Source organism: Dryobates pubescens, chromosome 16 (assembly GCF_014839835.1).
Source record: "Dryobates pubescens isolate bDryPub1 chromosome 16, bDryPub1.pri, whole genome shotgun sequence".
NCBI lineage: Eukaryota > Metazoa > Chordata > Aves > Piciformes > Picidae > Dryobates > Dryobates pubescens.
Window position 1 is genome coordinate 7,026,932 of NC_071627.1, and position 62,998 is coordinate 7,089,929.

At 52.1% G+C, this 62,998-nt stretch overlaps 1 protein-coding gene across 2 annotated transcripts; it reads left to right on the plus strand.

Annotated features, from left to right (window-relative positions):
• The first annotated feature begins 5,163 nt into the window (after positions 1-5,163).
• SEPTIN8 (septin 8) lies at positions 5,164-59,028 on the plus strand. Of its 2 annotated transcripts, none has more exons than XM_054168680.1 (10): positions 5,164-5,341; positions 29,170-29,284; positions 33,884-34,079; positions 35,002-35,188; positions 41,546-41,707; positions 45,745-45,841; positions 46,155-46,323; positions 46,971-47,103; positions 48,179-48,369; positions 58,686-59,028. In XM_054168680.1, exons 1-10 carry the CDS (start codon positions 5,312-5,314, stop codon positions 58,738-58,740), a joined length of 1,335 nt encoding a protein of 444 aa, XP_054024655.1. In that variant the 5' UTR covers positions 5,164-5,311; the 3' UTR covers positions 58,741-59,028. The 2 variants fall into 2 exon arrangements, with proteins under 2 accessions (XP_054024655.1, XP_054024656.1); XM_054168681.1 differs by lacking the exon at positions 58,686-59,028 and adding an exon at positions 53,155-53,232 and having other exon boundaries at positions 5,165-5,341.
• Positions 59,029-62,998: the final 3,970 nt, after the last annotated feature.

Consider the following 62,998-nt stretch of genomic DNA (forward strand, 5'->3'; position numbering starts at 1 on the left):
TTATTAAATACTGCTTGTACCATACAGATGGTGCAAGGACCCACCCCAAACATCCTCTGGTTTTCAGCTGGTGCCTGCAAACCTGATGGGATTCTAGGAGGAAAATGAAAAGCTGGTATGTGGTAATGGTTTGGATTGGAAGAAACCTTGAAGATCATCCAGTTTCAAGCCCCCTGACATGGGCAGGGACACCGTCCACTAGCCCAGGTTGCTCAAGGCCTCTTCCAAACTGGCTTTGAACACCTCCAGGGAGGGAAAATGCACAGCCTCCCGGGGCAACCTGTTCCAGTGTCTCCCCACCCTCACTGTAAATCCTGCCCTGTAGCCTTAGGAGGCAAAGAATTTTGGGGTCTGATTCCAGCCATCCCACTTGCACCCACCAGGACCACTCAGTGTGCCCAAGGGAAAGGGACCTACAGCTCTAGCTTAGAAGGATCACGCTTGTGTAAATACACCTTGTAAGTGCCGTAATTTGTCAGTGGACCCAGTGCAAGATTAATAAGGGGCTTGGTGGTCATGCTGCTAGAAGAGCAGCTGTGAAGCCATTTGATTTCTGACACTCTCCAGGAGGACACTGCAAGAAATTAATAGTTTCCAATAAGCTGCTTCCTCCAGCCTGTGTTGGAAATCACAAAGAAATTCTGTTTACCTGCACCACCTGGATATGAAGATCAAGGATTTTACTCAGCCCTCTTCAGAAGGCCTTGATCTTGCTGCTCTGTGCATAGCAGGCAGGATGATAACTTGCTTGCCGTGGCTGCCTGTGAAGTAAAAAGGGGCTGTGATCACATTTATTCCTCTCCACTTTCATTGCCTGTACCTTGAGGTCACAAGGTGAAATAGCTCCTGCTGATCTCCCCTCACGTCAGAACTGTGCTATTGCCCTGCAGTGAGGGGCATTTTCCTTCCCCTGTTCAGGACAGAGAAGTTCAGGGACATATTTGTGCCTCTCCAGCCCTTTGTGTCCTCTGCCCCATCTTCTTACCTGTAGGAAATTCACTGCTTGTCCTAAATTCACTCTGGATTTAGAAGGCAGAAATGCAGGGTAGGTTGAAAATCCTTGCAGGAGCACCCAGCACTATAATATACATTTAATTCCTGAGCTATTAGGAATAATTTGCATAACAACTGATGCCTTAGCAGCTAATAGAGCCACCCAATCCGATTCTCTTGTCTTGCAGCAGTTTTTGTGCATCTGAAGCTCTGGAAATGAGCAGGGTTTCATTTGACTCGGCAGGAGAAACTGCGGCCTTGAGGAGATTAACAAGGTGTTTAAAAATAACCCCGAGCTTCTGCACAGTGCTCTCCTGTCATAGAGAGCTGCCCCATGCCAGTGGGGCAGTGCTGGGGGACAAAAGGAGAGAGGACTCCAGCTGCAGAGGGTCACAGCAGCACAGCTCAGAGAGCCAGGTGACAGCAGTGCTGTCCCTTGATCTTCTGTGATGTCTCAGAATTCCCCTGATGCTGTGAATCTTGGCAGCTCACAAAAAGCTAGGAGCTTGTCTGGGAATCAGCTTTTGTGAGCCTTGTGTTGGTACATTCTGCACTTTGTTGGCAAGGAAAAGGGCTCTTAATGAAGCTAAGTCCATCATTTCTTCCAAAGTCCCTGGTTTAATGGCATTTAAAACTATGCTAAGCAAGACTTTAATGTTGTCTTAAATCAGGACTCCAAAGCTGGTCTGTGAAGCACAAAAAAAGGAACCCAGAGAAAAAAAGAGTCACTTTTTAACCTTTTTATCTGTTTATTTTTGCTTCTTTGTGATACATAAAAGAGGCCTGGAATGTTCCCTCTGTTAGCTGCTATCTAAACTATTCTGCTTTCATCTGTACACCGAAAACTCCAGGGTTTAGCTTCCCTGCTTTTGCTGAAGGGCCCAGGGAGAGCCAGGGAACCTCTGGCCAAAGAAACAAGATGGTGAAGGGAGGGTCTGGTCTGCACTAACATCTCACTTGAAGGGATACATGCAGCTGACATGCCTGAGGGATGGCATCCATCCAGAGGGACCTGAGAAGCGGGGCTGTGTGGATCTCATGAAGTTCAGCAAGGCTGACTGCAAGGTCCTGCACCTGGGTCAGGGCACACCCTGGTATCAAGACAGGCTGGGGATGAAGGGCTGGAGAGCAGCCCTGTGGAAAAAGACTTGGAAATGCTGGTGGGTGAAAAACTGGACATGAGCTAGCAGGGCCTGTAGCTCCCTTCAGATATTGGAGAGCTACTATCAGGTCTCCCAGGAGCCTTTTCTCCATGCTGAACAACCCCAGTTCTCATAGGAGAATATAGTCTGGAAAACAGCAAACTGAGGGGAGATCTTAATGTGTATAAATATCTGAAGGGTGGCTGTCAAGAAGAAGGGGCCAGTCCCTTTTCAATGGTGTGCTGGGATAGGACAAGGGGCAGTGGATACAAACTGAAACCCAGGAAGTTCCACCTCAACATGAAGAAAAACTTCTTTACTGTGAGGGTTCTGGAGCCTTGGAGCAGGCTGCCCACAGAGGTTGTAGAGTCTCATTCTCTGGAGACTTTCAAGGCCTGCCTGGATGCATTCCTGTGTGGCCTGCCCTAGGTGATCCTGCTTTGGCAAGGGGGTTGGACTCAATGATCTCTAGAGGTTCCTCACACCTCCTACCATTCTATGAAATCCTGGGAATATCTTGTTTTATTTCTCCAACATAAGCACAGTCCCCTTCTAGGTTGACCAGTGCTTCCCAGAGCTCCTGCAGCACGGTGTAGCTGGATCCCAAGGAGTCCTGAGAAGAATCAAAGATGTGGAGATGCAGAATGTGGCTTCACACACCTGCTGTGACACAGCAACTCAGTGCCCACCAGCACAGCGTGGGCTCGTTTATTTATGTCACCGTGGGAGCAGGAGATCTTCGTTAAGATCACAAATAGCAGGTGAGGGAGAAGACAGAAGGAAACATGGAGTCTTGTAATGAACCACAGCTCCTGGTTTGGTTGTCTTTGGGTGCTTCCCTCCTGCTTTAGGGTTCTCCAGGGGCTGTGCTTTTGTGGGGTTGGGATGTTTGGTATCTTTCCTTCCCTCTTCTTGCCAAAAAGTGGAAATTTGGCAAACCCTTTGAGAACTGAAAACAGGGTCTAAGTGCAGTTGCTCACTGCTTCCTAGGAACTGGGGTGGGACTTGGAGCTCCAGTTGTGCCATGATTAGGTAATGACTATGTTTGTGACCCTCCTTTGTGCAGGATGCTGGAGCTGATCTAGGAGGACCTGAGTAGACAAGAGTCCCCTGGACAGAGCCATTCCAGGTAAGCTCTCCCTTGGGCATTCCCTGGCAGGTGGTTGCATTATGTGCTGAGATTAGCATCTAGCATAATTTAGGGAAGTTCAAGCCATGAACTGGTTCTTGAAGGGCAATCCTTCCTCACCAGCAACAACAAAGACAGAAAAGCAGGTTTTAGCCCTGCCTGGGGTGAGGAGTGGAGCACCAAGCCTTAGGCCATACTCAAAGCTTCTTGATTCCTTAACATTCCATAGCTGGGAGAAGCTGTGAGTGGAGAAGCAGCCCTGAGGGTGGTATCAGAGAAGCAGCTCAGCTGAGTAGATGTGTCCCCAGCAGCAAAGGGGGTTCAGTATGTGTCTCCAAAGCTGCTGGGGGGATTTCTACCATGCCCTCAGGAACTGCACAGTAACCACTGCCTTTTTTCTCAGACACCAAGACCAGGTTGGAAGGGGCTTCAAGCAACCTGATCTAGTGGGAGGTGTCCCTGCCCAGGGCAGGGAGGTTGGAGCTGGATGATCTTTAAGGTCCCTTCCATCCCAAACCATTCCATGATTCTATGACAGTAGCTTTTCTGTGGCTCTCATGTGTAGTGCTTTGCAAGAGGCTTTGCTCATCTTGAGGGGTTCAAAACAACCCTCATGAGTCCTTTCCCCATGCAGAGCCAGTGTTGTGGGGAGAAATATTTAATCTCTTTGCCCAAACTCAGATCTCCAACTGGAAGCAGGTATTGCTCCAAGAGAGAGGATGAGGAGGAAAGGAGACGGTGGCTGATAGAAGGACTGAGGAAAGCCCAAGACCAAAGCAGGGGAGCAGACAGACTAGGGGTGTAGATGTGGTCTGGTGAGCCAGCTGCATGCCGGAGAGAAGGCGTGGCTCTGCAAAGCTGTTCCTTGAGAGGTTCACTGCAGCAGAGGGCACCAGAAAGCAACAGAATTTCTGCTCTGCGCTAACAGCTTGTGAAATACTCCTGCCTCTGTGGCTCGGAGACTGAGGGTTTGCCGGTGGTGGGCTTGGCTTTGTGCTTTATGTAGGAAGCAATGACAAGTTGAAGGTCTTCTGGTGCATACTTTAATCTACCATGGATATGGGCAGCAAAATGGTCAGAAGCTCTTACTGTGGCTGCAACTTTGGTGTCACTCCTGCGTGTGACAGAAGCACTCCAGTGCAGAGACACTGTGAGGTTGGAGTGAGGTAGGCATTGGTATCTTCTCCCAAGTAACTAGTGATGAGGGGAAATGGCCTCCAGTTGGACCAGAGGAGGGTTAGGTCGGAGATTAGGAACAGTTTCTTTGCTGCAAGAGTGGTCAGGCATTGGAACAGGCTGCCCAGGGAGATGGAGGTGCTCAAGAAACATGTGGGCATGGCACCTGGGGACATGGTTTAATGGCCATGGTAGTGTTGGGTTGACAGTTGGACTGGATGATCTTAGGGGTCTTTTCCATCCTTCTATGACCTGGTGGCATTCCAGAATGATGAATGCTTGAGAGATGGGGAAATAAGTCTGCAGATACCTGTGTGCATCCTCAGAACCCTGCAGAAGATGCTACTGGTGCTTCTAGATGACCTTTAAGGGTCCCTTCCAACCCAAACCATTCTATGATTCGAGGATTTGATGTTTCTACAGCCGAGGGCAGTGCTGCAGGCTTATCTTGCAGCCCTCTCCATCTGCAGAACGCCCCCGGTGTCACGTCCTTATCCCCGTGCCCCCCCAAACCCTGCCACTGACCCGCTCCGGGGTAGCTGCTGGGACCACCGGAGCCTCCCGCGGCGCCTCCCGCCATGGTCCGCCGAGGCGGGGGGGCCGAGCCGGAGGCAGGAGGGCCGGGCCAGGCCGGGCTCTGCCTCCCGCTGCCGCCTCCCTCCCCCGCCGTGGGCGGGCTGCGCCGGGGCCGCTCCCGCCCCGTTCCCGGCCGGTGCCGGTGCCCGTCCCCGGGGCTGTCGGTCCGACGGGCGGTGCCTGTGGCGGGCGCAGGGGAGTTTCCAGGAAGTGGCCATATTGGATCCATTCAGCTGCAGCCAGCCGCGGTGGGTCGAGCCGCGCTCCCGCCGCCGGAGCCGCGCAAGCCCCGGCCATGGCCGCCACCGACCTGGAGCGCTTCTCGGTGAGCACCGCCGGCCCCGCTCCTGCTCGCTTCTCCTCGGGCCGAAAACTTAGGTTTAAGCCCTTAGGGGAGGGGTGGGGAGAAATAACCCTGCCGGTGGTGGGGAGCGGGGCAGGCGGGGGGGGTGCGCCGCGCCGGTGTGTGCGGCTGCTGCTCCGCCAGCCGAGCCGGGAGGAGCCCCTGGCTGCGGGGGCTGCTTCGGCTGCGGAAACTGCTTCGGCTGCTGGGGGTCCTGGGAGAGAGAAGGGAATCCGGTGTCCTCGGGAGGGTGCGGGAAGGTTTTGCCCTGCGCCGGGGGTCCGGCAGGCTGCAAGGCTCCGAGGCCTCGGTGTGATGCTGAAATAGGTAACGAAAGTCACCCGTGACCCTTCCGTGGGCGCCCGGGATGCTCCCAAAGGCTGTCCGGTATCCGATGGAGCACCCCGCAAAGAGGGACGGAAGAAACGGGGTCAGAGCTCCCTAAATAAGAAGCGTTTGCGTGCGGCTGGTATCCAGACAGCGAAGCGGTGAGGAAGTTAGAGGCGGGGGCGAGTGTGTGTGTGTCACCCTGCGAGGGACACGCCGCTGGAACCGGGGGCGAAGCAGAGCCTGCGGGGAGCCGGTCCCTGAAGCAGGGTAGGAGGAATGTACAGCAAATATGGAGCGTGACCTGTGCTCCGCCGCCTCTGCAGCCCGCACGTTGTGTAACTGCTATCGGAAGTCAATTTGGCTCAAAGCTGTGCCTGCCTAAAACTAGGCTTTGTCTCTCCGGCTTTGGTTTTGGTGTTGTTGTTGGATGGTTGTCTCGGCTGAATAGCTGGGGGATGCGTCTTGGAGCCGTGCAGGGCTAAAAACGGTTTTACCGCATGAAGGAGCGCAGCTCTCCCAAGCCAGAGCTGGCTGGGGTGATGTAGCTGAATAAATGGCAACAGCAGCGGTGGCTCTCCGAGTTAGAGCCGTGCCCTTGGAGCACAAACAAGTTCCCTGCTACTGTTTGCTCTGTAAACTACTTTTGGCCAAGAATCTCAAACTCTTGTTTCATTTCTTTTGAATCCTGGCCCAAAAGTTTCCAGCTCCAGTAGGAGTCTGCAAGGCTGTCACTTACCAAAGACTTCCAGCAAGGAAAATAGATTGTGGGGCTTTTATTTCAGAAAGCAAATGCTGCTAGATGCTGGAGAGAGGGGATTTAGGTGAAGCCTTAGTGGTAGGGAATGGAAGCACCATAACCCATGGAATGGTAGGGATTGAAAGGGACCTCTGGAGATCATCAAGTCCAACATCCCTGCCAGAGCAGGATCACCTAGGGCAGGTCACACAGGAGTGCATCCAGATGGGTTTTGAGCTGCTCTGGAGGAGACTCCACAGCCTCTCTGGGCAGCCTACTCCAGTGCTCCATCACCCTCACAGTAAAGAAGTTTTTCCTCATGTTGAGCTGGAACTTCATTGGTTCCAGTTTGTATCCATTGTCCCTTGTCCTATCACAGGACACCATGGAAAAGAGACTGGCTCCTTCTAAATACCCACCCTTCAGACATTGCAGTCTCACTGCAATTCTTCCTGCTTTTGTATCATATATGGAGGCTTTCGGTCTTAATTTGGTGGCCTTTTAGTCTTCATTTGATGTATTCTAATATTAAAAGTCACCAAATGAAGATTAAAAGTCTCCACATTAATGAATCACATTAATTGGGTGACTTTTAATGTTGATTTGGTGCTTGTGTAGGTTTTCATGCAAGTTTGGAATAGAATAGAATTAACCAGGTTGGAAAAGACCTTTGAGATTATGGAGCCCAACCTATCATCCAACACCATCTAATCAACTAAACCATGGCACCAAGCTCCCCATCCAATTGGAGGAACCAAAAATACTGCCTAGGCAGTAAAGAACCTTGTGTTCTTTGGGGTGGGTACATGAGTGCTGGCTATACTGGTGTCAATATTCTGTCACTGAAGTGAAATGACAGGGCTCCAACAGTGGTGCCCAACTCCATGAAGACAAAATCTGCTTGCTTCATGCAGGGAACTGGGGTGGGTTTGTAGAGATCTTCAGGCTCAGGAGATCTGGTGATCTGCTCATCTTTGGATGAGGTTTGCCTTTCTGGAACCATGCATCTGGCACAAGCAGATGGGAGAGCAGCAGCTTGCTTCTATCTGATGCAGGGCAGAAGACTACCCTGGCTGCTGTTTCCTCTCTCCTCAGCACATCTCAGCTCTGATGCTGTTCCCCCAGCAGTACCACGGAAACCTCATGATGAAGGTGTTCCATGTCGTCCTTTCTGCAGGGTTTCCTGCTTTCTTGGTGCTGCTCTGTGTCACTGTGCCTCAGTTTCCTGAGTCAGGGTGGGGATAACTCATTAGTGCCAAGGAGAGGCGATGACATTCATTTGTTTTTACTAGCTGTTTGTACCTGCAAGGGGAGGTAATGTTGAAAAAGCCTTTGAAGGATGATCTTAAAGGTCTCTCAATGATCTTCAACGTCTCTCCCAATTGAGTTCTACAATTCTGTGCTGTTGAGACTGGTATTTACTAGTGCCCAGCTGACACTGAGATCCTGGAATGCAGTGACCCTTAGGTTTGGATAATGTGTTTTCAAAACTCCTCAGATGCATGCTTCCCTTGTACAGTCCTCCAGAAGGCCTCTGTCTCCAGCACAATAAAGTTCCCTTGAAGTGCTGCTGTTGGAAGTGACCAAAAAAAGCAAATGAAAGGAAGCTGACCCATAGAAAGCTGCCTCTGAGGCAGCAGAATCACACCAGTGGTGCTCAAGACAGCCTTTGTTTTTGTGAATGTACTGCTTGTGAGAGAGGTTGGCTTCAGCCCCTGGAGACTGAAGTTTTCTGCTGATCTGCCACGAGAAGGAGGCTTAGAACCACTGTGTTTGGGGCTTGGTCTGCAGGCATCCCCTCTAGATACTGAGGTCAGGTGTCTTCATTGCAGCTCCCACCAAAGTGGAGAGAAAGCTGATCAAGTTTGATTCAATTATGAAATACTTCAATTTGTCATCAAACCTCAGAGCTTCTCCATTGCCAGTTCTGGCCAGTGCTGAGCTGGCAGACGTGGTGATTGCTGGTGCAGACACTGGCAGTGTTAGCAAGGCTGTTGGCACATTGGGTGGGCAGCAGCCCAACCACCACATTCAAACAGAAGCCAGAAAGTGCATAAAATGCAGCAGGGAAATGGGGAAGCTCTGGTGGAAGCTAGAAAAGCTGGAAGGAGAAGTGAGGGAGAAGTGACTGGAGACGTGTAGGAGAATAAATGAGATGAGATATGAGACCAGGTTGCCCAGAGGTGTGGTTGAAGCCTTACCCCTGGAGAAGTTCAAGGTCAAACTTGATGGGGCCCTGAGCAGCCTGATCTAGTTGGAGATCACAGAATCATAGAATGGTGGGGTTTGGAAGGGACCTCCAGAGATCCAGTCCAACCCCCCTGCCAAAGCAGAATCACCTAGGGCAGGTCACGCAGGAACACATCCAGATGGATCTTGAAAGCCTCCAGAGAAGGAGGTGCCCCTGCTTACTGCAGGGGGTGTTGGACAAGATGATTAAGGTTCTTTTCCAACCTAATGCATTCTGTGCCTGTAAGACTGTTTTGACCCCCTGCCTGTGGCTTTCCCTTGAAATGCTGTCGCTTAACCACCCACATTAACCCCCTGGCTGAGTCAGAGGAGCAAAGGCAGTTTCTTGGGCTCTAAACAGAGCCTGTGAGGAGGAGCAGGTGTTCTCAGCCTTCAGGGTGGGCTGAGATAAGAATTTCACATTACACTGTCAGCGTTGAGGAGGTCGTGGCTGATGGTTCTGTGTGTGTACCATGACCATGCATGGAAAGGAGCTTTGTGATCATCAACCCCCAGCGAAGGGAGCGCTGGATGCACGCACGTAGCCGTGGCTGGAGGGCAGCTGTCTGCGTGAAGCCCTTGAGAGGATGTCTCTTGGTGGCAGTGATGGATAGCTGGGCTTTTCCTGGTGGCTTTACTCTAAATTCATGCTCCTTAGAGGATCTTGCCAGAAAAAACACCGCTTTATACCGAAGGAAGCTGAACAACGTCTTCCTCGCTGCAGACAGACAATGGGATTTATTTTATCTGAGCTCTCTGTGTGGGGAGTCTGGCAGCATAGTGTGAGCATTACTTGGTTACTGGCTCCTTGTGACCTGCTTCCAACTTGGTGGGAGGAGAGGGAGCTTTAAAAGGTGCCTGTGACTGCCGTAACTGCCCGGGATGTGAGAAACTTGGTGTTTCAGCTGTGAGTTCCTGGTTTCCTTCCCTGCATGGCCTGCAGCTGCTCCTCCACGTAAAGGGACCAGTGTCAGCCCATGAAAGATGGGCATGAGGAGTGGCCTGAGTCATAGAATCGTTGTGATTGGAAAAGACCTTGAAGATCATCGAGTCCAACCATCATCCTAGCACCACCATGGCCCCAGGTGCTATGACAACATCTCTGTCCTGGACTCTGGCAGGGCAGTTGCTTATCACTGCAGGCCCTAACCACAGACTTACATTTTCTTTTAATCAGACTCTCAGAAAACCTTGCCATGGCTTAATTCCAGTGGAAACTGGGGTTTGTTTGGATTCAGACATTCTTCCTTCCCTATGTTTTTGTTGTTTGGTTTGGGGTTTTTTAACTCAACTGTTTGGAAGCTCCAGGGTTAAATTTCCTTGCCTGCTTTTGTCATTCAATCATTTTACCTTTAGCCTGGAAAAAAACCTCAAGTGATCCCCCATGCAGTGTGGAACAGAAGTGACAGATTTCTCTCCAAGCTGGTAACATGCACCAGGAAGGGAGCCCAGCGGGAGCAGCCCTTTCCCTCCCTGCCCTGGCCAGTTCTTCTGCCTGTAGCTTAGGCTTTTTTGGGGAAGGAGGGAGGGGGGGGGAAAGGGCCTTCCATTGGAGGAGACAAATTGGTGGTTGCCTCTCTGAGCCCTGCAATCCCTCCCTGGGAGGCTTGACTGTGCTCATACAGGAAGCCAGCTCTGGTGGTTTGAACCACAGGAGCAATTAGCTGCACCACAGTCCAGCACAGTTAAACACGTATTTGGAGTGTATGCACTGGCAACAAATGCTGCCCAGAAAAAGGGGAGGGGGTTGTGGGGTTTTGTTGTTGTTGAAGAGAAGGCTCTGGGGAGACCTTACGGTGGCTTTCCAGTACCTGAAGAAGGCTTACAGGAGAGTAGGAGAGGGACTTTTGACAAGGGGTTGTAGTAATAGGATGAGGGGCAATGGCTTTGAGCTGGAAGAGGGGAGATTGAGACTGGAGATGAGGAAGAAATTCTTTCCAGTGAGGGTGGTGAGACACTGGAACAGGTTGCCCAGGGAGGCTGTGGATGCCCCTTCCCTGAAGGTGTTCAAGGCCAGGCTGGATGAGGCCTTGAGCAAGCTGGGCTGATGGGAGGTGTCCCTGCCCGTGGCAGGGGGGTTGGAACTGGCTGATCGTTAAGGTCCCTTCCAACCCATTCCACGATTCTATTTTTCCCCTTCCCCACTGTGGTGCTGTTCCTGTGGGTGAATCCTGAGCCTCTCTTCCTCTTGCAGCAGAGATGCAACACGTTGCTCTGCGTGGGAGCTCCAGAGCTGCTCCCAGCCGCTCGTAACTGCGGCGAGCGCTGAGGCAGTGGGTGGAGGGACGTGAGCTGGCAGCTGCTGGAGCCCTCTGTGCCCTCTGCAGCAGCAAAACAAATGAAAGCCTGAAGAATAATGCTCTTTCAGGAGGCCAGCACCGTGTCAGGGCTCCTTGTCACTGCTGTGCTGTCAGCTGTCAGCCCATCTCCAGCGCTGCTGGAAGGCCAAAAGCTCTCTAAATATTATCTTCTGTGGCAGGATCCCAGCGCTGTCGGCAGCTGCAGGGAGAGATGCAGCCCTGTCTCCGAGCGCTCCTGCCGGCCCCAGCCTGCTTGTCTCGAGGCATCTTGGTGCAAACCAACAGCTGTGGGGACTGGGCTGATTTCATAGATTCATAGAATGGTTTGGGTTGGAGGGGACCTTGAAGGTTGTCTAGTTCCAACCCCCCTGCCATGGGTGGGGACACCTCCCACTGTCATACTCATCTCCTTTTCCTTCTGGTGCTCCTTTGGCTCCAAGGTTGGGAGGGGAAGAAGTGGCATGATGCTGAATTGGCTTTTTGTGGGTTGTGCAATCAAGAGAAGGTATTTGGGAGGCCATGGGACTGAGGTAGACGTGTAGGGTGTGGGCACACTGCTTCCACCCTGCACATTTACCTGATTAATGTGGATTATTCAGAACGTGTTGTAGAATCATAGGCTGGTAGAGGTTGGAAAGGACCTCTGGAGATCATCAAGTGGACTCTTCTGCCAAAGCAGGGCAGGTCACACAGGAACACATCCTGATGGGCCTTGAAAGGAGGTTTTCTTAATGTTGAGGTGGAATTTCCTCTGTTTCAGTTTGTATCCATTGCCTCTTGTGCTGTCACAGGACACCATTGTGTATCCTGGGCACAGTTGAGGCTGTAGATGGAGAACCTGCCCTGCTTGTTCTAGATTAGGCACAACCCTTAGAAATAACATTGTCCTGTCCCATCTTTGTGTTGCAGTGAGGTGGAGCCTGTGTCTTTATGCACAGCCTACTTGTTTCTCCCCTTCTCCATGCTTGTGTAGCATCAGCAAGCTCTGGGTTTCTACCTGAAGCTTTGCGTTTGTAATCATGCATCATAAAAATATCACATGGGTAAGAGAGAGCACATCTCTGCTCCCAGAGCCGCTCAGGTGAGGAAAAGAGCCCACAGAATCCCAGCATGGTGAGGACTGGAAGGGACCTCTGGAGGTCATCCAGTCCAATGCCCCCTGCTAGAGCAGAGGCACCCACAGCAGCTTGCCCAGGATCGCAACATCCAGGTGGGTTTGGAATCTCTCCAGAGAAAGAGGCTCCACAACCTCTCTGGGCAGCTTGCTCCAGGGCTCCAGCAGCCTCAAAGTACATTTTTTCAGGGAACAGAAGGAAACGTAACCCTGAAGGTGCTGCTTCTCCTCAGTCCCAGCCATGTGCTTTCCTTCCACAGCCTCCTCTGGTGTAAGCAGCCGTGCTTGCCTCCAGCTTGTGACATTTAGATGCAAAAGCTGGAGCCAGACAGAGAATCAGCACCTTCCAAAATGGGATGACTGGAGATTTTCAGGGGGCTGGGGAAGGATGGTGTTGGTGAGAACCACAGGCTTCTCAGATACGACCCAAGTCGCTGCCCTTGGCTTGCAGGCTCACCAGGGCCCGTGGGGTCAGGGTTGTGGAGGCACCACTTTGTTTAGATGTTCAGATTCCTTTGTGAAGCCAAAAAGTGTCTGTCTCCCACACACATGAAATTCCAGAGATGTCAGACAGCTAGAGAGAGGTTCCCATGGAGCACCCTGCCTCAGGGCTTTTGCCCTCCCTGGCTCGCACAGCCTCCAAAACAGATTGTCACAGGGAGCTGTGGATTTCCATTGAGGGACTTGGGGCTGCTCTGTTCTCTCCTCACAGAATCACACACAGATGGGTAAGGGTTGGAAGCAGCCTCTGAAGATCATCTAGTCCAGCCCCTTGCTGCTGCATGAGGTGCTGTGATGGGTGTGTGCCACCTTTGCATTCCCTGTGCAAGGAAACATGCAGGGAATGCATCCAGAGTCCCCCACGGACAGCCAGAGGCAGGACACATCCCTCAGCTTCTCCCTGGCTGCCTTCAGGTCTGCTCTGAAGAGCATTGTACAGGAATAGCTTGGTGTGAAATGTGTTACCAGAGCTCCTGCCCACACTGTGTTAATCAGTGTCTGTGTTCCTGCCCAGGGTGTGTGGGGCAGCTTGGGTCAGAGGAGGCATCGCTGGGTCCCTAGCCCAGACCCTGCTCCCAGCAGGCTGCCCCCAGCTTTGGATCTTAATCCAAGTTTATCCAAGCTTTCAGCTCTGACATAGTAAAAGGGCTGCCAGAGCAGACCTCCCAGGAATGCTCTCCTTCCCCCATCATCTGCAGCAAAGGTGTTTCCAGCTCATCTTCATGAGTGTGCCTCACACACGAGTAGTCCTTCAGCTTTATCTTCTGCTCCGTGTGTTTTGCAGACAGAGCTTTGCTTTGCTGCTTTTTTTTTTCATTGCCTCCAGTCTTCAGATTAAAGCTGTTGTGTGCTAATCCATAGGAGGCTTTCTGGAGGCATGTGTTAATAGGATACAGAGCAGTTAGCTCGTTAGCCTGATGACTCTGGGTTAGCTCTGGGAGCTGAGTGCCTGTGGGGTGTAAAACTTCTTCTCATGGCTTTCAGGCAGTATCACAAGGAGACCTGTCCAGTAGCTTCATGTGGTGTGTTTGGGGAGGTGCTGTGAGATGCTTCACAGATTGCATTGAGCTGGAGGGGACCCTCAAAGGTCATCTTGTCTAACCCCCCCTGCAGTCACCAGGGACACCCCCAACTAGATCAGGCTGCCCAAGGCCACATCAAGTCTGATCTTGAATGTCTGCAGGAACAGGGCCTCAGCCACAACCCCGGGCAACCTGTTCCAGTATTTTACCACTCTTAAAGTAAAGAACTTCCTCCTGATGTCCAACCTAAATCTGCCCTGTTCTTTTTCAAACCATTGCACCTCATCCCATCCCCACAGGCCCTTCTGAGCAGTCCCTTCCCAGCCTTCCTATGAGTCCCCTTCAGATACTAAAAATGTAGCTCTAAGATCCCCCTGGAGCCTTCTCCAGAGGAGTTGCCTAAGGCAGACTGGGAAAGAGCATCCAGTGATGACCAAAACTCTTGGGTTCCCGTTATATCTCTGTTCCCTTGTCTAAAAATACACAAAATAATGGCATTAGTTGTAATCAGGCAATAAATTCTGGGAATGGATGTGGGAATTAGCCATGTTTATTTTAAGTGGTAACTAAAACAAATTGTCCTGGTGGCTTATATCCAGCATGGCTTGATCAGCATGGTGGGGATCCAGATTCTTCTTCCCCTATTCAATGTTCTTTTGAAACTGCCCCAACCCTTTTCTATCCTTCCCCTTAGGGGTAAGCACTGGGTTTCTCTCTTGGCTGTGTCTCATGGCCATTTGTATTTACCAAAGTGTCTCTACTTCCTTGTGGTAGGATTCATAGAATGATGTGGGTTGGAAGGCACCTTAAAGGTCATCCAGATCCCACCCCCCACTATGGGCAGGGACACTTTCCACTAGACCAGGTTGCTCAGAGCCTCATCCAACCTGGCCTTGAACACCTCCAGGGAGGGAGCATCCACACCACCATTCCAGTGTCTCACCAACCTCACTGTAAAGAACTTCTGCTGGTCAGATCAGTTGAGGGTAGGTTGGTGGGAAGGAGGAAGATCCTGCTGGTCATAACAGTTGAGGGTAGGTTGGTGGGAAGGAGGAAGATCCTGCTGGTCATAACAGTTGAGAGTAGGTTGGTGGGAAGGAGGAAGATCCTGCTGGTCATAACAGTTGAGAGTAGGTTGGTGGGAAGGAGGAAGATCCTGCTGGTCATAACAGTTGAGAGTAGGTTGGTGGGAAGGAGGAAGATCCTGCTGGTCATAACAGTTGAGAGTAGGTTGGTGGGAAGGAGGAAGATCCTGCTGGTCATAACAGTTGAGAGTAGGTTGGTGGGAAGGAGGAAGATCCTGCTGGTCATAACAGTTGAGAGTAGGTTGGTGGGAAGGAGGAAAATCCTGCTGATCAGATCAGTTGAGGGCAAGCTGGGAATGCATCTCCTGCCTGGGGTGAACTTGGGAAAGTCTCTTACTAGATAAGGTGATAGGATTAGTCTCTTGTCAGGGTTAATTGGGAAGTTCCATTCAATTAAAAGCCTCAGCACCTTCTGAATAAACAATTTTGAGAAGCTAACTGGGACAGCCTGGCGTGTTCTTGTTTATCTGCTTTTGGGGGCTTTGTTTAAACAGACTGGAGGAGAAGTTTTGTTTGTGCTTTCCTGGTTTTGAGCAGCTTTCTGGGGGATGGAATTCTGAGGCTGCTGAAAAGCTGAACTTTCTCATCCTTTAAGGTCATTTTGGAGGAAATGTCTCTCATTTTTGGTTGCAGAGCTTTCTGCTTTGACCACTTTCCTTATTCTCCAAGGCAAGGCACGTGCTTGCAAGACACTGTCTGCATAATGCTCTGCAAATCCTTTCTTGCTCCTTTGGAAACTGTCATCCAGGGTTTGTGATAACGTGTTTAATCCATTCTTGATTAAGTAGGACCTCACAATTAATTAATTAGGCTTCATAAATGTTATAGGGAAACGGCTAAATAGCAGCTTAAGGCGGGGGGGGGAGGAGGGAAGGGGTGGGAATTTTGCTTGTGGTGTGAAAAGGCAGAGAGGAATTTAAGCCAGAAACAGTCAGTTTGTTTGCAGAAAATTCAAACTGATGTTGCATTCACAGGTTGTGACTGAAGTGTCTTGGCTGTGTGTTGGAGAAGGAAAGAGGAGAAGCTTTTCTCTCCCTTCGCCCTTAGCTCTGAGAGCCAGCAGAAGCGTCTGGCTGAAGGCTGTGCCGATTCGTCTGCTGCCCTGCCTGTGTGTAGGATTTGTGTTGTATGTTTTGGGGTTTGTTGGTGTTTTGTAAAGGAGGAGAGACTGCTGAGGCTGAAGCAAAGCTGAAGGCAGTGCTGGCAGTTCAGCTCTGTGCTTGCAGAGGCTGAGCAGAAGCTGGTGCAGGAGGGGAATGCGTTGGGTGCTCAGAGCCCTGCTCCCAGCCGGCAGTGCTCAGGGTCTGGTGTGTTGCTGAGGTGGGATCAGAGAATCACAGAGTGGTTTGGATGGGAAGGGACCTTTCAAGGTCACCTAGTCCAACCTTTTGCAGGGTTGCTCAGAGCCCCAAACATCCAGACCTGAAATGGTTCCATGGATGGGGCATCTCCCACCTCTCTGGGCATCCTGGGACAGGCTCTCATCACCATCAGTAGGAAACATTTTTCCCTTCTTCCACTCTGAGTCTCCCTCTTTCAGTTCAAGCCATCACCCCTTGTCCTGTTACACCAGGCCCTGCTCAAAAGTCTGTCTCCAGCTTTCTGACCAGCTCCTTGAGGGCACTGAAAGGCCACCAGAAGGTCTTCCTGGAGCCTTCTCTTCTCCAGGCTGAACAAGCCCAACTCTCTCAGCCTGGCCTCACAGCAGAGGGCTTCCAGCCCTGCCAGCATTGCTGTGGCCTCCTCTGGCCCCACTCTAGCAGATCCCTGTCTGTGCTGAGGACTCCAGAGCTGGCCCCAGCACTGCAGGTGTTGTCTCACCAGGGCACAGTGAGGTGTTGGTACTGGGATACCAGTACAAGGTGTGCCCCAGGAATCAAAACACCACTTTGGCACCAGTGCCTTGGTACAGGAAGGCAGTTAAGGAGTTTGCCTAAGGAGCTCCTCCCTTAAAAGAAGTTTTGCTTTCTCACTTGAATCCCTGTCCACCTTCCTGCTCTGGCAGGGGGGCTGGGCTAGGTGATCTTTTGAGGGGGTTGGAAGGGACTAACGTTCTGTGACTCCCATGGGCAGGTGACTGTTTGACATGTTGGATTTGCACAGCCTGGGGCATGTGGGATGCTGCACTCACTGGTCCCAGGGTTTATGAGCAGCTCTTAAAGGTGGATCCAAAAGCTCTCAAGAAAGGCATCACTTCAGGCAACATAACCTTTTGTTAGTCTTGGAGGAGAGCACCTCAGCTTTTGAGCCTACTTGCTCCATACTGTAAAGTGGCTTTCATTTTGCTTTGGCAGGTCTTGGTGGTGGTGACTCCGTATCTGGTTTCTTCAGTGATGTTTTTGCCTGCCTGGAGTGCAGCTGGGAGCTGGGAGGGATCTGAATAAAGGCTCGAGTGTCTGGGAAAATTCTTGGCATTCTTAGGAGAGTGGTTTAAAGGGGGGCTGGGAATTGTTTGTTGTTTTTTTTTTAGCATGAGGTTTCTACTTGGTGGGGGGGAAGGGGGGAAATGGACTTCAGTGCGGGCCGGGAGCTGCTTGTGAGCAGGCAGCAACTGGAGATGGCTGCTGACATGGTGTTGTGTCCATGGAGGGTTGGCAGTGCTCTGGAGTGTTGTGTGTTGGAAAAGAGAAGGAACTGAAGGCCACTGGGGACACTGTTGGAGGGAAGAGCAATGTTGGACATCACACAGTCACGGAATGGTGGAGATTGAAAGGGACCTCTGGAGATCGTTGAATCCAACCCCCCTGCCAAGGTAGGGTCACCTCTAGGTCACACAGGAACACATCCAGCTAGATTTTGAATGTCTCCAGAGATGGAGACTTTACCACCTCTCTGGGCAACCTGCTCCAGTGCCCTTAAAAGTTCCTTCTCACATTTAGATGGAACTTCCTATGTTCAAGTGTGTGCCTCTTACCCCTTGTCACTGGGCTTGCCCTGTCACAGTGCTGCTGTTTACAGTTCTTTAGGGCTTTCATAGCAGGGAAAACATTATGACCCTCCCTGCTCAGGCACAGTGAAGGCAGAGTTGCTTCTGCCATCTGAGATGTGTTCTCTTTGACAGGCCACATGCCACCAGCAGCCTGGACCACAGTGAGGTTGCAGAGCAGCTGGAGCACAGCAGGTTGCTATTGTAAGACAAGTGGCAAATCAGCACAAACTCCATGTCTAAAATTATCTCTGGGTGGTGTTGTTTGGGGTTTTTTTGGTGGGTGGGGTTTTTTTTTGGTTGGTGTTTTTTGTTTTTCTTTTCTTTCTCCCTTCCTTTCTTCTTCTCCTGGCCTGTTATTAAGGGCTCCACATCAGGGAACTGGAATTCTGAGCACATGCTTAAGATTAGCTGAAAACCTGGAGAGTTGGGAAGGTGCTTGCACTTGGCAGCTCTGCTTGAGATTAGGTGGCATTTAGGTGTGACAATTTTAGCCTAAGAGGTGCTGAGATCTCCTCTTGCCAGCCCCAGCTGAAGTGGGCAGCCTTGGCATCTCAAGTGCCACAAACGCCCATGAGGTCACACTTACTGTGCCTGAGTTTCCTGTCAAGGGTATGCTTCAGCATCATCTAACTGTAGACAGCTCCAAATCTGAGCTCTTGGACCCTCTCTTTCTGCTTGGTAGGCTGCAAGCATAGAATTATAGAATGCTGGGGGTTGGAAGTGACCTCTGGATGTTTGGTCCAATGGCTGTGTTAAAGCAGGGTCACCCAGGGCAGGTCACACAGGAATGCACCCTTGCAAGTCTTGAAAGTCTCCAGAGAAGGAGACTCCACAACCTCTCTGGGCAGCCTGCTCCAGGCCTCCAGCACCCTCACACCAAACAAGTTTCTCCCATTGAGATGGAACCTCTTGGGTTCCTGTTTGTGCCCATTGCCCCTTGTGCTGTCACAGGACACCATTAAAAAGAGATGAACACAGTACCCTGTATTGGTTTGGGTGGTAAAGGATCTTTCACCCAGTCCCACCCCCCTGCAGTCAGCAGGGACATCTGCAACTAGAGCAGGTTGCTCAGAACCCACAGCAACCTGACCTGGAATGATCCCTGGGATGGGACATCTCCCTGCTCTCTGGGCAACCTGGGCCAGGGTCTCGCCACCCTCAGTGAAGAATGTTTCTTCCTCCTATCTAGTCCAAGTCTCCCTCTGCTAGCCTAGCACCACCTTCTTGATGCCCACCAACGCTGTCACACATCTAATAGTCCTTAGCCTGGGAGTCCAAGAACGATCTGATTTTGAGGTGTGAAGTTGTTTTGAGCGTTGCTAGCACCACAGAGCTGCTTCTCAATCGTCAGGTGCGCTGTGGCTGTTGCTGCCCCTCAGCTGCTGGAGCTTGGCAGAAGCAATGTTTTTCTCATGGAAACTTGAGTCTGGACTTGCTGCTGCTGCTTCTTCTGTGCAAATGTCAAGTGGCATTTGTGGAGCCAGGACTGAGAGATGAGGCAGGATCTCCTGAAAGAGCTGATTTGCTGGATTTTTCTGCATTGATCCAGAAACTGGGCCAAGCCCCAGGGAGTGCCTGCTTGGACAAAGAAGCTGAGCTTGGCTTCCTTCACCGTTTGCCCAGAGGTCTCTGGGCAGGGACCCAAGTGCTCCATGACTCAGTTGACTTGTGAAATGATGAACGAGGTAGCAGTGCCTCTGAGCAATCCTGCACTGATGGGCGTTGGGGGACGGCCCCTCAGCACCACGCAGTTCGGGGCTTAGGGGAGGGACCCTGTGTACGCTGGGCCCTTGAGCAGACCTCTCTGTTGCATGGTTTGGAGGCAGTTTGACTTGCCCTGCCCCATCAGGCAGTGCTGGCAGCGTGGCTGCTCGGGGTGCCAGCGGGCAGGAGCCTGAAAGTGGGGCCAGCTTGCTCTGTTGGGGTTTGAGCAACAGCCACATCTCATTCGGCACTTTCTGAGGTCTTGAGCAACCTGGGCTAGTGGGAGGTGTCCCTGCCTGTGGCAGGGGGTTGGAACTGGATGGTGTTTAAGGTCTCTTCCAACCCCAACCAGTCTATGGTGATTCAGAACAAGGGGACACAGTCTCAAGCTGTGCCAGGGGAGGTTTAGACTCGAAGTGAGGAAAAAGTTCTTCACTGAGCGAGTCGTTCGTCATTGGAATGTGCTGCCCAGGGAGGTGGTGGAGTCGCCGTCCCTGGAGGTGTTCAAGGGGAGATTGGACGTGGCACTTGGTGCCATGGTCTAGTCATGAGGTCTGTTGGGACAGGTTGGACTTGATGATCCTTGGGGTCTCTTCCAACCTTAGTTATTCTGTGATACTGTGATTCTCTGCTCAGCTGCAACTGAGGCTGCCTACAGAAGAAGCCAATCATTTCCTGAATCCATGCATTTCCATTCAGGAGAGAAGGGAATGTCATCCTTCTGACCACACTTGGATGCAGAAGCAGAGAATTGTTTTGGTTGGAAAAGCCCTCTGAGATCATCCAGTCCAACTACCAACCCAGCACCACCATGGCCACTAAACCATGTCCCCAGGTGACATGGACACACATTTCTTGAGCACCTCCAGGGGTGGGGATTCCACCACCTCCCTGGGCAGCCTGTTCCAGTGCCTGAGAATCCTTTCTGGGAAGAAATTTTCCAAATATCCAATCTAACCCTCCCCTGGCACGATTTCAGGCCATTTCCTCTCTCTCCTTCTATCAATTGATACTAGGGAGAAGACACCAACCCCACCTCACTCCAGCCCCCTTTCAGGGCCTTTCAGAGAGCAATGAGGTCCCCCCCTCAGCCTCCTCTTCTCCAGACTACACACCCCCAGTTCCCTCAGCTGCTCCTCATAAGACTCATTCCCCAGTCAGTGTGCTGCACACACAGCTGTGGGTCGTGGATGGGGACTCAAGAAGGTGAGGTCATTGCTTTGTGACAAACAGCAGTCCCCAGCTGTGCCGGGTGCCGGCGGAGCTGTGCCCGCGGCGTCCCACCGCGGGCACGCTGCCAGGCGGGGCCACGGGAGCCTTCCCTGCTCTTCCTCCTGCTGGCCTCTGAGTCATGCTGATCAGGGAGCTTGCAATCTGTCTGCTAGGGCTGCTTGGTTGTCCTGTTTGGATTTGATTGCAAATTGGAAAGCAAAGGATCTGTCTGTGCTTTGCGCTTTGCAGGGTGCTTGGCACCGTGGCCCTGCTGCTACCGCAGCGCAAAACGATGCCCATGGGGACAGCTGAAGGTGTTTGGCAGGCACCAGAGCTGCTTAGCAGGGCCTGCTGGGGCAGGACAAGGGGTGGTGGTTTGAACTAAAAGAGGGAGATTTCAGCTGGATAGGAGTAAGACAGTTTTGATGCTGAGGGTGGTGAGAGCCTGGCCCAGGTTGCCCTGAGAGATGCCCCATCCCCAGAACCACTCCAGGTCAGGTTGTCTGGGGCTCTGAGCAACCTGCTCTAGTTGCAGATGTCCCTGCCCAGTGTAGGGGGGTTGGACTAGATCAGCTTGAAAAGTCCCTTCCCTCCCAAACCAGTGCTACAAAGCTACTGACAGGAGTTGAGGTGAAGGTAACCAACTGTACCCAGGCTGGAGAGTGACCCATGCTGTGATGCCCTGGAGCTATTTGGGATGAAGATGTGCTCTAGGGTGAGAAATTTCTAAGCAGAGGTGCCTCTTGGTAGTGGGGACTGAAGCACTGTGTTGAGGTGCTGTGCAGGTGATGAGTTCTTGCCTCTTGCTGTTCAGTAGGCATGTGTGGGAAACAAAAAGGGGACAAGCCTTGGGCAGAGGGGACATGAAATCCCACTGCCTGGGAGCTCTTGGAACAAGAATGCTCTGCAGATGGCCATTCAGGGCTGGTGTCTAGGGAGCTGCAGCCTGGCCACAGCTCCAGGTGACCCCAGCTTGATGTGCAAAGCCTACAGAGATGCTAGAGGGAGTGTTTGGGAGCAGCAGGTAGCTTTGGGTTGGAGGTCATGGCTCAAGGGTAAGCCCTTTTCACTCAGCAGAAAGAAGGGGCTGTGCTTCCCCTCCTCCTTCCCCTAGAGACCTTTGCAGTTTTGCCTTGGAAAATGTCATCTGTTGATCTTACTTTCATGTTTTGTTGGGTGGCAGAATGGGGAAAGGAACTTCAGATACAGGCAAGTGCTGTCCTTCAGCGTAGAACCCCTGGAGTCTTCACTCAGCTCATGGTTTAGAAGATCAGCAGCAAACCCAGGTGATTTTAGGGATTCCCTCTTGGTTTTACAGGGTGTGGGGAGGGACTTTTGACAAAGGCTTGTAGTGATAGGATGAGAGGCAATGGATTGAAGCCTGGGGAGGGCAGATTTAGACTGGATATTGGGAAGAAATTCTTTCCAGTGAGGGTGGGGAGACACTGGAACAGATTGCCCAGGGAGGCTGTGGATGTCCCCTCCCTGGAGGTGTTCAAGGCCAGGTTGCATGCCCCCTTCCTGGAGGGGAGAGGCTGGATGAGACCTTGAGCAACCTGGGCTGGTGGGAGGTGTCCCTGCCCATGGCAGGGGGGTTGGAACTAGATGATTTTTAAGGTCCCTTCCAACCCAAGCCATTCTGTGATTCACAACTCACGTGTAGGCTGATGAGTCTGTAGCAGGGCCCAAGATTTACATTACAGCTCCTCTTTATGCCAAGGCACACATGTCCCCGTTTTGGGGCACACATGTCCCCATTTATGACTGTGGCGTTCAGTCACTCTTCTGTTTATCACCTGCTTACTTCAGGAAGCAAACCTGAGGGTCTTCTCCAGCAGCAAACACAAACAGATGTCACCCAAGAGCATTTCTTGTTGAGCTGGAAGTGCAAAAGGAGACTTCTCAAAACCTCTCTTCTGTTTTTTTCTCCACCAACTGATGTCAGAGTGGTCTTTCAGATCTGAGTTCCAGCCTGCTCCTGCTGCTCCTGGTGAGCAAGCCAGGAGAAGCATGGGGGGCAGCACATCTAAAAGCAGAGCCCCAGCTGGGAACAGGATGCAGATGAGGGGCAGCTGAATGTGGAGCTGATCTTCTGGCTGGTGCCATCCCCCACAGCTTGTGCAGGCAGCCATCCAGCCACGCTCCCTGAGAGGAGAAGGTGCTGAAAAATGGAGTGACGCAAAGTGAGAGCGATGCTAATTTGGAGGTGAAGCGTGAAGAGGGTGCAAGAGGAGAAACTGTGATCAGATTCCTCCTTTTTAAAGGCTTGTGGGCATGCTGGTGATGCTGGTGCCACTTCTCCTTACAGGTTTCTTTCAGCCTTCTACTAGGAAGAACCTAATTAATAGGAGGAGACACTCAAGAGGTGTGGTGCTGAGGGACATGACTTAGCACCAGACTTGGTGGAGTTATAGAATGGTTGGACTCTGATCTTTAAGGTCTTTTCCAGCCAAAATGATTCTGTGGTTCTCTGATTCTAACATGTGAACACTCTGTGGACCTCCTTACAGGCATCTGCATTTGGTTTCTCTGAGGCTCCAAGAGTTGGGGCTGTGCAGCCTGGAGAAGAAAAGGCTCAGGGAGACCTTAGAGCAGCATTCCAGTACCTGAAGGGAACTACAAGAGCTCTTGAGGAGGGACTTTTGACAAGGGCTTGTAGTGACAGGCCAAGGGGCAATGGCTTTGAGCTGGAAGAGGGGAGATTGAGACTGGAGATTAGGGAGAAATTCTTTCCAGTGAGAGTGGGAAGACACTGGAACAGGTTGCCCAGAGAGGCTGCAGATGCTGCCTCCCTGGAGGTGTTCAAGGCCAGGTTGGATGAGGCTTTGAGCAGCTTGGGCTGGTGGGAGGTGTCCTTGCCTATGGCAGAGGGGTTGGAACAAGATATCTTTAAGGTCCCTTCCAACCCAATCCATTCTATGAGTCTCTGTCCTCTGCCTTTTCTTGTCTCTCTTGCAATCAGAGGCCCAGTAACAGCTGCCAGCTGCCTGCCTCATGGACCCACAGCATGGTTTATGGGACCCTGCTGTGGGTGGACTTAGGAAGCTGCTGTGGGTTTGACATAACTGGTTTGGACTCTCTGGGCAGCAGCCTGCTGGTGTGCATCACAAATTCAGCTCCAAGCTCCTGCACAGCCTGGCTGGGAGCTGGGGGTGGCTGATGCCTTGCAGCAGGTTTCCCAGGGAAGTGGTGGAAGCCTCATCCCTGGAGGTTTTTAAGGCCAGGCTGGATGTGGCTCTGAGCAACCTGCTCTAGTGTGAGGGGTCCCTGCCAGTGGGTTGGAACTGGATGATCCTTGAGGTCCCTTCCAACCCTGACAATTCTATGATTTTATGAAACACTATGTTTGGAGGTTTCTCTCTGCATCTCCTGATGCTCAGCTGAGCCTGGTAGTCTGCATTGCTAAGGGCACGTCTGTCTTACTGCTGCATGCCAGGAGAAGGGTCCCATCACGTAGCTGTCAAACCAGAGCCAAAGATCAATATCCCTCTGGGATGGCTGCTGTTCCCATGCCTGTGCCCCCAGATGCCATTTGTGTGCCTGTTGCCTCAGTGGCCTCAGCTTCTTGGCCTGACCAGAGCATCTGGGAAAATATTTAAAGGACTTTGGACTCAAAAGTGGATAAATTCTGCTCTGACCTTCTGATGAATCTTTTCTTTCCCATGAAATTCCAGATTCAAAACACAAACTATCCCCTTGTCTCTCTGCTTCAAGGCACAGAAGATCTTCAAAGAGCACATTCAGAGGCTCCAAGTCCAACCCTGATAGCAGCCTGTCATATGATGCCATTAGTGACCCAAGAAGTGATGTTGGGGCTGGAGCAGCTGTTTATGTTGGGAGTTCATGCCGGGAGCCATCACAAACTCTTTAATTACCATCTTGCAAAATGACCAGATTGGCTTCAAGAGAGGTTGACCAGGTTGTGGCTGCTTGCAGATACATAATGGAGTCTTACCTGGTGAGAAGCAAGGGAGTTGCTTGGTTCAGGCTCTGTCTTTGGAGACATTCAAGGTCAAACTCTGTGGGACCCCAAGCAACCTGATCTAATTGGGCTCTCACTGCAGAGGAGGTTCTGACCTTTGAAGATCCCTTCCAACCTGATGCATTCTGTGATTCTAAGTTACCTCTCAAGGGACCTAATTCCCCTCAGGTGTTGCAGAGGGTGGGGGAAGATCAGTGCAGCTGGAAAGGGCAGGGCTGTGCTTCTGCCTGGCTCTTACCACAATTAATGCCATCCAGCTCTGCCACCTAACCTGCCTGCTCCTGTCCTGCAGCACAGTTGCATTGCTGGCACCAAAAGTGCTGCTGAGAGTCTGAATTTTGGCTTAAAGCAAAACTCACCCCCCACCCCCATACTCCATGGCTGCATGACTGCTGCCCTCATTTATTGCAGCATTTGTGTTCTGCATTGATTCTGCTGAGCACTGCAGCCTGGCTGCTCCTGCTGGAAAGAATTCCATTTGGAGTGTCACCTTCCTGGCTTTACTAGCAGGTGAATCATGTGGAGTTGTCCTTGAGCTACCTTGGGTGAGCAGGAGCTGGCCAAAGGGGTTTGACATTCGGCCTGAGACTCGCAAGTCAGTTGCAGGTAGATGCAGGAAGAGGTGCTGGTGGTTGCTCAGTGGGGTGGTGGGTAGGGGTGGTGAGCAGGTTCCTTCTCCAGGGCAGGTCAACACACCAAACACCACAGGTGAGCAAGAAATTTGGTTGTGTTCACAGGGCTGTCATGTTAGAAGCTCAGTGGATTGGAGGAGAAGAATAAAACATAGAAGTCTTCTGCTCTTTTTTGCACCCTCCCCCTTTCTGCCCCTTTTTCTTTGGCTCCTTCCTCCCTTCTGCCCTTTATTTCTCCCATTCCTTCCTCCTTTCTGCCCCTTCTTTCTCCCTTTTCCCTTCCCTCTCCCCGCTCCCTCCACCCCACTCAGGGCTGTGTTTGTCCTAACACAGCACCAACAGCAGAGCCTTTTGGAGGCTGAGTGACAGCAGAACACGCTGCAAGCACAGCAAATGCTTTTCAGCTTGGGTATCAGCAGCGTCTTGGACTCCAACCAGATGATTATCACTGCTTACAGAAATGAAAGGAAACTGTGCATTTCAAGGTCACAGACAAAACTATTTCCCTGGGGTTTGGCTCCTTGGGTTAGCAGCTCCAAGAGGAGGCTTTGGCTGGTTGGGTTAGCAGCTCCAAGAGGAGACAGAAGCAGTTGGGAGTGAGTGGATTCTTGTCCTGTAACGAACAGCCCCCAGACGCCAAGAGAGGAGAAAAGAAAGCCCTGTGTGAAGACATTTGGGCTTCCTCTGGCTGAGACATGACTGAGTTCTCAATGCAGCCTTCCTGAGCTGGAGCCTATTTTAAAATCCTAAGCAATGGTGCTGCCTGTTGCCTGGAAACCTTCTCCCAGCCTCGGGCACTCTCAGCCTAATCATAGCCATCGGCAGCCTTTATTTATTTCCCATCCAAAATGTCATCTCAGGCTCCTGCTTTGCTTGTTTTGTTTGTTTGTTTGTTGTTTGCTTGGTTTTGTTTATTGTTGAAGCTGAAAAGGCACAAAGTGTAGCCATCAAAGTGGGTGACTTTCTGCTGGGCTGTCACTGCATTGTGGTGCTGGGAACAGGCATTCCCAGCTCTGGGAGCTGGTGGCTCAAAGGGACACAGGGGGAGAGGAGAAAATGGGGGCTGAGGGGCTCCTAGAATCAGAGAATTGTTTTGGTTGGAAAAGACTTTTCAGGTCATCCAGTCCAGCCATTCTCTAGCTCTGCCAAGGCTGGGGCTAAGCTCTGGCCCTCAGCACCACGTCTCTGCCTCTTTGAAGCACCTCCAGGGATGGGGATTCGACCACCTCCCTGGGCAGCCTGTTCTAGTCCTTGAGAACCCTTTTAGGGAAGAAGTTTCTTCTAGTGTCCAACCTAAACCTCCCCTGGTGCAACTCAAGGGGGCTGAGAGCCTGAGGAATCCCTCAAGTGCTGCTGATGGATTCAGTGCCTTCCTGCACCTTGTGAGTGTCTCCTGAAGGGGAAGAACAAACCTAAACAGTTCTGAACCCTTTCCTAGCACATGCATCCAAATTCCCCTTCCCAGTGCTGTTGCACCATCCCATGCTGGATCCACAGATCAGTATTGGGCTGCCTGGATCAGCAGGACTTGCTTTTCTCCCTGTGTGCTGGGAATTCATCCTGTAGTTGGCTTCTGGCCCTCCAAAGGTGTTAGTCTGAGCTTTAGCAGCTCAGTGTGCTGACAGATGGACGGAAGAAAGTTTTACTTGGAGGTTTCCCTATCTCAGGGGCTCTTTTTAATTCACCTAAACTCCTGGCCACCTTAAAACCTTAATTGATGCCATCTCTCCCACAGGAGAACTTTAAATGATTGCAATTTCCACTCAGATCGATCCTGGTGGGATGGAACAACACTAATGGCAGCAGCCCTGCTGTGATTTAGTTGTGTTGCTGACCAGGGAGTGCCTTGGGAAGAGCTAAAGTCATCTCAAAGCTGGTAACAAATGCTAACCAGGGCAGCAAGGAGCTGGCTGCGAGACAGAGGAGCTGCTTCAGCTGCTCACTGTTGTTCTTGTGGTTGAAATGGTTTATCTGACAAAGCTGAGGCTATTTGTTCTACCAAAGGCAGGACTAAAGGAGGCTTTGACTGGAGATGTGGTTGAACAAAGGTTGGTGTTTTGTTTAGCCATCTTATTGCAGGCACAGAGCAATACACAAGGCTTAGCACTGTCACTTCTTCTATTTCCCTCTTAAATTAACTTTGACAGCCAGCTTAGGCTCTTCTCAGTCTGCTCTTGTCTCACAGTCTCAGTGCTGTGACATGAAGTCTGAATTGTCAGAGACAGGCAGAAGGAGCAGAGCCAGGCAAAGAGCAGATACTTTTTCCATCCCCATCTTCCACTGTGTGCTGGTGATGCAGAAAAACAGAGTCACTGAGCAGGGAAACTGTGAGGGTGAGTGATTCATGCTCTGAAATCCTGGAAGCTTGCTCTCCATGGAAGGGTAAGAGTGCTGGAGAGGCTTCAGGGACTGTGCCCTGCTCCCTGCCTTTGGACAGTGGCACTTAAGGGGAAGGGCTTACAGAAGAATGGGCTTTAGGCCTTTCACAGGTGTGAATGGGACATGTGGGTTTGCAGTGGAAGAGGGACAAGCTGCTTTAAGGATGCCAGGCAGACTGAAGAACAACTGCACACTGGAATCAGGAAACCTTTCTTCAGTGCCTTTGCTGCTGCGAAAAGAAGTTTGCAGTCTGCTGGCAACTTGTCCAGGCAGGGCCAGAGCTCTCTACCAGCTTCTCTGCACTGGAATAGGTCCCCAGATTCCTTCCTCACAGGGTTCTCCACTTCTCCAAAAAGGCAGCTCCCTGGAGAGGTAAAGCAAAGAGGGAAGGTGGTAGAGAAGTCAGGAATCTGCCACAGGAAGGAGTGAGGAAAGCTCATGGTCAGAGCTCCCTGTTCCACCAAACCCCCATCACTTCATCCTGACCAGCATTCCCTGGAGCTGTGGTTGTGTTTGGGACAGCAGACAAGTGCTGCAGATGGTCCTTGTCAGCAGGAGCAGATCAGCTTTGCTGCTGCTCCTATGAAGACTCCAAAGGATCTGCTAAGCCTGTGCTCTGCCCAGCTTGTCTGGGGCAGGATCCCAAGCAAAGCCAGGGTACCTGGAGAGGAACTTGGTGTGGTTTGCTGTGCTGTGTGATACAGGAGTCAGGAATCTCCCACAGAAAGGAGTGAGAGGCTGCAGGGATGGTGCTCTGCTGCCTGGCTTTGGACAGTATCGCTTCACTGTGCAGAGAGGTGGCAACACCTCTTGAAATGTTTGTGCAAATCCAAACTGTTCCTAGGCACTGGAAAGAGAAATGACCCTTCTGTCGTCTCCTCTCCTCTGGGATCCCGGCAGCTCTGGGCTGCCTCTCTGCAGAGCTCCCAGCATAGACTTCTTGTCTCCTCGGATGTTTATTGTCTGAGTTTCTAAGCGAAGCTTCCTACAGGTGACCAGCTTTGCCTTCCTCCGGGGGAGGGAGGAGGCAGAAGGGAGAACAAAGTGCGTGTGGGGGAGGCAGGAACAGGAACAGCAGAGGAACGGTGGAAAGCTGCCTGGTCGCAGATGGTAAAGCAAGAGGGTTCCTCACCCTGCCTGTGCAGCCAGCACCCCTGAACGGCTCGGCGAGCAGAGCCACGCTGCTCATGGCAACTGCACAGGCAGCAGGAGCCGCTTCTAGAGGGAAAAGGCAGAGGCTGTCGAGTTGAATCCAGTGCTGGAGGGTTTAGGCAAAGAAAATTGAAGAGGACAAGGAGAAATGAGTGCTAAAGCACTGAGTGATGGGCTTGCCTTTGCTAATCTCTCCCACCTGCGTGTAGTTGGAGCTCTTGCTGGTGTTTGCTTTTCTTTGTAGCCTGGTAGCTTCCCTCTCCCAGTTTCTCCTTTGCAATCAATATTTTTTCCCCTCCCTGGTCTGTTTTTGATGGCTGTCAGGGGGGGTTGTGCCGTGGCATGCCAAAACTCAAGCTCTTGTGGGCAGCGTTGGGGTTTGAGTCGTGGCTCTGCAGTGCCCAGGAGGGTGGTTACTTCTTGGGCTTGGTGGATCCTCTCACATCTCTAATTTTCCCTCTCAGTGCAGTTTGCTAATCTGGCTTCTTCTCCCCCCTCCCCAGAATGAAGAGAAGAGGAACCTTTCCCTCGGAGGCCATGTCGGCTTCGACAGTCTCCCCGATCAGCTGGTCAGCAAGTCCGTCACGCAAGGCTTCAGCTTCAACATCCTCTGTGTGGGTGAGCATGGGGCTCTGCAAACAGACATGGCTGGGGCCAGGATTACTTGGGTGTCCTGCTGTGCCACTGAGCAAGTCAGCAGTGCCTCATTGTTTTAAAGAAGTCCTTGGTTTCAATGCACTTGAGCTCTCTGGAGCTCGATGCTTCCAAGCTGCAGCATTTCACAAGTGGCTGTTGAAGGCTCCCTGCCCAAAATTAGAGAGGGTTTTGGAGAAAGCTTTAATACAGCCATATTCTGCTTCTGGAGGGTGGAGGGGAAAATGGGTGTGGGGCTGTCCAGCTCTGCCTTGAGCTGAGCTACTGGTGGAGGAGCTGCAGGGAGCAGCAGGGAGGTCCAAGTGGCTGAGCCTTGTGGATCTTGAGACACTTGAATGTGTCCAGGGAAGGGCAACGAAGCTGGGGAGTGGCACTGAGCAGAAGCCCTATGAGGAGAGGCTGAGGGAGCTGGGATTGTTTAGCCTGGAGAAGAGGAGGCTCAGGGGAGACCTTATTGCTCTCTACAACTACCTGAAGGGTGGTTGTAGCCAGGAGGGAGTTGGTCTGGTCTCTCAAGCAACCAGAACAAGAGGACACAGTCTCAAGCTGGGCCAGAGGAAGTTTAGGCTGGAGGTGAGGAGAAAGTTCTTCACTGAGAGAGTCGTTCGTCATTGGAATGTGCTGCCCAGGGAGGTGGTGGAGTCACCATCCCTGGAGGAGTTCAAGAGGGGATTGGATGTGGCACTTGGTGCCATGGTCTAGTCATGAAGTCTGTGGTGCCAGGTTGGACTCGATGATCTTTGAGGTCTCTTCCAACCTTGGTGATTCTGTGATCAAACCAGAAGAATGCCCACGTCAGTGAGGTGTTGCTTGTCTCCTTTGCTACAAGGGCTTTGCAAGAGGAAGGATTAAAGGAAGAGAGTGTGTATGGCAAGTTAAATATTTGCAAACTGGGGTGGCTGCTGTGAGCAGCTTCTTGGTGAAGAAGATGTCCAAGGAGATGCAGTTAGCTGAGAGCTGCTGGTGATAACTTGGTCATTTCTGGTCGATGCTTTCCCAGGGTGATCCTGCACTGGCAGGGGTGTGATCTTCAGAGGTGCCTTCCAACCCCTACCATTCTGTGATTCTGTGAGTCAGAGGGCTTGAGGCATGACCATCTCTGCTAGGAAAGGGAGCAGGAGTGTTCCTGGGTTTATTGATTGTAAAATATTTACCTTGTGGACTGTGAGCAGGTGCAAGAGGCTGGCTGTAAAACAACCCCGTGCTATTCTTGTTGCTTTAATGCTGGTATTGATGTGATCCAGCAGGCTGTGCTGGCTGGAGTACTGGAAACCAATTCCTTCCAGTGATGAGAGGAGCATTATCTGGTTGGTTCTTGTGTTGTGTGTGAGTGCTGAAGTACTGTAACCTGCTAGAGCAGCAGAAATGCATCCTGAGACAGCAGCACCCTGTCTGCCTCCAGCCTGCCCTAGGAGAATATGGCTGGGGATAGGCTGAGCAGTAAACCCCTGACAGCTTGCATGAGGTGCTTGTACCAGACCTGAGCCATTTCTGCAGGTCCAAAGCACATGTGAAAAGCTTGGCTGAAATCAGAGCTGGGCTGCATAGACTTGTTCCTTAGCACAAAGATACTTGCAGCAGAGGACAGTGTGGGTTTAATTAGTGTCCTTCTCCTGCCTTCTCATCTGTCATCCCTTTTGTGAAACACCAGAGAAAATGAACACATTGCTTTTGGATAAGATGAGGGAAAAAAAAAACAACTCTCTACCCCAGTTCCTGCTCCCAGCTGTGCCCACAGCTGAGCAGGAGAGCATGGCTTCCATCAGCAGTTACTTTTCCATGTGACCTTCCTTTTGGATTCAGCTAGAGCACCAGCCTGGTTGGATTTCCTACCACAACTCTCACCCACAGCTGGTAGGGAGCAGTGTGGACCTCTGCCCTGTTATGGTTGTGCTTAAAGAAGGAGGAAGCCCAGAGCCTTGGCAGCAGCATGGCACCTCCCTTCAACAGAAACACGCTCACCCTCCTGCTTTCCCCATAGCATCTCCAGTGCAGGGCTCCTTGGAGGTGGCTGGGTTCAGCAAGAGGAGCTGCACTCAGCAGAAGGCTCTCTGTGCTGGAGATGTAGGAAGTCAGCAGGGAGTAGAAGGCTGTTTCCCTGGATTTTGCCTCTCTTCATTCCCTTGTAAAACTCTGTAGAGTAAATGAGGAGTTCAGTCTGGCCAATCTGGAAGATATCAGAGTCTCTTATAGTTACCAGGAGCAGCAGTTCAAAGCCTTTCTGGCTCACAGGCAGCTTATGAGCCAAACATTCTGGGATGGAGCTTGGTTTGTGATGCATCCCAGGTGTCCTCCAGTGACTGTTGGAACTGGGCAGGGGGGCTACAGATGGGAAACTTCTCCTGGGCTTGGCCCTACTCATTCTCCAAGAACAATTCTCTTGCTGCCACCAAAAATGATTCTCTCCCAAGTTTCTCTGCCATAGCCTCTTGACTCCCAGGTTCTCTCACTCTGCATGTCTCAGAGGTTCAAGCTGGCAGATTATTTTTTTTCTATCACTGGAAGGGTGAAGATGCCTCAGAAAGTTTCCTGCTTCAGGGGTCTGCTAAGACCTGTGATGAAAGGGCACTGTGGAAATGTGGCCTCTGAAAACAGTCATGCTTTGGCCTCTGTGGCACAGATGCTGTGTGGCATTTTGGTATTGGTTTCACTGGGGCTTTTTCCCCACCCATAAACAATGTTGTATTGTCTCTTCATGCTGATCTGGCATGAAGAATCATGGGGCAACAGGTCAGCCTTGAAGGGAGCAGAAATACTGAAGGGAAGCTCCAGAAATCACAGAATTACAGCATGGTAGGGGTTGGAAGAGACCTCTGGAGATTATCCAGTCCACCCCCCTTGCTCAGACAGGTTCACCTAGAGAAGGTCACACAGGGACACATCCAGGTGTATTTGGAATGTCTCCAGAGATGGATTCTCCACCACCTCTCTGGGCAGCCTGCTCCAGTGCTCTGCCACCCTTAGAATCATAGAATCAACAAGGTTGGAAAAGACCTCAAAGATCATCAAGTCCAACCTGTCACCACAGACCTCATGACTAAACCATGGCACCAAGTGCCATGTCCAATCCCCTCTTGAACCCCTCCAGGGATGGGGACTCCACCACCTTAAATCAAAGAATCTCTTCCTCATTTTTAGATGGGACTTCCTATGTTCAGGTTTGTGCCCATTTTCCTTTGTCACTGGGCATGAATGAAAAAGGCCTGATTCCATCCACCCTGTAAGGATTGCTCAGCATTGATAAGATCCCCCTCAGTGTGCTCTTCTCTAAACTAAAAAGCCCCAGTTCTCTCAGCCATTCCTCATAAGGGAGATGTTCCAGTCCCTTCCACACCTAAATCAAGAGCAGTGAGAGATAAAAGCAGCTGACTTGCAAGATCTCCCTGTGCAGCTGGAGCTCTTCAGGGCAGAGCAGGACTTTTTGCTTCTTCTCAGGCAGCTGCTGCCTTGCTGGGGTGGTTTGGTGCTCTGCACAGCTTGTCTGGTGCAGGATCCCAAGCAAAGTCAGGGCACCTGGAAAGGAAATTGGTGTGGTTTGATGTGTTGTCCTCACTGGGGAAATGAACCCAAAGTGCTCTGAGTTAGCTTTGCATGGAAGCCACCTGGGCATGAGCCAAGATAGCCAAGAAGTCCAACAGCATTCTGGCCTGTACCAGCAGTAGTGTGGTCAGCAGGACCAGAGCAGTGACTGTCCCCCTGTGCTGGACACTGGTGAGGCCACAGCTCAAATCCTAGATTCAGTTTTGGTCTCTCAATACAGCCATGACAGTGAGGGGCTGGAGTGGGTCAAGGGAAGGGTAATGAAGCTGGTGAAGGGTCTGGAGAACAGGGCTGGTGAGGAGCAGCTGAAGGAACTGCCTAGGGAGGTGGTGGAGTCACCATCACTGGAAGTGTTTAAGAAGAGACTGGATGAGGCACTTGGTGCCATGGTTCAGTTGATTAGATGGTGTTGGGTGATAGGTTGGACTTGATGATCTTGGAGGTCCTTTCCAACCTGGTTAATTCTATTCTATTCTAACTGGGGGTGTTAAGTCTAGAGAAAAGGAGGCTGAGAGGAGACCTCATTGCTCTGTACAACTCCCTGAAAGGAGGTTGGAGTGAGGTGGGGCTTGTTCTCTTCTCCCTAGCATCAGGTGATAGAATGAGAGGAAATGGCTTGAAATTGTGCCAGGGGAGGTTTAGGTTGGAGATGAGGAGCAATTTCTTTGCTACAAGAGCAGTCAGGCACTGGAACAGGCTGCCCAGGGAGGTGGTGGAGTCCCCGTCCCTGGACATGTTCAAAGAAATATATGGCTATGACACTTGAGGACATGGTTTAGCAGCCATGGTGCTGTTAGGAGAGGACTGGGTGAGATGTCTTTTCCAGCCAGACTGGCTGTGTGATTGTGGGAAGCATGGGTGGCCTTCAAGGATGCAGTTCCCTCTGTACCCACCCCCCGGCTGTCCGCCAGCAGTCTGCGGCAACATCCCACAGTGTCATTTACCTCTGCCCTGTCATTAACCTCCTTTGAAGCAGCTGTGACAAACTGAGGCTGCAGCAAGCTGGTGGTATCTCCTCCTTAGGTGAGACTGGCATTGGGAAATCCACTCTCATGAACACCCTCTTCAACACCACCTTTGAGACCGAGGAAGCCAGCCACTACGAGAGCGCCGTGCGCCTGCGGCCGCGCACCTACGACCTGCAGGAGAGCAACGTCCACCTCAAGCTGACCATCGTGGACGCCGTGGGCTTTGGGGACCAGATCAATAAAGATGAAAGGCAGGTCTCGTGCCATCTGCTTGCCATTTCTGGGCTTGCCTCTGGGGCTTGGAGTCCTGAGCTGCCTGGGGTCCTGCTCGCTGCGGGGCAGAGGAGGTGTCCGTGTTGCCCTTCAGGGAGCAGCTTCCTGCGGTGGCTCTGATTCTGGGGGCTGGCTGTAGAGGTTGAGGAGCTAAAAAAGCCCAAACACCCAACTGCTGAGTGTAGTTGGTTGAGGAGCAAAAGAAATAGAGGTCATAGGAGGTCTTCCTCTTTAGGAAGTTCTTCCTCATGAGGGTGGTGAGACACTGGCACAGGTTGCCCAGGGAGGTGGTAGAAGCCTCACCCCTGGAGGTTTTGAAGGCCAGGTTGGATGCGGCTCTGAGCAACCTGAGGTCATGTGAGGTGTCCCTGCCCATGGCAGGGGGGTTGGAACTGGCTGATCCTCGAGGTCCCTTCCAACCCTCACAATTCTATGATTCCCAGCAGAGACTGGTGTTCTCCAGGAGTGTGTGCAGTTAGCAAGCTGTCCTCAGTGCAGGGTTGGGAATGATCTGTCCTGGCAGCACTCGTCGTCTCTGGATCTGTCTCATTTAATTACAACAAACATGTCAGTTAAGCCCCAGGTAAAGGCTTTCTGGGACTCCAAGGTCTTTCCTTGGTCATGTTGCACTGCTACAGCCAGATGGCTCAGCCTTGAGCCCTGGGCATGGTGTGTAAGTAGTCATCTTCCCACGCTCCACTGTCCTCAGGCTGCGCAGTGCAGGCTCGGGAGCCTCCAGCACCCTGCGGATGAGAAGGCCCGCGTGTAAACGCCACGCGTTTTGTGGTGTGAGGGATCTCATGGGTGCTCTTCAGACGATGCCACGGCGTGCCTGGGAGAGCTTGAGCCTCCCAAGGGCTGGGCTGTGCGGTGCCTGGGTTGCTAATGGTCTGGTTTTAGTTACAGGCCCATCGTTGAGTACATTGATACGCAGTTTGAAAACTATCTGCAAGAGGAGCTGAAGATCCGCCGCTCCCTCTTCAACTACCACGACACCAGGATTCATGTCTGCCTTTACTTCATCACCCCAACCGGCCACTCCCTCAAGTCCTTGGACCTGGTGACCATGAAGAAGCTGGACAGCAAGGTAAGGACTGGGAGAAGGCCACGGTCCCTCTTTGTGGGAGCGGTGGTGTGTCTCGTTGGTCGGTTGGCATCTGGAAGGTTTTGCTCCTTCTGTAAGGGCTGGAGGCCTTCCTGTGTGTTCACAGAAGGCATTGAGTTGGAAGGGATCCTCCAAGGGCATCTTGTGCAACCCCCCTGCACTCAGCAGGGACACCTCCAGCTAGATCAGGCTGCACAGGGACACAGCAAGTCTGATGCTGAATGTCTCCAGGGACAGAGCCTCAACCACCTCCCTGGGCAACCTGTTCCAGTGTCTCACCATCCTCATTGTGCAGAACTTCCTCCTGCTGTCCAACCTAAATTTCCACTGCTCCAGTTTCAAGCCATTGGCCCACATCCTATCACCATAGGTCCTTCTTAAAAGTCCCTCCCCAGCCTTCTTCTAGATCCCCTCCAGATAATGAAATGCTGCTCCAAGGTCTCCCTGGAGCCTTCTCTTCTCCAGGCTGAACAGCCCCAACTCTTTCAGCCTGTCTCTGTAGGAGAGGTGCTTCATCTGCCCTGATAGGTTGCTCAGGTTCTGTGCTTTCCTGAAAGACACCAGGTGACAAAGCTGTTTCCCAGCTAGCTGGATGGAAGTCTGGAGTGTGTCCCTCAGTGTCACTGCTGCTGGTGCCAGCTGATCTGGATAGGGGATCACAGTATCTTCTGGCAGTGTAAATATACTGGGAAGTTCTCAAGGTGATAAGAATCCTACAAGTGGGTCATGAGAGGGTCCAGCTGGGTCTTGTTTCTGTGTCCATAGTGAGAGGGTCCAGGTGGGAGTTGTTTGTGCCTTAGGGACCAGTGGGTTACTTCACTGGCTACCACTGACATTGCTGCAGCTCAGAGGTGGTTTCTGACACACTTCTGGTTGTTCCAGCTGGCTTCCAAGCAGCTGCAGGAGGCTTCAGAGGTCACTGGTAGCAGCAGCACATCTTCTTCATGAGAATTTCCTGTCTTTCAGAGCAGTCTCTTAGCTGCAAGGTGAGGCCTTTCAGATGGCAGATGCTGAGCAGTTAACAAAGAGGGCAGGCAAGGCAACTGTGACCCCCAGAAACAGGGGATGCCCTGGATTACACTCAGGACAAGCCTCTTCTCCTGCTGGTTGTCCTCATGCAGCTCTATTGGACTTTCCTGGTGGGCAGAGCTCCCCCTCACAGAGTGCCTGCTGTTTGCCCTGGCCACCCGGGGCTGTTGGCCTGCTTTTGCTTGGCGCTGCTCCAGAGCAGGCACTGGTTTCCCATTGCAGTGGGGCTGGCTGCAGCCCTGGTGGCTGTTACACTGACTTCATCAGCAATCCAGAAACTTTCCCTTCATAAACTCTTGTCTCTTGGTGTGCTGCCAGCATTACATGTTCCCAGAAATATGTTTGGAGGAAAGCTTTTGCACGATTCCCCTTGGTGCTGGTGGTCCCACAAAGCTTTTCTCTGCCTTCCTTTCTGCATTCCCTACTTCTCACATCTCCTTCTGGCTGCCTTTCATGTGGTCCTTGGGTAGGACCAAAATAAATCCTTTGTGCTTGTGCAGAGATAGAACTTGGTGCTCACTCAAGCTTTTTATGCTTCTAAACCTCCACTTAAATAATCCTCTCTGAAGTCATTTTATCCCTTTGCTCTCATCTCCCTTCTTACCACAGTGTGAGAGCATCTTGGGTTTCATGGTGTGGTGGCCTCACACAAGCAGGCACATGGAAATGGATAAGCAAGCAGAGACCATGACTCTTGGTTTCAGGGGGTTTAGGTTTCATTTTTCATCCAGTGGTGCCATCCCAGGACATCAAAGTCCTTTCCAGGCACTCCTCAGAGATTTGTGGTGCCTGCCTGTGCTGTGCCCCTTTCCAGGGCACGTGAACCTTGTGCCTGGGGGCCACTGTGTGTGTGCAGAGCATGCTGGGGTGTCAGCAAACCCTGGGCAGCTTCCTGTCTGCCCCAGACTGGTGACAGCAGCTCATTCCCATGGCTGAGCAGAGAGGTGACATGCACTGACTCGTGTCTGCAGCCACCAGAGCACACCTTGAACCTGGCTTTCCTCTTGGCAAGCTCAGTGTGGCTGGTGGCTGCTGTTTTACAGCTGAGGGATGGAGCCCAGGAAGGGGAATCATTATAGCTTCATAGAATGGTTTGGGTTGGAAGAGACCTTAAAGATCATCCAGTTCCAACCCCCCTGTCATGGGCAGGGACACCTCCCACTAGCCCAGGTTGCTCAAGGCCTCATCCAGCGTGGTCTTGAACACCTCCAGGGAGGGGACATCCAAAACCTTCCTGGGCAACCTGTTGCAGTGTCTCCCCACCCTCACTGGCAAGAATTTCTTCCCAATATCCAGTCTAAATTTGCCCTCTTCCAGCTTAAATCCAACCCTCCTTGTCCTCACTGCAAGCCCTTGTAAAAAGTCCCTCCCCAGCTCTCCTGTAGCCCCTTCAGGTACTGGAAGGCTGCTCTAAGGTCTCCCTGGATCCTTCTGTTCTCCAGGCTGAACAGCCCCAACCCTCTCAGCCTGTCTCCACAGGGGAGGTTCTCCTGCTCTCTGATCATCTTCATGGCCAGAGGTGTAGCAGGGGCAAAGCTTTGCCGGCTCAGCCTCTGGAATTGGTTTCCCAAGAGGTTTTGCAGGGACCTGGATCAGTGTGCTTTGGCACACCAGTGGCACAGCACCAGGTGCTGGGCTGGCTTTTCAATCTGGGTGCTGATTTCAAGACTGACTCTTGCTTGTGGTGTGAAATTTACCCAACCCTTTCTGGCTGAAGCAGGTTTGTAAACAGCTGCAAAGCAGTATGTGTTCGGCTGAGCTCATGGGCAGCTGTTGTGCAGGGTGGTTAGTTACAGCCAGAGGGCCAAAAGCATCTGCAGAAGTTGGTTCTAGGTAGGTCAGATGGGGCTGGCTGGTAGGTGGGTGGGTGGGCAACACCTGTGGTCTGCCAGGGGCTGGCTTTCCACTGGGTTTAAACTGGGGAAAGGGGGAGATGAATAAATAAGATTAAGGGGAATAGAGCCTGGGGTGCATTAAGAGGAGTGTGTCCAGCAGATCCAGGGAGGTTCTCCTCCTACTCTACTGTGCCCTGGTGAGGCCACACCTGGAATATTGCATCCAGTTCTGGGCTCCCCAGTTCATGAGGGAGAGGGATCTACTTGAGAGAGTCCAAGGGAAGGCTACAAGGATGATTAAGGGACTGGAGCACTGCCTGGTGAGCAAAAGCTGAGAGCCCTGGGGATGGTTAGTCTGGAGAAGACTGAAAGGGGATCTAATCAGTGTCTATCAATATCTGAGGGCTGGGGGTCAAGAGGGAGGGGACAGGCTCTGCTCAGTTGCACCCTGGGATAGGACAAGGGGCAATGGATATAAACTCCAGCACAGGAGGCTCCACCTCAACATGAGGAGGAACTTCTTCACTGTGAGGGTCACAGAGCTCTGGAGCAGGCTGCCCAGAGAGGTTGTGGAGTCTCCTTCTCTGGAGCCTTTCCAGCCCTGTCTGGATGTGTTCCTGTGTGCCCTGTGCTGAATTCTCTGGTCCTGCTCTGGCAGGGGGGTTGGACTGGATGATCTCCAGAGGTCCCTTCCACCCTCTGACATCCTGTGAGCCTGTGAAAACTGCATCTGTGTCAGATGAGAAGGTGATGTATCGATTTAATCTGCCCTGCTGTGCTGCCTTGGGCATCCCAGGGCTCCCTGGATGGTTTCCAGCCAGTGGGTGCTGTTTATGAGCTGTGGTGTGGCTGATTGCTTGCCCTTCACGAGCTGCCACATGCCAGATGGGTCGCTGGGATGCTTTGGGCTGGTTTGTGCCTCTGCTGCTTGCTTTCCGAGGTAGGATTTGCCTGCTGGCTTCACTGGGGCCTGCATCTGGGAATACTTTGGAGATGGGGGCAAATCCAGCTGTGGCAATGCCTGTAGCCTTCATTAGCAGAATTATTTCCTCCCAGCTGCCTGATTTCAGCACCTCCTTGGTAAGTTTTCCTTTTGGAGACAAGAAATAGCTCTGTGGTCAGGATGGCTCAGGAGGTGCATTTTCTGTCTGTTTGTGAGGTCATTGTCTTGTCTGGAGCACAGGCTTCCTCTGGCCACAGTTTCAGCTCTGGCAAAGACATCCAGTACAGGGACTGACAGTCAAGGGGACACTGCACTCTTGCCACACTCCAGTAGGCAACTTCTTTACACAGAGAAGAATGCTCTTCCACCATGTGGCAGAAGAATGTGGCTCTGGGATTGTGTCTGCAACCCCAAGTAAACATTTTTTGTGTGTGAGAGTGCAGAGAGAAACCTTACAGGGCTCTGATCTAGCTGAATATTTCCCTGCTGACTGCAGGGGGCTTAGACTAGATGCCTTTTAAAGGCCTCTTACAACCCAAACCATTCATGTCCTGGGCTGCATCAATAGGAGTGTGGCCAGCAGAGCAAGAGAGAGGATTCTGCCCTTTTACTCTGCTCAGCTGAGACCCCACCTTGAATGCTGCATCTAGTTCTGGTGTATCCAGCATAAGAAGGGCATAGAGCTGCTGGAGTGAGTTCAGAGGAGGGCCACAAAGGTGATCCAAGGGCTGGAGTACCTCTGCTATGAATATAGGCTGGGGGAGCTGGTATTGTTCAGCCTGGAGGAAAGAAGGCTCCAGGGAGACCTTAGAGCAGCATTTCAGTCTTTGAAGGGGACCTACAAGAAGGCTTGAGAGGGACTGTTCAGAAGGGCCTGTGGGGATAGGATGAGGGGCAATGGTTTGAAACTGGAGCAGGGGAGATGTAGGTTGGACATCAGGAGGAAGTTCTACACCATGAGGGTGGTGAAACACTGGAACAGGCTGCCCAGGGATGTGGTGGAGGCTCCATCCCTGGAGACACTCAGCATCAGACTTGCTGTGTCCCTGGGCAGCCTGATCTAGCTGGAGGTGTCCCTGCTGAGTGCAGGGGTGTTGCACAAGATGCCCTTGGAGGATCCCTTCCAACTCAGTGCAATCTGTGAAAAGACTTCTCCTCTCTGCTGCCTGGCACCCTGCACCTTTCCCAGGTGGTCCATGTCATCCACACAGCAGGCATGAGCTGTGACCCTCTCAGAGAGGCTCAGGGAGTCCTCAGGAAGGATCTGCAGCTGCTTTGAAAGCATCTGAGGGGAGTCCCTGCACTTTCTCCTTAAGCACAGGAAGGCTTACTGCAACAATTCCTCAGCTCACTGTAACAATTCCTTGAGCTTCTCCTCTCAAACAACTTGTCAGCACAGCCAGAAGGGGGTAGGTGATAAGTGGAGGTGTGACAGCTGATATTGTCTCAACGTGTGTAACAGAATACTCAGGTGAGAGCAGAGGCTTTGATCTGCTCCTCCTGCATTTATCACAAGGTGTTCATCTTTGCTTTATCTGGAAGCCTTGGAGCCTGATTAGTCCTGGAAAACTCTTCCCTCTAGTGTTCAGCTGGGCTTGTGCTGCAGCTTGCATGCAGAAGCTTGCTGGCTTTATGGGATGTAAAGCAGCCACTGTGGTAGGACCCAGAACCTTGTGTCAGGTTCAACAAGGACAAGTGCTGGGTGCTGCACTTAGGTCACAACAACCCCATGAAGGTTGCAGGCTTGGGGCAGAGTGGCTGGAAACTGCCTGGTGGAAAGGGACCTGGGGGTGGTGGTTGACAAACAGCTGAAAATAAGCCAGCAGTGTGCTCAGCTGGCCAAGAAGGTCACCAGCATCCTGGCCTGGATCAGCAGCGGTGTGGCCAGCAGGACTACAGTGGGGTTTGTCTCCTGTACTCAGCACTGGTGAAGCCACACCTTGAATACTGGGATCAGTTTGGGGCCCCACACCCCAAGAAGGACATTGAGGTGCTGGAGTGGGTCTAGAGAAGGGCAGTGAAGCTGGTGAAAGGTTTTATGAGGAGCAGCTGAGGGATCTGGGATTGTCCAGCCTGGAGAAAAGGAGGCTGAGGGGAGACCTCATTGCTCTCTACAGCTCCCTGAAAGGAGGTTGGAGTGAGGTGGGGCTTGGCCTCTTGTCCCTAGTATCAGGTGATAGAAGGAGAGGAAATGGCCTGAAACTGCACCAGGGGAGCTTTAGGTTGGAGATTAGGAACAATTTCTCTGCTGCAAGAGTGGTCAGGCACTGGAACAGGCTGCCCAGGGAGGTGGTGGAGTCCCCATCCCTGGAGGTGTTCAAGAAACCTGTGGCCATGGCACTTGGGCACATGGTTTGGTGGCCCTGGTGGTATGAAGTTGGTGGTTGGACTGTATGATCTCAGAGGTCTTTCCAACCCAAAGGATTCTGTCACTCTGTGACCCAAATCCCACCACGAGCACCAACCCAGCCAAGCTGCTCCCCGCCCTGCTGCTCACCCGCTTGTTGTTCTCCTTCTTTCCTTCCGCTGCAGGTGAACATCATCCCCATCATTGCCAAAGCAGACACCATCTCCAAAAGTGAGCTGCACAAGTTTAAGATCAAGATCATGAGCGAGCTGGTCAGCAATGGTGTGCAGATCTATCAGTTCCCCACCGACGATGAGGCAGTGGCTGAGATCAACTCGGTGATGAACGTGAGTGCCGCTGCCGGCCGCCGCGCTACCGCGGCTGGGCACCGCCACGCTGCCCGGCCCCAGAAATGCACCTGAAGGGCAAGTTTCATCAGGGCTGTCCAGACACACTACAATCCATTGGAAAGCTGAGCTGGGGAGCAGTCAGTTCCCCTGAGGCTGGGGCATTCAGAAGGGCAACAAAGCTGGGGAGGGGTTTGGAGCACAGCCCTGTGAGGAGAGGCTGAGGGAGCTGGGGTTGCTTAGCCTGGAGAAGAGGAGGCTCAGGGGAGACCTTCTTGCTCTCTGCAACTACCTGAAGGGTGGTTGTAGCCAGGAGGGGGTTGGTCTCTTCTCCCAGGCAACCAGCACCAGAACAAGAGGACACAGTCTCAAGCTGTGCCAGGGGACGTTTAGGCTGGATGTTAGGAAGAAGTTCTTCATAGAAGGAGTGATTTGCCATTGGAATGTGCTGCCCAGGGAGGTGGTGGAGTCACCATCACTGGAGGTGGTTAGGAGGAGACTGGATGGGGTGCTAGGTGCCATGGTTTAGTTGATTAGGTGGTTCTGGATGATAGGTTGGACTAGATGATCTCAGAGGTCTCTTCCAACCTGTTTAATTCTATGCTATGCTCTTCTGTGCTATGCTATTCTTTAATCTGTGGGCTGGCTGGAGGAGCTCAGCTCAGCTCTGAGATCTCTTTTATTAAGTTTGGGATGAATCCTTCTCTCCAAAATCCATTCTGTCTGCTTTCTTTAGGTGACTCCATTTGAGGAGGGGAGAAGCTTGGAATCAAAATTTACAGTTCAGATTACTATAAATCTCCTGACCTATGGAGGCAAGGCAGAGAACACTCCATTTACAGCAAAGGAGAAAAAAATTAGAAGCTCTACTTTGTCCTCAAAATTCAGAGTTCAAAGTTCAAATTCAAAGAAAGGTCAGAGACCAAACTCAGACCTGGCTGATGAATGTGCAAAACAGTTGGAGGCTTCCTGTCTCCCACATCAGAGTGTGGCTATTGTGCTCTCACAGAATGCCAGGTTGCAAGGGAGCTCAGGGATCATCTGGTCCAAGCTAGCAGCAGCTGCAGTGTTTTCCATGTTAATTTTTTGTAATACAAAGTAGCTCACAATGAACACTGTCCTGCAGAGCAGCTTCTGATTAACAGCTGTGCCTTTCTTTCACACCCTCCTCTTTCTTTTTCCCTTGTCAGTTTCGGTAGCCAATCGATTTCTGCATCACTTAGATAATGAAAAAAATTCATCATAGAATCACAGAACTGTCAGGGTTGGAAGGGACCTCAAGGATCAGCCAGTTCCAACCTCCCTGCCATGGCCAGGGACACCTCACACTACAGCAGGTTGCCCAGAGCCACATCCAGTGTGGCCTTCAAAACCTCCAGGGATGAGGCTTCTACCACCTCCCTGGGCAACCTGTGCCAGGGTCTCACCACCCTCTTGGGGAACAGCTTCTTCTTGACATCCAATTTGAATCTACCCATTTCTGGTTTTGTTCCATCCCCCCCAGTCCTATCACTCCCCAACACCCTACAAAGTCCGTCCCCAGCTTTCTTGGAGCCCCTTTCAGATACTGCAAGGCCACAAGAAGGTCTCCAGGGAGCCTTCTCCACTCCACACTGAATAACCCAAACTCCCTCAGTCTGTCTCCAGAGCAGAGCAGCTCCAGCCCTCTGCTCCTCCTTGTGGCCCTTCTCTGGACACCTTCCAGCACCTCCAGATCCTTCCTGTACCAGGGGCTCCAGACCTGGACCCAGAGCTGCAGCTGTGGTCTCAGCAGAGTGGAGCAGAGGGGCAGAATCCCCTCCCTCCCCTGCTGGCCACAATTCTCTTGCTGCAGCCCAGGCTCTGCTTGCCTCTCTGGGCTGCAAGTGCTCACTGCTGGCTCCTGTTGAGCTTCTCATCCCCCTGCACCCCCAAGTCCTCTTCTTCAGGGCTGCTCTCAAGCCACTCCCTGCCCAGCCTGTATCAGTGTTAGTTCTTTTTTTTGGATGAATTCATCAAAAATTTGGAGGATGGACTCTTGGTGAAAGAATTGCAAGCGGTGTGCACTGGGGAGAAAAAACCAGGACTTGTGCTTGCTTGGATTTGCTTCCCAACCCCTCCAATGAAAATAGTTTTGACCTCTTCTCCACCAGTTCCACCCTTCTGACTCCCTTTCTTCTTACATGTGAGGAATTGTTTAGTCTGGAGATACAGGAGGCTGAGGGGAGACCTTGTCACTCTTTACAGCTCCCTGAAAGGAGGTTGAAGCCAGGTGGGGTTGGTGTCTTCTCCCAGGGAAAGGAAATAGGCTCAGGTTGCACCAGGGGAGGTTTAAGTTGGACATTTAAAGAAAGTTCTTCCCTGAAAGGGTTCTCAAGGACTAGAGCAGGCTGCCCAGGGAGGTGATTGAATCCCCATCCCTGGAGGTGTTTAAAAGAGGCAGAGATGTGGTGCTGAGGGACATGATTCACGGATTGCGTTGGGTTGGAAGGGGCCCCCAAAGGTCATCTTGTCCAACCCCCCTGCAGTTGGCAGGGACACCTCCAATTAGATCAGGCTGCACAGGGCCACAGCAAATCCACCACATCTCTGGGCAACCTATTCCTGTGTTTCACCACCCTCACTGTGCAGAACTTCCTCCTGATGTCCAGCCTAAATCTCCCCTGCTCCAGTTTCAAACCATTGCCCCTGGTCCTATCCCCACAGGCCCTTCTGAACAGTCCCTCTCAAGCCTTCCTGTAGTCCCCTTCAGATACTGAAATGCTGCTCTAAGATCTCCCTGGAGCTTTCTCTTCTCTGGGCTGAACAGCCCCAATTCTCTCAGCCTGTCAGTGTTCAGCCCCAGACTTGGTTGAGTCAGGGAATGGTTGGACTTGATGATCTTTGAAGGTCTTTTCCAACCAAAACAATCCTATGATTCTGTGATTTTTGTCCACCTCATCCTGCTGAAGCCCCTGCTCCTCAGCTCCTTTCTGCAGTGCTGAGGACACTGCTCTGTCTCCTTGCTGCTTGGCAGCCTTGGAGAGCACTGAGCACATGTTGTATCCTGCACATGTCCCTGTCAGTGCCCACACACACGCTGCTGTGCCAAGGCCTGGTTCCTGATGGCTTCCTGCCTTCTGCAAGGCAGGGAGTGCCCTGCTCATGGCATGTGGAGACTGCAAAGAACAACCTGACAAATGGGTAGAGGGACAGCAGTGATGATTCTGCTGTGCCTTCAATATTTCCCCATCTAGTTTAGCCCAGCCAGCACTGCTGCTAAGCTGCCCTCTTCTAAGGTCCCAGTGGGTAGTAGAGACAGCTCTGAGCGTTGGAGAGTGATGGCTGCAGAGGAAGGGCTTGGTGCAGCAGAGTGAGGGGGAATCTAACAGTCAGGCTCATCTCTGAGGGGTTAGCCCATGCTGGATATGAGCCAACATCTGCCCAGGTAGCCAAGAAGGCCACCAGCATCCTGGCTTTGATCAGCAATGGTGTGGCCAGCAGGACCAGTGCCTGTACAGAGCACTAGTGAGCCCACACCTGGAGTACTGGGGTCAGTTTTGGGCCCCTCATTCTAAGAAGGACATTGAGGTGTTGGAGTAAGTCCAGAGAAGGGAATGAAGCTGGGGAAGGGTAGAGCACAGGTCTGGTGAGGAGCAGCTGAGGGAACTGAAGTTGTTCAGCCTGGAGGAAAGGAGGCTGAGGGAAGACCTTCAGGCTCTCTACAACTCCCTGAGAGGAGGCTGGAGTGAGGTGGGGGCTGGTCTCCTCTCCCAAGGAATAAGTGACAGGATGAGAGGAAACAGCCTCAAGTTGCACCAGGGGAGGTTTAGGTTGGGCATGAGGAACACTTTCTTCCCCAGAAGGGCTGTGAAGCCCTAGGCTGCTCAGGGCAGTGGTGGAGTCCCTACCCCTGCAGGGGGCCCAAAGCCACGGAGATGTGGTGCTGAGAGACATGGTTTAGTGTTGAGCTGGCAGTGCTGGGTTAATGGTTGGACTGGAGGATCTTAAAGGTCTCTTCCACCCAAACCCATTCCCTGCTTGTCTGCACTGAGTCCCTGGCCTTGGCTCTGTTGCAGGCTCACCTGCCCTTCGCCGTGGTCGGCAGCACAGAGGAGGTGAAGGTTGGGAACAAGCTGGTGAGAGCTCGGCAGTACCCCTGGGGAGTGGTGCAAGGTAAGGGGATGGGTAAGGGCCCCCACTACAGACCTCCCTTGTGCCCAAGCACCCACTGGCACCCTCCCCAGCTCTGCCCTGTGCCAACTGGTGCAGAAACATCCTGTGCAGCCTCGGGTGGGTTGGCCACTCTTTCCGACCAGGAGCTCCCGTTCCTGCCGGGGTCGACAGCAAGCCTTGCATCCAGGGGGCTGTGTGCTCCGGGTGGGACAGCAGGGCCAGGGGAGGAGAGCCTGGAATTAATATGCAGGCACGTTTGTCCTTCCCCCACCACACATGCAGTGCCCCTGACTTGTGCCTTTGCTTCCACCAGTGGAGAATGAAAGTCACTGCGACTTCGTGAAGCTGCGGGAGATGCTGATCCGGGTGAACATGGAGGACCTGCGGGAGCAGACCCACACCCGCCACTACGAGCTCTACAGGAGGTGCAAGCTGGAGGAGATGGGCTTCAAGGACACAGACCCAGACAGCCAGCCCTTCAGGTGAGCAGCCTCCACGGGCTCCAGCAGCAGGCCAGAGCACCAGTCTGGCAATGACGCTCCAAAAAAACGAGGCTTTTAGCTGTGTCCACCCTGCTGAGCTGCGCTCGAAGTTTGCAGCTCACCTCCCTCCCCTCTCCCTCCCCTCTCCCTCCCCTCTCCCTCCCCTCTCCCTCCCCTCTCCCTCCCCTCTCCCTCCCCTCTCCCTCCCCTCTCCCTCCCCTCTCCCTCCCCTCTCCCTCCCCTCTCCCTCCCCTCTCCCTCCCCTCTCCCTCCCCTCTCCCTCCCCTCTCCCTCCCCTCTCCCTCCCCTCTCCCTCCCCTCTCCCTCCCCTCTCCCTCCCCTCTCCCTCCCCTCTCCCTCCCCTCTCCCTCCCCTCTCCCTCCCCTCTCCCTCCCCTCTCCCTCCCCTCTCCCTCCCCTCTCCCTCCCCTCTCCCTCCCCTCTCCCTCCCCTCTCCCTCCCCTCTCCCTCCCCTCTCCCTCCCCTCTCCCTCCCCTCTCCCTCCCCTCTCCCTCCCCTCTCCCTCCCCTCTCCCTCCCCTCTCCCTCCCCTCTCCCTCCCCTCTCCCTCCCCTCTCCCTCCCCTCTCCCCCATCCCTAACTCCCTGCTCTCCAAAGAGCCTGGATTTGGTTTTGCTTTCTTCCCCAGTCTCCAAGAAACATACGAGACCAAAAGGAAAGAGTTCTTGGGTGAGCTCCAGAAGAAGGAGGAAGAAATGAGACAAATGTTTGTTAACAAAGTCAAGGAGACAGAAGCAGAGCTGAAGGAGAAGGAGAGAGAGGTGGGTGTGCCAGATCCTCTGAGAGGAGCCTAAAATGCAGCCAGCAGGAGCTCTGGGGCTGGGCAGCCTATGCCTGCTGGAAGGCACTTGCAGCTCTTGGGCAGACCTCACCTGCCAAAGCACCAACACACAGAGCTTCATCCAGTCACAGAAGGGGACACAGGGTGGGGGTTTCAGAAGAGCATCACTGCTTTAGGTGCCTCAGAAACAGAAGAGTCCTGTGCTGTGTGTAGGGGACTTGGCTGCTGCTTGGTGAGTGAAGGGCAATGAAGGGTGTTTTGGTGAGAACCCATGTCGGGTAGATCTCACCCATGGAGGCTCTCTGGGCAGCAGGAATGCTCCAGGGGGCAGCTGGGCTGTGGAGTGCCCAAGGTCAATGGTGTGAAGCCATGAATAGCTGCTGTGACTGGGGTGTGGGGGGGAAATAAATGGCCTACCTTCAAAACTAATGAGGAACAGAAGGGTCCCCAATGTCCCCAGCCCTGTGGCAGGGCTGCAGGCTGAGCTGAGTCCTCAGTGCGCTCCCCCAGAGCTCAGGCTTTCTCCTGGTTTGATGTGTGGTGCCAGGCAGAGCTGAATGTCTTCTGTTGTCTCTGGTTTTGGTGAAGAATCACAGAAACATTCAGGTTGGAAAAGACCCTCAGGACCACCAAGTCCAACCCATAACCCTACTCCACAAAAGTTCTCCCCTAAAGCATATCCCCAAGCTCCACCTCCAAACCACCTTCAAACACATCTGGGGTTGGTGACTCCACCACCTCCCTGGGCAGCACATTCCAACACCTGACCACTCTTGCTGGGAGAAACTTCTTCCTAATGTCCAGTCTAAACCTACCCAGTCATACCTTTAGGCTATTTCTCTTGTTCTGTCACTAATTACCTGTGAGAAGAGCCCAGCACCAGCCTCTGGTTGCCCAGAGGTCACCTGTGCTGAGGTGCCGGGACGCTGGCTGCCCTGTGCCAGCTGCTGGGTCTCTGGGGGGTAGTTGGGATTGGGGCAGGAGGTGTGGCTGTGGCTCTGGGGTTGGGGGGGTGGATGCTGGATGTGATGCTCAGAGGCTTTGTCTCCCACCAGCTGCATGAGAAATTTGAGCACTTAAAAAGGATACACCAAGAGGAGAAGAGGAAGGTGGAGGAGAAGAGGAGGGAGCTGGAGGAAGAGATGAATGCCTTCAACAGGCGGAAAGTGGCAGTGGAGACCTTGCAGTCCCAATCTTTGCAGGCTACCTCACAGCAGCCACTGAGGAAGGACAAAGACAAGAAAAAGTAAGTGTCTGAACTTGACTCTTGTCCCCTCTGCTGCTGGGGAGCTGGGTGTCTGCTCAGATGCTGAGGCAGCAAATGGAAAAGGGGATTCTGAAATCCTGATTCCTACCCTTCTGACTCTGCCTAATGGGGAAACAGGGCCCTGCTGTGCCCTGGCACTGCCCTGGGGAAGCCCTTGGGGCTGTAAGTGGGGGGAGATTGACAGTTTGGGAGCATTCCTTAAAAACTGTGGATCATGTGAGATTGTCCTTACCTCTGTGACAGCAAGCTGCAAGGAAGGTGACTACAGAAACAAGCTGCACCTTCTCCCCAGCTGAAGCGTGGGGACACACTTGACACAGTTGTGATGCCTTACAGATGAGGTCTCCCACAGTGTGAATCTCACTGTGATCCATACTCTTGGGACCCTCTTTGGAGAGTGTGGTGTTTTAGTTTTGGAGTCAGAGCTGCAAAGATGGAAGCAGCAGCTCAGAGTGGAGATGCACTGCAAATTCGTCCTGGAGGAGGGCTCTAAGGCAGTTCTGCTTAGCAGAAAGCTCTGTCCCCTAAGGGCACCATCCTTATCTTAGCTTGCTGGGAGTTAAGTGACACTGCTGAAGCCAGCAAGGGACAGTGGCACATAAATAATCTTTCAGCTGCCTGGTTGTGAAATGATAGAATAGGAATGGGGCAAAGAGGCTGAAAAAGAAAAGGTTCTTCAAGGATCAGTGGCTATGAGCAGAACAAGAAACACCATCGTGCAAGCTGCTAATTCTGCTGTGGCAGCAGGTTTTGTTCCTTCCCCTTGCATGATGGAGCTGAAGAGCCTGAACTGCATTCTGTCAGCTCCAGAAGGGGCTAATGGCAATGATTTCACAGCCTTTCAGTGATGGAAAGGAACAAAAAAACCATCCAGAGGAGCAACACTTTGAGTTCAGAGTTTGCTCTTGGTGACTTCATGTTGCTGATTAGATTTCCAGTACCTGAAGAGGGCCTTCAAGAAAGCTGGGAAGGAACAGGATGAGGGACAATGGCTTTGAGCTGGAAGGGGGAGATTGAGACTGGAGATTAGGGAGAAATTCTTTTCAGTGAGGGTGGGGAGACACTGGAACAGTTGCCCAGGAAGGTTGTGGATTCCCTCTCCCTGAGGCAACCTGGGCTGCAGGGAGGTGTCCCTGCCCATGGCAGGGGGTTTGGAATTAGATGATCTTTAAGGTCCCTTCCAACCCAAACCATTTTGAATCTATGAATCTCATGCTCTGTTGGTTCTCTAGGCTGAGCTGCAGCTCTAGGGAAGCTTCTTTCACCTCACTGACATGCCAGGCAGGTGTTGATCTGTTGGAGGGTAGGAGAGCTCTGCAGAGGAACCTCGACAGGCTGGACAGATGGGCTGACTCCAAGGGCATGAGATTGAACACATCCAAGTGCCAGGTTCTATGCATTGGCCACAGCAACCCCATGCAGAGCTACAGGCTGGGGTCAGAGTGGCTGGAGAGCTGCCAAACAGAGAGGGACCTGGGGGTGCTGGTTGACAGTAGGCTGAACATGAGCCTGCAGTGTGCCCAGGCAGCCAAGAGAGCCAATGGCATCCTGGCCTGGATCAGGAACAGTGTGGCCAGCAGGAGCAGGGAGGTCATTCTGCCCCTGTGCTCAGCACTGGTTAGGCCACACTTTGAGTCCTGTGTCCAGCTCTGGGCCCCTCAGTTTAGGAAAGATGTTGAGATGCTGGAAGGTGTCCAGAGAAGGGCAGCAAAGCTGGGGAGGGGTTGGATGTTAGGCTGGATGTTAGGAAGAAGTTCTTCATAGAAAGAGAGATTGGCCATTGGAATGTGCTGCCCAGGGGGGTGGTGGAGTCACCATCACTGGAGGTGTTTAGGAAGAGACTGGACGGGGAGCTTGGTGCCATGGTTTAGTTGATTAGATGCTGGACTCAATGATCTCAAAGGTCTTTTCCAACCTGGTCTGGTCTATTCTATTCTATTCTTCCTGCACAAGGTAACTGTGGCTGGCATTTAAAATATTTCCCTGTGGTGTCAATGTCTTGGTGTTAAAACCAAAGCACTTCCTTCTGCAGACCTCTCAGCATGCTCTGGACATGTCCCACCTCACACACTGAGTCCAAAATGCTTTCTACAATCTTCTGCTGAAAATAGGGTTTAATCCCAGCTAAGCTTGCAGGTGAATTGGGGGCTGAATACCAGGAGGCAAGGTCTGAAGGAGGTGAGCATGCCAGGCCACTCACTCCTGTGAGTGCCATAGTAGTGACCAGGATATGCTGCAGCTGCAGCTTCCCCTCTGCTCTGCCTGCCTGCAGGAGAAATGGGCTCCCTCTGCTTGGTTGGTTGTAACCCGCCTGCAGACATAAATCCAGAGGCTCTTCCTCTTCTGGGTGGCATTTGGAGATCAGCTGAGGTCAGGACAAGGCAGCTCAGGAGGTGTACAGAGGACTGAGAGGCACCCAGAGAATGTGGTCTGTGTGTGGGGCTGGGCTGGGTTTTGCCTTCAGCTCTGGAGCAAAGCATCAGCACCAGGAGTAAAATGAATAGATTAGGGAGAAGAAGTGGGTTGGGGCTTGGGGTTGAGGTTTGGGGTTTTTTGCTTCAGATTTATGAGCTAGTTCAAAATGTAGCATTTGGGCTTTCTATTTAAGCAGGATGATGAAATCTGTAATAAAGAAACTCAAAGGAAGCTGCCTCCCCTTGGCCTTGACCTGCCTGCCCAGACCTCTTCTTCATCTTGGAGGCATCCAGAGGAGCTGGAGGGCATGTGAAACCTGTGTGACAGAGAGCACAGCCCTCACCCATCCCACTGTGGTTGGTTTGCTGTTGACCCCACAGACCACTCAGGCATAAGGGGACTTCTGTACTCCCTGGCCAGCAGCAGGAATGTCTCTGCTGGCTTTGTTTCTGAGATCCTTCAACCACAATGGCATCTTGGGGTGCATGAAGAAGAGTGTGACCAAGAGGTGTTCAATTCCTTTACTCTGCCTTAGTGAGGCCATAACTGGAGTATTTTGTCCAGTTTTGGCTCCCCAGTTCAACAGAGACAGGGAACTGCTGGAGAGAGTCCAGTGGAGGCTACAAAGCTGCTGAGGGGCCTGGAGCAGCTCTAAAGAGGAAAGGCTGAGAGCCCTGGGGCTGGTGAGCCTGGAGAAGAGCAGCCCCAGAGGGGAGCTGAGCAATGCTCAGCAAGAGATACAGGGTGGGGGGCAAGAGGCTGGGGCCAGACTCTGGTCAGTGGTGCCCAGGGACAGGCCAAGGGGCAATGGGCACAAACTGGCACCCAGGAGGTTACATCTGAACAGGAGGAGAAAATCTTTGGTGTGAGGGTGCTGGAGGCCTGGAGCAGGCTGCCCAGAGAGGGTGTGGAGTCTCCTTCCCTAGAGAGCTTCCAAACCCACCTGGCCATTGTGATCCTGCTGTGGGTGCCCTGCTTTAGCAAGGGGGTTGGATTGGATGATCTCCAGAGGTCCTTTCCAACCCTCTCTATGCTGGGATTCTGTGAACCAGACTGAAATAGAAGACAACTGAGATCTGGGAGCTGGTGGCAGGCAGCATCCTCCTCTGAGACTGGCAGCAAAGCTTCCCCTGGCAGAACTCATGGTCCAGGCTGTGCTGGGCTTTGCCCAGTGAGAAGCAGATGCTGTGCAGAGCCCAGTGTGAGCCTGGACATCACTTCCAGGAGAGCCCCAGGCGAGCCCCACGGGATGGAGACACATCCCAAGCTCAGGGACCAAGATGTTGGGACCTTTTAAGAACTGGGAATCCATCATGAGCTCAGGAGGGGGTGGATTTCTTTCCATGTTTAGGAGACTTTGGCCCTTTTCTCATCTCCTCTTTCAACTCAGTGGTTTTTAGTAGCTTCAGGAAGTACAAGCTGGAGGAGTTGCAGGTGTGGAGGAGAACTAAAAGCGTCTGTGCTGATGTTCTCCTTAGGCAGCTTGCCAAGCAGCTTGTCCTCTGTGGTGGGATAACTGGGCAGCACATTTAAGCTCTGCTTCTCTTAGGAGGTGCTTCCTTGAACCCCAGAACCCCCTGATTTTGAGCTTTGCAGCACATTTAAGCTCTGCTCCTTACAGGAGGTGCTTCCTTCAACACCAGAACCCCCTGATTTTGAGCTTTGCAGCACGTTTAAGCTCTGCTCCCCTTAGGAGGTGCTTCCTTGAACCCCAGAACCCCCTGATTTTGAGCTTTGCAGCACGTTTAAGCTTTGCTCCTTACAGGAGGTGCTACCTTGAACCCCAGAACCCTCGATTTTGAGCTTTGCAGCATGTTTAAGCTCTGCTCTCCTTAGGAGGTGCTTCCTTGAACCCCAGAACCCTCGATTTTGAGCTTTGCAGTGCGTTTAAGCTCTGCTCCTTACAGGAGGTGCTTCCTTGAACCCCAGAACCCCCTGATTTTGAGCTTTGCAGCGCGTTTAAGCTCTGCTCCTTACAGGAGGTGCTTCCTTCAACACCAGAATCTCCTCATTTTGAGCTATGCAGCACCTTTAAGCTCTGCTCCTCTTAGGAGGTGCTTCCTTGAACCCCAGCCCCCCCTGGTCTTGAGCTGTGCAGCAGGTTTAAGCTCTTTAGGCGGCTTGCCAAGCAGGTTGTCCTCTGCGGTGGGGCTCGGCGCGCTGGCGCTCGCTCCCATCCTTGAGTCCTCAGTGTTTGTCCCTTCCCTTCCTGTGTGGTGGTGGTGGTGTTTTATGTTCATTTTAACACATTTGGCTACGTTTTTGCTTTGGTTTTAATTTGCCATAACCTGAATTCACCTTCTTTTTTACGTTGTTCTTTCTTTTGTTTCTTTTGTCTTTTCTTTTCAGTTAATCACACACAGCCTTGCAGGCCAAGAGTGGACTTGGTGCTTTCATGTGTTTAAATAAAACAAAACAAAACAAACACACCAACAGCAACAACAACAAAAAAAAAAGGTTGCTTGAGTTTCCCCACCCTGTGAACCCTCCTCATAACATTTGTGTGAGTGGACCAAAGGGACAGAGGTAAAACTGAGCCCTCTGCGGCGGCCGCGGTGCTGAGGAACTGGCACCTGGCTGTGCACAACGGAGCCAGGAGGCTTTCAGGAAGGAACTTGACCATCCCCTCTCTTTTGGTTCTTATGAAACAAATCAACTAATCCCTCCAGCAAGATGGTTTTTTAACCCTGTTCTAAAGCCAGCAGCTGCGGATGGAGTTGCCCATAACTTGCTTTGTCTCCGCTCACCCAACCGGCTCAATAATTGCTTCCTAGATTGGTTTGGTTTGGTTCCTGCTGGAGGTTCATCTGCCTTGCCCTGCACCTGCCCAGCTGTGAGGAGTGGCATGAAGAATGCTGAAACCTTTAGGTTTGGTTTGGTTTGATTGTTTTCCTAACCAAATTCTCCATTGGAGTGCAGTTTTGGAGTGGGTAGGAAACCCACACTGCTCAAAGGGGTGTTTTTTTCACAACCCTGGGAGAACCTTAAACCCTTAGTTCCAGTAATTATCTATTTTAATCCTGAATTACTCTAAACACAGCATTTATAATATATATATATATATAAAGAGAGAGAGAGAGTGGTTAATAAAACTCCTGGGACAATGTTTTGAGTTTTTCTTGACTGCTAAAGTAGAGCATTGATAGAGCAAAAGTTTGGAGGGGTTGGGTTTTTTTTTGGTGGTGGTGGTTTCTCTTTCACACAGTCTGTTGTGTGAGGTGCAGCTTCAGGATCTGTGGCACTTCTTGCTCCCTTCTCAGTATTGACTGTTGTCCTTTGCTGGAAGAATTATTTAAGCTGCATTCCTTACTTCTTACACTTTAACCTTAAGCTTACTCTGTGTGCCTAACAAGGAGAATCTCCTCATTTTGAGCCCTGCAGCATATTTAAGCTCTGTTCCTCTTAGGAGGTGCTTCCTTCAAGACCAGAATCTCCTCATTTTGAGCTGTGCAGCACATTTAAGCTCTGCTTCTCTTAGGAGGTGCTTCCTTCAACACCAGAATCTCCTCATTTTGAGCTGTGCAGCACATTTAAGCTCTGCTTCTCTTAGGAGGTGCTTCCTTCAACACCAGAATCGCCTGTTTTGAGCTTAGCAGCACATTTAAGCTCTGCTTCTCTTAGGAGGTGCTTCCTTCAACACCAGAATCCCCTGATTTTGAGCTTAGCAGCACGTTTAAACTCTGTTCCTCTTGGGAGATGCTTCCTTCAAGACCCGAATCTCCTCATTTTGAGCTGTGCAGCATGTTTAAGCTCTGCTTCTCTCAGGAGGTGCCTCCTTGAACCCCAGACCCCCCTGATTTTGACCTATGCAGCATGTTCAAGCTCTGCTCTCCTTAGGAGGGGCTTCCTTGAACTCCAGACCCCCCTGATTTTGAGCTTTGCAGCGCGTTTAAGCTCTGCTCCTCTTAGAAGGTGCTTCCTTTGCCACTCCTCCTGCCTACAAATTACAGCCTTATTTTCCTGGGCAGCTGAGCTTAGGGGAATTATTAGGATCAATATTAATTTCTTTCCAGTCAATCCATTTTGGCCAACTGAAGAGAGCCTCACTAGCTATGCTGTCATGGAAAACTAATTGGATTCCCTGCCATCCATCAGATGCTAGGCTACATAAATAGGAATTAATTAGTATTAACCCCTCCACATAGTGGAGATTGTAAAACACTGGCTGGCTAAGTGTTAGTTGTTGAGGGGTTGTGTTTTTATTTAGGCAGTAATGTTACAGGAGACTTCCTGATCTTTGTTTTCTCCTCCCTCCCCCCCCCCCTTAATATTTAAGCTAAATGTCAGCAAATTCTTTCTGGGACTCCTAGATGGAGGTGCACAGAGCAAGGTCTGTCTGCAGGCAGCCTTTTGCTGGGCTGTAAAAGGAGGTTCTTTAACTTGCCTGTCCCATTCAAGCAGCTTTCTCTGCCAGCTGGCAGAAAACCTGAAGCATGAAGCTGAAAATCATGCCAGTGCCACTTGGTTCATGTGAGAACCTCCTGAAGCTCTCACAGGTACCTCAGAACTGGCCATTTCTCAACCCCATGTGTGCTTGGTAGGAGCCTGCTGGAAGCTCCACACTGGGGTTTTGAAGGTTGGATGTGTTTTAAAGAGTTAACTCTCCAAAATTAGGAGGGTTTATGTGGGGTTTTTTCCCTCAGAGAAACACAGAAGGAACCCAATTTAGGATCTGCAAGCAGACAGTTCCAGCTCACTGCTGCCTGCAGACCAGTCTTGGAGCAAATCAGGGGCAGGAGTTTGATTGTTTTGCTGTTGATAAACACTCTGCCTGTGTAAGCAGCACTGGTTGATTCCCTGGTTTGCTTCTCCAGGCTGCTGCTGGGCTCAGACTGCTGATGCTGGGCATGCAAACAGCTGCCTCACCATTGCTTTCCCAGTCAAGGTTTTTCTCCCCCTCTCCTGCTGCAGCCAGCAAGGGCTGTGCAAACCCACTTCCATCTGCCCTGGTGTGGCAGGGATCAATTCTTTCCTCCTAGAATCACAGGTAGTTAAGGGCAGTGATGATAACAAAGAGGAAAAGCCTTCAGCTCCTGGGGCACTGTGGAGGAGTCCCCAGCTTGTCCCTGGTGAAGGCACTCAGAATGTATGTCACAAGATTTCCATGGTGATTCTGATGTGACATTGACTTCCTGTTCACCTTGGCCCTCTAGTTACTACTTCTTTAGAGCAGTCAACATCATCATCACCTCAGCTGGACTCAGACATCATTCTTCTGGTCTTCTGGGATTTTTTTCCCTAGTATTTGATTATTCTTCCCCCCTTTTGGCTGAGAGAAGGCTGAAGTCTGTGGTCTGTAGGGTAGTTGTGTATCTTATTTAATGAGTTACAAGCACATGGTGATGCTCACCTCCCTCCACTTTGAAGATTTACATCTTGTAGGCTAGCAGAAGTGAAAGCAACACCGCCCCTCTCAGATACAGCTGAACCCATTCAGTTACACATCCTTGAGCTGCTCTGTACCCTGATCTGCCCAAGGGTTGGGGTTGCCAAAAGGCAGTACCCAATCCTGTGTGACTTCAACATTCACCATCACCTGTGTTGTCTGCTCTCTAACTGAAGTGTCTGTGAGGCTCTGAGCTCCAGACCCTTCACTGTCTGGCCATGGTTGGTACCCCCAGGGTGGATGGGGAGGAGGTGGTTGGCTTGCAGCACATGGAGACCTGCATGGAAGGCGCTCCAGGTGCTGCATCCCTTCCCTTTGTCACTCCTGCTGTGGTGGTGGTGGGTGAGAGGGTGTGTGTGTGTCTGCTGCTTTTCTTTGTGTTTGGGGCTTTTTTTTGTGTGTGTGTTTTATTTTTCTTTGGCCTTTTGTTGCTTTCCACTCACTTTGTACATTTTTGGTTGGTTTGTTTGTTTCTTTGATTAAATCTCACATGTATTTTGAGTGTTTGTGGTGTCCTTTATTTTGGCAGTGGGCTTCTTGTGTCCTCTGAGGGATCTCTGCTGAAGTAACACCGTGGAGTGACTGAAAGCTTCACCCACAGGGGGGCCTTATGTCCTGTGGGAACGTTCACAAGCCAAATTAGCTAACTCCTGTGCCACACAGCGTGCAGAGAAGCATCTCATCTGTCACCTGGGGAGAGAGTCAAAGATACTCATCCAAATGCCATGCCTGTTGGGGCAAAGGTTGCCTTCAGGCTTGCTGGCACTTCTCCTTTGGTGGCCAAAGTGATTTACCAGCAGCCTCACGGTTGTGGTGATGCCCGAAGAGGTGATTTGAGGATAGGGTGAAAAGGGAGCAGAGGTGGAGGGTGATACAGGGTGAGGTCTGGAGAACAGGGCTGGTGAGGAGCAGCTGAGGGCACTGGGGTTGTTCAGCCTGGAGAAGAGGAGGCTGAAGGGAGACCTCATTGCTCTCTACAGCTCCCTGAAAGGAGGTTGGAGCCAGGTGGGGGTTGGTCTCTTCTCCCAAGGAATGAACAACAGGACAAGAGGAGATGGCCTCACGTTGCACCAGAGGAGATTGAGGTTGGACATTAGAAGAAAAGTTTTCACTGAAAGGGTTCTCCAAGGCAGGAACAGGCTGCCCAGGGAGGTGATTGACTCTCTGTCCTTGGAGGCGTTTCAGAGCTGCAGGTCTGTGGTGCTGAGGGCCATGGTTTGGCCCCAGGCTCGGTAGAGTTAGAGAATGGCTGAAGTCACTCTCAAAGCACTTTTCCAACCAAACCAATTCTCTGATTCTCTGTTTTGCTAATGGCACTTCCAAAGCTGTGCTCTTCTGGAGAAGCCCATCACAGCCACAGATGAAGGCCAGAAGAAGAGCACAGCTGCCCCTGAAGCCAGAGGAGGCCACAGCATTGCTGGCAGGGCTGGAAGCCCTCTGCTGTGAGGCCAGGCTCAGAGAGGTTGTTCAGCCTGGAGAAGAGACGGTTCCAGGGAGACCTTCTGGTGGCCTTTCAGGGGCTGATCAGAAAGCTGAGGACAGACTTTTGAGCAGGGGCTGTTGTGACAGGACAAGGGGTGATGGTTTGAATTGAAAGGGAGATTTAGTCTAGATTGAAGAAATGTTACCCACTGAAGGTGGTGAGAGTCTGTCCCAGGTTGCCCAGAGAGGTGGGAGATGCCCCATCCCTGGAACCATCCCAGGTGAGGTTGGTTGTGGCTCTAAGCAACCTGCTCTAGTTTCAGATGCCTCTGCTGACTGCAGGGGGCTTGGCCCAGATGAGCTTTAAAGGCCTCTTCCCACCAAACCAGTCTGGGATTCTATGCTACAGCTCCACTGCTGTGATGTTAAAGAGGACCCAGCTGGTGCTTCCAGGCAACATCATGTTAGCAAATACCTTTACACAGGAGCAATGTTAAGATCATTAATGCTTCTGCCAAACTCCTAGAGAGATGCTTGCAAGAGAGAGAGAAGCACAAAGCCTGGCTGTAAGAGCAGGTCAGCAGCAAGGGAGTTACTGGTCACACTTTATACTTCCAGAGCTAAACCCTGGTGGCTGAGGCCCTAGGACATGCTGATGCTTTCCATTCAGGACACAACCCAGACCTACTCTCATCTTGTCCTGGGCTGAAGCTGGGGGAGAGATGGAGGCTGGGAGATGAAGGCAGTGCAAACGTGGTGGCTGTGCTGGTGGGGAGAGCCAGCTTGGGCTGTGCCTGTGGTCCTGGCTGGGCTGGAGACGGCTCCACCTCTCTGCCCAGCCCCTGTCTCCACAGCAGGTGACTTCAGCCATCAAGCCTCGTTAAAGCTTTAAGTCAGGTCTCTGATTACCAGTTCCAGGTGAGATCTTGGCAGCCATGAGAGCTTCTCCACGCTGGGTGGTTTAAAACCCAAACTCTCCCCAGCCCCCCGAGAGCTGCCCTTTGACCTTTCATGCTGTCTTGAAGTCATGTCAATTAACTGAAACCCTGGTTCTCTTTTGTTCTTTCTGTAGCTTCTTTAGTCTTCCCACTGCGTGCTCCATAACATCAGGAAGATATGTTAATTAGAAGATTTATTAAGGCCAGCCCACCTCATGCAGAAGAAATTAATGGGTGCTTTCACCTTTAAGCTTGCAATGTGGTGCACAGAAGAGGTGGTGTAGCAAGGACTGGGAGTGCACCGTGCCTTGTGGTTGCCAGGAGTTGCCTTGATCAGGTTTCTTGATAAAAGCTGCCCCCTGAGGTCCTTGCCAAGCGCTAAACAGCTAATGAAGGGCTGCTGCCGCTAAAGCCAAGCACTAACCTCCGGGTGAGGGCAGTTAGCGCTGAGCCAAGCCCCAGGCAGAGGAGGGGCAGAGCTGGGTCGGTGCGAGGTGGGGGTCTCAGCTTGCTGCTTGAGCTGCTGCTCCGAGGGTCCTCTCCTCTGCCTGGGCTGGGCTGGAACTGGAGAGCCTCCTAACATCCAGCTGCACTCTCACCTTTCTCAGCAGTAACTCTCTCGTGGAGCTTTTTCCCCATAGCCTTACAGGTGTGCTAACCCGAACCCCCCCACACCCTTCACTCCTGGAGGCTTCCATGAGTTACACCTTCTGCCTCACCACTTAACCCCTTCCCCAGAGCCCCCTGCCCACCTCCCCACCCCCTGCTTGGGGCACGGGTGACCCTGCCTGGCCAGGCTGCTGGGCTCTGGGTGAGATTGGAACCGTTTTAAAGGACAACTAAATGTTCACTGTTAACCTAAGGGAAACACTTGAAAGCTGGAGACTCCCTTCCTGGGGGTGAGTCCTGTCCTTGGAACAGGCTGACTGCCCCTTGCACAAGCCCTTTGGGTTGAAAAAGCAAGCCAAAAAAAAGGGGGGAAACTCCCAAGTGTGATGTCTGTGCCCCAGACTCACCTCCCACAGGAGCAAGGAGAGGTCCCAGTTGCTCTTGGTTTTTCAAACAAGCTTGTAAATGACTCTCAGGAATGAGCTGCTTGTACCAAAGCTGGGTTTAATAAAAAGAGAACTGACTTGTTTAACAAACAGCTGTTCAAAGCCATGCTTTGTGCACCAGCTGGAGGCACTGGGACACCAGAGTGCTGTGGCCAAATCCACAGCCCTCACTGTTCCTCCAGGTTCCCCCTGTTTGCCTTCTGTCTCTGTGTTTTAAACTGTGATGTCCCCATGTGCCCTCACATCCACATACATCCATCTATCCCCTTCTCCAGCCTGCTGCTTCTCCTGAGGCTGTAGAACCAGCATAAAACCAGGCCAGGGCAGCATAAAACCAGGCAGGAGGTCTGAAGGCAGCTTGCACCTTGGACACCTGTTTTGTGCTGGGTGCTGTGACCTGAGCAGGACAAGACCTGGCCATGAAGCGTGGGGGGTGTGACAGCAGCTCAAGGAGGCTCCCACCAAGCCAGCTGGGTTTCCATCACCACCTAAGAGCTTGGGGAGGTGAAGAGGCTGATGTGGAGGCACTGAGCTCCTGTCCCCGAGGTGTGTTGGATGTCACAGTCTCCAAAGCCTCTGGATGCCCTTAGCACAAACTGAAACTTGGAGGTGAATGTCAATGAGTAAGAGGTGTGTGGCCTGAGGAGCACTCAAGTGGGCACACAGGGAGGTTCTGGAGACTCCTGCCACCTGCAGGCAGCAGGGACTAGCCCCGTGCCAAGAGTGCTCATCCCACACTGCTCATCCCACTGCAAGCAGGGCCGAGGCCCCAGGTGGGGCCAGGTGAGAAGCAGGTCTGCCCAGGCTGTCCCTCAGCAGCCATGGAGTCAGAGCTGGAACTGCACTTAGCACAGCTCTGCCTCTTCATGTTGTGACCATCAGGCTGAGCTGAGCAATGGAACAGCTTTTGGTGCTGCTGTTGACGGTGAGTTCCAGACTTGCCTGTGCTCTCTCTTGAGGCAAACCAATGTGACTCCCTTGGCAAACCTTTCATCCAGTTGGCAGGAGAGGTGAACTGGGAATGAAAACTCCTTCTTTTCTCCCCTCCAAATTGCTCAGATTTGATAAAGTCCTGTTTGCCATGTCTGTAGTTTAGGCACCAGTGGGACTCAAGTTGCATTCCTTGCTGAGGAAGAAATGAGAGGGAGCTGCTGGGCCCCTGCCAGGAGTTAAGGCAGAACCTGCTCTAAGGGCACATCCCTGCAGTGCCCAAAGAGCTGAGCTGTGAGTGCTGGTCAGAGTGATTCAAACCACTACAGCTGATTAGCAAAAAACAACCCCACAACACATAGAGGCCACCCTACAGATGAGCTTTAAAGGTCTGAGGTACATCTGGAGGCACTTGGTACCTGCTGGCTGCTCTGAAAGGTCTTCCTCTGATCCCAGTGCTGGTCCCTGTTAAGCATTTCTTTGCCATACCAGAAAACTCCATCAAGAAACCTGCAATGTGGTAAAAGAGCTCTGGGATTAGTCCTCCCTCTGCTGTTTTCTTCTGTCTTGGTCAATTCTCTGACCACAGAAGTTTTGTGGAGCTGTGTCAATGAACTCTCCTAGGTCATCACACACACCCCTCCCAAGCAGCAGTTCACTGGTGGCTGCTGGTCTGCAGTGAGGCAGCTTCATGCCTGTGTGTGAGAGCTCCTGGGGGACTTGCTTTAGCTGTGGCACCTTCATTTTGGGGCTGCTTTATGAACAGGAGATGTGGCAGGAGCCGGGGGGGTGTGGGGGGGTGACTCCAAATTGCTTTGCTCTTTCTGTAGGTGATTAAAAGGAGTTTGGTTTGTGTTCTGGTTCTGCTTCAGAGGCTGCCAGGAAGCATCTTGAAGGAGCAAACAATTCCATGGATCCTTCTCCCAGGGGACTGCAAATGCAGTTGCAGCTTCCTTTGTGTCAGCTTCAGGCACATGGAAATCTGGCCTGAAGTAAGGCAACAGCAAAAGGAGCCTGGGGTTGAGAGGTTTGCTTCCCCCAGGCTGAGATCCCTGCAGGGAAGGCATCCTGCCCCTGCCAACACAAACCCACCCAAGGGCTGGAGCCTGCCACGGGAGCTGTGGGATGCTCCTGCCCAGGGAGAGGGGGGCAGCAGCTTTCCCTGCTGTAAGAGCTCTTTGAAGATGCTCTGTGAGTGTTCTCTGGAGGCCTGCAGGGACTGAACATTCCCCAGACCAGCATCCTCAGAAAAGCAGCCCTGAGCTCCTCAGATCTGTGCCAGCTGCGTCTGGCACAGTCTCACCAGTAACTGCTGTGCAGCAAAATGCTTACAGGATGCAGAGGTGAGCTGAGCTGCAGGTGGGATGAACTTGTGTCTGCAGCATGGAGGCTGCACACAATCCAAGGAGGCAGGGACAGCAGGGAGATGGTCATCACTCCAAACCCACATGGAGGTGTTTTGTGTGGCCTTCTCCAGGTGACCTTGCCTTGGCAGGGGGCTTGACCTGGATGCTCGCCAGAGGTCCCTTCCAACCTTCACCATTCTGTGATTCTGTGCTCTCTGAAACCCAAAAGAATTGTTCCTGTCACTGCTGTCCCTGGCTGTGTGCTGTGTTCAGCTTCTTCTTCATCCCCTGTCCAGGCAGTTAGGGAAAGGTACTGGAATCACAGAATTGTTTGGTTTGGAAGAGACCTTTGAGATCATCCAGTCCAACCATTAACCCAGCACTGCCAGGGCACCACTAAACCATGGCCCTCAGCATCTCCAGCAGCTTTGAAACTCCTCCAGGGATGTGGACTCCACCACTGCCCTGGGCAGCCGGATCCAGGCCTTGACACAACCCTTTTGGGGGAAGAAATTGTTCCTCAAGTCCAACTTAAACCTTCCCTGGCACAACCTGAGGCTGTTTCCTCATGCCTGCCTTGGTTCTAATCTTGTCCTCTATTAACAGCCTCAGACTCTGGTCTGCAGTAAGGAGGGAGTTTGTGCAGCTCTTTTCAGTGCTCTTTCCATCCCAGAATGGTCCTGCTGCACCAGCAGCTTCTCCCTGTGGCTTGCAGCCTGCACTTGAGGGCAGGAGGCTCTGTTCTTAACGATGGTGCTGGGAACACAAAAGGTAAGTGGCACTTTGAACCTGCTGAGGCCCAGCCACCAGTGTGCTGGGTCCTTTATCATCATGTCAGCACTGGAGGGACCTGTGCTGCCAGAGGGGAGCAGCAGTATAGCCTGGGGCACCAGGCTCCCTGGTTCACTGCTCCCAGCATGGCATAATTTGTCCTGACTGGGAGCACAAGACCTTGGTGAGCCTTTCATCAGCACTGGCTTCATCTTTTAGAGTCAGCCCCCTGTTAATGTGTGCTTTAGAGATCAGATGATCTGCAGAGGCTTGGAAAAGCAGCTCCTGGCATGGGTTTTGAGGTGTCATCCATCAAGAAACTGTGTAGAGAGGCTCAAAGCTGGG

What these genes read in the sequence shown, in the direction of transcription:
- SEPTIN8 (XM_054168680.1), top strand. Translation starts at nt 5,312, where the DNA reads ATGGCCGCCACCGACCTGGAGCGCTTCTCG. An exon ending in TGAAGAAGCTGGACAGCAAG is followed by an intron (nt 35,189 to 41,545) that starts GTAAGGACTGGG and finishes CTTCCGCTGCAG; the next exon opens with GTGAACATCATCCCCATCAT. An exon ending in TGAAGGAGAAGGAGAGAGAG is followed by an intron (nt 47,104 to 48,178) that starts GTGGGTGTGCCA and finishes GTCTCCCACCAG; the next exon opens with CTGCATGAGAAATTTGAGCA.